Source organism: Nicotiana tabacum, chromosome 5 (assembly GCF_000715075.1).
Source record: "Nicotiana tabacum cultivar K326 chromosome 5, ASM71507v2, whole genome shotgun sequence".
Lineage (NCBI taxonomy): Eukaryota > Viridiplantae > Streptophyta > Magnoliopsida > Solanales > Solanaceae > Nicotiana > Nicotiana tabacum.
The window spans coordinates 153132638-153204726 of record NC_134084.1 but is presented as its reverse complement, the minus strand read 5'-3'; the positions used below and the strand labels follow the sequence as shown (position 1 = coordinate 153204726).

The window sequence follows — 72089 nt, the reverse complement described above, 5'->3', positions numbered from 1 at the left end:
ATATTTTCCATAGGGGGTACCGTCCGGATATGAATTTTACAAGTTATGACCCCATGCCCAGTTGGAATATACGTAGTTATGGCGTGTTGGATCACGGTGGTCCATCCGAGAGTCATCACCAACAGAAAAATTTCCATCATGGAATGTCAACGCAGTACGACTTGTAAGTAAAGTGATATAGCTATATGTAAAATATTTATCAATTTGAGTAGCTTATCATTTTGTTCTTTTTGTGCAGTGAAAACGAGCAACTTGATGGTCCTGACCTCACTCAGTTGCCCGTAGACGACGTATTTACTCGTGATTTGGCAGATGCACAGAGTTAGGAAGATAATAGTGATTATGACAACAATGTCGATGAGTCTGGAGATGACACACCCTTCCTTGATGAGGGTGATGATGATGAGGAAGTGAATGTCGAACCTGAGATGACGAGAGAGCATGCTCCTCCACCTCCCGTTAGACCAAGAGTATACGAGTCCCACGTGCTGTTTCATGAGCGGAATATTCCCTACCTTGATAATTTGCCAAGTATGCCGGATATGGATGCCCTCACAAGTCACAAGAGAAGATGACGAATTTGGTCAGCAATGTGGGATGAGTCTAGACCAACGGTGCTGGCAAAGGGCATGTATTTTTTCGATAAAGCTCGCCTATTCAGGACTTGTAAAATGTACAACATAAGAGAGTGCCGTGAGATGACAGTAAGAGAGTCAACTCCGGAGGTATACACGGTCATATGGCGTAGATACTTTATGGGTTTTAACTGGATGTTGCATGCGATCAAGAAGAAAATAAGGTTGTGGAAAGTGGATAAATATATTAGCACCCACAGATGTGAAATGGACACATTCAATCAGAATCACTTTAACTTGGATGTAGATTTGATTTCTCTTGTCTTGATTCCACACTTGGAAGCGTCCATTAGGTACAAGATCAAAGAGTGTATTACATCCGTCCACCAGGAATGTGGGTGTACTATAACCAAAAGAAAGACATATCTCAGGCACAAATGTGCATTTGAAATTATTTATGGTGACTAATTTTCATCTCTACCTAGGTACATGGCCGCACTGAAACACTTTAACTCCGGGACTATTGTTGAATGGAGGCATGAGCGGATTCCGTGAATACCGAAATATATTATCAACTATGTGTTCTAGTCATTTAAACCAGCAATTGATGGTTTGGTGCATTGCCGTCCGACAATTTTCACAGATGGTACTCATGTCTATGAAAAGTTTGATATTAAGCTTTTGATCACAGTTGCAGTAGATGCCAACGTACAAATATTTCCACTAGCTTTTGCCATTTGTGCCAATGAAAGTGAAGAGACGTGGACGCTTTTTTTGAACTAGTTGAAGCAGCACGTTGTCAAACATCGTTCAAGTATTTGTCTAATATCTGATCAGCATGGTGGTATTTTAAGTTCTGTACGACATTTGCCTGAATGGCAGGAACCCTATGCATACCACCGTTACTGTGTGAGGCACCTAAAGGCCAATTTCCAGAAGAAATATCGCGACAAGGCCTTGCATGATTTAATGTGGATGGTTGCAACTGAGCACCATCAATGCAAATTCATGAGGTGCATGGAAGCGATCTGGCAGTTAGACGAAGGAGCCTATAATTGGCGGATGAGACATGAGATTCACAAGTGGATATTTCATGTTGATGATGGCAGACGATGGGGAGCCCTGACTACAAATGTGTTGGAGTCATTCAACAGTTTATTGAAGTCTGCACGTGGATTACCTGTCATTGCCATTGTCCGGATGACATTCAAACAGATTACGGAGAGGTTTGTTGAAAGGCATAGAGCTACATCAGAATTGAAGGACATGGGTGTTCAATTTATGCCAATACCGATGAGAAGATTTGAGAAATACAGGATCCGAACACATTGGCATTCATTTTTACAATATGATCACGATCGGGGTATTTTTGAAGTTTGCACCGCTATCCGCGGACACCGGGGGAATAATCTACAAATTGTGAATGAAGTCAGCAGGTTGTGTTCATGTGGGAAATGGACCATCTACCACATGCCGTGCGCACATTCCATGAAGTGTTTTCAACAAGTTGGTTTAGGGGCAACCAACTATGTTGATAGGCAATACAGTGTTGCTGCACACTTAAACACATATAGTGGACAGTTGCAGCCATTGGGTGCTGAGCATTATTGGCTGTTGGAACCATTTAAAATGTTGTGTAACAAGGACTATTTGCACAAGCTGCAAGTGCAAAAGAGAACGCGTATATGGAACCAAATAGATATTGGTGATACAGTTTATGCGCGTAAATATAACATATGCTCGCAAACAGGACACGACCGTCGTAAATGTCCTTCAGCTGGTCTGCGTGGCGGTGATAATCCAGCTCCTAGTGCAAGTTTATCTAATTTACCCAACTATCCAGGATACACCTAGTGTTTTATTTTCGTAATATTTTTTTTAATAAGTGTCTGTACTTGTTTATGTTGCAATATCTATCAAATAAAATTATGTTTCACAGTCTTGTTACATCTTATTATCTACATGACTTTTTGAATTGGGATGAGGATATGATAGTTCCAACATTCAACTTATTGGTATTAGTAAAGAAGACCAATATGAAGATTGAAATTTCATAACATAATACTTGAAGAGCAAAAAGTACAACAACCATAACTAAAGCAACATACATGAAAATAAAAGATAATAAAAAGATAAATCAAGACAAAGCTGTTTCGTTTTAGAAAAATCAATATGTATAGCGCGGTTAAATACTACGTTTTGTGTGTTGTCTTGTCGGTCCGAAAAACGGGCCGACTGCGAAAAAGCTATTTTACTTCAGAAAAATCAATAAGTATAACGCGGTTAAATACTACATTTTGTGTGTTGTCTTGTCGGTCTGAAAATCTTACCGACTGCAAAAAAACTGTTTCGTTTCAGAAAAATCAATATGCATAGCGCGGTTAAATACTATGTTTTGTGTGTTGTCTTGTCGGTCTGAAAAGCTTACCGACTGCGAAAAAGCTGTTTTATTTTAGAAAAATTAATATGTATAGCGCGGTTAAATACTACATTTTGTGTGTTGTCTTGTCGGTCTGAAAAGCTGACCGACTGCAAAAAAGCTGTTTCATTTCAGAAAAAGTCAATATGTATAGCGCGGTTAAATACTACATTTTGTGTCGGTCTGAAAAGCTGACCGACTGTGAAAAAGCTGTTTCGTTTTAGAAAAAGTCAATATGTATAGCGCAGTTACTACATTTTGTGTGTTGTTTTGTCGGTCTGAAAAGCTGACTGACAAGACTGCGAAAAAGCTATTTCGTTTCAGAAAAAGTCAATATGTATAGTGCGGTTAAATACTACATTTTGTGTGTTATCTTGTCGGTCAGAAAAGCTGACCAACTACAACAAAGCTGTTTTGTTTCAGAAAAAGTCAATATGTATAGCGCGGTTAAATATTACATTTTGTGTATTGTCTTGTCGGTGTGAAAAGCTGACCGACTGCAAAAAAGTTGTTTCATTTCAGAAAAATTCAATATGTATAACACGGTTAAATACTACGTTTTGTGTGTTGTCTTTCCTATAAATACCGGGCGCATTCTAGTTATTTTCTGCGCTTAACAATAACCAATAGCAAATATTTCCATAAAAGCAAGGTTTTTTATGCTTTAACAAATGTTTGAACCCCTTTATGTGTCAATGTGCAAGTGCGGCAAAAGAATGCATGATGCAAGACTGTTGGATGATGGTGAAGTTGGACGTCGCTACTGGGCGTGCATGAACAAGTTTTATAGGGTTCCCGACGAACCTGTTTGCAATTTTGAGGTATGGATTGATGAACCCTGTCAGCAGGAATACTACAAAGAAAATTTGCAGCATCTTCATTATTTGTGTTTGAAACAGTGGGAAAGAGAGCGACAATCCAAACGAGAAGTTGCGGAGTTGAAGTAGAAACTCAAAGAGGTGGAAGAAGAAAAAAATAAGTTGGAAGAAAAATTTAAGTAGTTGGAGAAGGGAATACTAGGCGGTGGTGACTAAACAATGACATATACGTGTTGAGCATAGTAGTGTATCTTTATGTTTCACGTGTCATGTGTTTTCATTAGTTGTACCGAATTTAAGTTATGTTAAGTTTCTATGTTTGTGTTTGTGTTGTACTGATAAAATAAAAAAGAAACAGGGTAATAAAAACATAATGCGCATATTATGTAAGCATAAAAAATAGTTGTTAATATTTACAATATTTATTATTTACCTAAAAGACAAAAAAAAGAAAATCAATGAGTCCCACAACCCTTGTGCTTCAATGTAGTCGCTGGCCTGAGTCGCATCCCCTCCTACCCGGATACACTATCAGGATCATCCTCATTACGTCGCCTCTTTATATGAGGATGTGCTGCATCATGATTGTCAGTTGGGCTTGCAGGGTCGGTAGAAGGGGCCGTCGGTCCATCAGCAACCTACAAAACAATAAGTAAGCTCAGTATATGAAAATGTATATTAGTAATGTACATATTAAGTCAAAAACATTTTCTTACCATGGTCTCATCGGGATCCTAAATATAAGCATCCGTGGTGTCCTCAGCATCGCACAAAGTGGCATCCGTGACGGGCTAGAATGAAGCCTTAATAAGAAAATTAAAAATTAATTTATGGCAAAACAATGAGAAAAAAATAAATTAAAATTTAATAGTAATACAAAAATACCTGCGCCTGTGATAGATCCACCGCACCTGACGACGATGAGCCAAAACTCAACATGTGCCCACCATCCATGTCTCGGATCGGCCGATCCTCATCTGCGGTCGATGGGCCTGAAAAAAACTGCTCCCAACCTCTGGTGAAGCTCGTGCCCGTAATCAACAATAAATCTGACGGGGTCATGGTGGCAGCGCCAGCTGAAGGCTGTACGACGACATGCTGCTGGGATGGTCGTCTGGCTGAGGAATGTCACCCGACAGATCAGCTCCAACCTCCTCATCAGGTACCTCAATAGGTGCCTCAACGCCCCCTTGCTGGGAACCACCTCCTCACCGGCCCCTACGACCCTGTGGGGCACCCCTGCCTCGTGGGGCACCCCCGCCTCGTGGGACAACCCTGCCTCGTCCCCATCCCCTCGGGCATGTAACAAGCCTACCCCACTGGTGGTGCTCTAGCGCCATATAATTAGGGTCGTGATCTAAGCGCTCGCCCTCTCTGGCTCGCTGTAGTGTCCGGAGAGTCAGCTCTGTCACCTGCTGGCCATACTCAGCGACTGCAGTATCACCGACATGCTGCTGCATCTCCAGTCCCAATTGGTAGAATAAATGATGACCAATAGCTTGCACAACATTTAAAATATTAATTGCAGAACGCTATATCACAGTTCTAAGTAACAATACCAAATAACATACCAGTGCCTCGTGCCTCCCGGCGTATGGTCTGTACCGACCGCCAGCTTGATGAATGGGGTTCCCGATAAAATGTTGGGTAACGCGAAGGTACCCGAATATATACATCTGAATAGTCACCGGTGAAGATGGGGGCGGAATCAGGTCATCTCGCCGGTCCCAAGTATGGACCTGCATCTCTAGCCATGCTACAAATGCGTCGTCCGCCCTCGAACGATCATCCCGCTAATAATGTGTAGCCTCCCATGTAGGCCCCTCGGTATAGTTTGCGGACGGGGAAACTGGAGAAGTACCCACTCTATGGCATGATGCTCCACAATATCGAGGCACATCAGCGGGACGGAAGTGCTCCAAATCAGTCGGCCGGCCGAGCAATAATCGGGCAGACCACCTATCAAGTCGTCGATATATGGCGTCCAGATGAACTATGAAATAATAACATAAAAGTGAGTATGCACAACACAAGTGAATTTATAAAAAGTAAGTTTAGGTACACATTTACCTGTCCACCCTCTAGCATATCCAACACATCCCTGACAAGGGGAGATTATGATGAGCATCAATGGCTCAGTAATTTCCATGCCAGAGAACCCACCTTGTAGCTAGAGGGAGAAACAAAGGTTCTGCATCCGGAGGTAATGGTGGTAGAGGTGGCTGCAACTACAGGAACCGCTCCTAGTCCTAAACCTAACATACAAGGTTGACGTAAAGTTTAAGAAATGTTTTGACTAGATAGAATTGGAAGTAATGAACAGAGTATTCGAATATGTTGTCACCTGTAGAAGCGGCAGAAAACCACATACGTCGCTCTGGGTGCCCATGCTCGCCCGACACATATGCATGTACATGTAAGCGAGAACAACAGCACACCAGCTGTACTGGAGTAAATCATCTAGCTGCTGAAAATGATGTAGAAATCACAAATTCATTAGATTTTCCGAAGTGTTCGGGAACAAGACACCCCCAAAAATAAGGAGCAACACCAACCTCGTGTACCGGTGAATAAGTAGATCATCTATCTCACCGGTGATGTCGGGGTGTAATATCTCTAAATGCTGTCTAATAGCTGTCAAAGCCATGCGACTGGCCCCTGAAGCTGCAGTCTCATCCTATGGCCTGAAACCAGTGAACTGCTGCAGCAAGTCCAAATATTGGGGACGCGACATAGATCTCATGTACTGAGGTAGTGCAACGGGCTGTCCATCAGCATGCAGCCCATATAAAACCTCAACATCCTGCAGCGTGATGGTGACCTCGCTAATGGGCAGGTGGAGAGTGTCACGATCCAAACTGGAGGGCCATGACTAGCACCCGACCACACTTGCCGAGCACCAACGTACATTTCATCTAACCTTGATTATTATCTTTTAGGGCTGACGAAATCAATATAAATGGTAGACCTGAATCATGGACAACCAGTAATAAAATATGACGGCATGAACATACAAAGCAGGGGATGACTAGACAATCAAGAAACTACATATAAGGTATGAGCTACCACGCTACTATGAAAGACTATACAACAAAAACTAGCCGACAAGGCATACCAAACTATACATGAGTCGACACCTGTCTATGAGCCTCTAAAGGAACGTAAGTGCTGCAACATAGCCGGAACAGGGCTGCGACATACCCATAATTTCTATAACAAAAATGCATACCAAGACCAAGGCAAGTCCAGAGAAGGGATCTCGCCAATCACCGCTGAACTGGATAGCCTACTGTGGTGGGGGAGCTGCACCTGCCTGTCTATCAGGACCTGCAGCACGACATGCAGCGTCCACAAATAAAAGGACGTCAGTACGAATAAAGTACTGAGTATGTAAGGCAGGGAACCATAAATACGATCAGTAATGTAAGTAAGGATAGAGAATATACAACCTGTAACATCTTAGTACCTCTGAGAGCTACTTACATGAAATGCATGATACATATGTATAAATACATAAACCCTTAAAACATTCGCCTCTGTGGGCATCATCATCATCATATCGTACCCGGCCATAATAGGCTCGGTAAAAAAACGTACCCGGCCATCATAAGGCTCGGTAGAATCGTACCCGGCCACGTGGAGCTCGGTAAAACCCAACTGATCAGTGGTTGCACAATAGGTTCCGTACCCGGCCAACTATAGCGTGGCTCGGTAGAGTAAAATAGATACATATATATAATGCATGCTCGACTCATGGAATCATATTCTAAACCTTTCGGAGTGACGTAAGGTCGGTATCCTCTGTACACGTTATTAGGACTAACTCTTCACTATGAACCTTATAAGAATCAGGAAGTACCAACAACATTGATAACATAAGAATAAGAGAAGCAACATTAACATCAATCGTTCCATAAGAGGGAAAACAATTTAAGTACTGCTAGCTTCTAAGAGTAGAGTATCTTGGAAGCTCGTTCATTACATTATGTACAATCAGAGTCGTGCAAAAGAAGGAAAGGGATAGCCTCACATACCTTGTATATACTGCCCCAATCTCAAGCTATGCAATTGTCAAAACTCCTTAGTCTACAATAAGAGAAACGATACTATCGTTATCATTTAAGCGTCATAACTATTATGTATCGACCACAACCTATTTTACGATGAAACGGACAGCACCTCCCCTATATATATGACCTCACACCATTCAAAACAGTCACCAAACAGCCCAAAAGACATCAATAATAAACATATTGAGCATCCCAAAATAGTCCACACCCAGCCTAATCACTCCATACATACGACGACCACCGTAGTCGTGTCAAACAACCTGGAAATGTTACGAATAACTATCAACCCATAACCCTACATATATATGGTGTTTCTCCACACACTTACTCCTCCAAAACTCCACAAGATAGTAGTAAAATACGTAGCCCAACAACAACGCAAAACAGTCCACAAAACAATAACATTACTACTAAGCCTTTCGATATATATCTCACAAGTTCTAGCTTCAATGGCTTAGCCGCAACTTGGATAATCTTAAATACATATAGAGTAAGAGGTTCCTTACCTTTATACAGAAAGAACAACTCCACTTTGACCTTAAATTTCCATGAAATATCCCTCCAATGCTGCCACAACAACAAAAAAGCGAAACTAGCGATCAATTAGTGTTTTTCGGCACTAGAATCACTTTAGAAGGCTTGAAATCACCTAGGATTGATATTAAGAACATGAGGGAGTATTTACAGAACATAAACCCTTTAAAACAACCTCCCACACGAGCTGGAACGACACAAAAATGAGCAACAACAAGAAGAACAAGAGACTTACTAGCGCTACGGAATTCCCGACACTTGATTTGTGTTGTTTGCCCCTTTTTGGGTCTTGAATCTTGAGAGAACCTTGAGAGGATGTTCCTAGGGTTCTAAGGTATGAAAATAGTGAGAAGAAATGACTTAAAACGGGTTGGAGGCATCCTATATAGGTCCAAACATCTTAAACCACCTTAGTGGGCTCCATAGAGAGGTGCTTGGCGCAGTCTCACGAAAACGCGAATATCTATCTACTCCGAGATCGTATCGATGAACGGTTTAATGCGTTGGAAACTAGACTCATAGATATTTAATTTGGTTGGTAGATCACCCCATAATTTCTTGTAAATTAGGAGGAAAGATTAGAAACATATGACCTAATGTTTAAGTAAAATTATGAACCTAAGTTGCGACAACTTTTGTCGACTTTTGTTTCATAACTCGTTTGACTTCAAGACTTATGATACGGATATTATATGATTAAAATACCTTAATAAATAAACTCTTAAGTGTATTAAGCACCGCTAGATTACTTGAAAATACGAGTTACAACATCCTTGATTCATTTAACTTCTAATACTTGTTAATCACCCTTATACACTCTTGTATCACTTAAGACCAATAGGATTGACTTCTTATCATCTCAAAGATAATTTCTTCTTGGATTTATGTTAACTAATATATGGCATGAACTAACACATGTGGATATGGGTTGTAACACCCTCCCCCCCCCTTAGGAACATTCATCCACGAATGTAAGGGTTTATGGGGAGTTTAAATCATCGTGGATTCCAATGGAAATTTCCGATCAATTTTCCCCTATAAAATGGTCACTAGCAAAAATTGCAAGTAATTAAGCCCAACATATGGCTTCACAAGGCTACATAAAGCATTATGCGTATTTACATTATCTACATATCACCATTTTGTATTAAGGAGGAGTATTCTCAAATTATTGCTTACCTCATAGAGCCGTTTCACCTTCCAATGTATCCTGTCTTCCACCAGCATCCTTGTTATCTTCATTCTGGAATAAGTAAGGGTATTTAGACTTCATCTCCTCTTCTTCTTCCCATGTCATTTCTTCCATATTTTTGTTCCTCCACAATACTTTGACGGAAGCTACATCTTTTGTTCTCAGCTTGCGGACTTGCCGATCTAATATCGCCACTGGCACTTCTTCATATGATAGGTCCTCTGTAACTTGTACATCTTTGATAGGGACGACTCGAGAAGGGTCTCCAATACATTTTCTCAACATAGATACATGGAATACCGGGTGGACAAATTCCAATTCGGATGGCAATTCTAACTCATAAGCAACCTGTCCAATTCGTCGAAGAATTTTATACGGCCCGATATACCTTGGACTCAGCTTACCTTTCTTCCCAAAACGCATAATACCCTTCATTGGTGAGATCCTCAGGAAAACCCAATCACCAACCTCAAACTCTAGATCACGACGTCGGACATCAGAATAAGATTTTTGCCTGCTTTGTGCCGTCCTCAATCGCTCCTGTATCACTTTCACCTTCTCAATAGCTTGGTGAATCAAATCTGGCCCATATAATTCTGTTTCACCGACTTCGAACCATCCAACTGGTGATCTACATCTCCTCCCGTATAGTGCCTCATATGGGGCCATTTTAATACTGGAATGGTAGCTATTATTGTAGGCGAATTCTATGAGTGGAAGATGATCATCCCAATTCCCCTTAAAATCTAGAACACATGCTCGTAGCATATCTTCCAGTGTCTGAATGGTACGTTCAGCCTGTCCGTCAGTCTGCGGATGAAATGCAGTGCTGAGATTTACTTGTGTGCCTAAACCCTTCTGGAAATACCTCCAAAAGTTAGCTGTAAATTGAGCTCCTTGGTCTGATATAATAGATACGGGCACACCATGAAGCCTAACAATCTCCTTGATATACAACTTCGCATAATCTTCAGCCGTGTAAGTTGTCTTCACTGGCAGAAAATGGGCACATTTTGTAAGTCGATCAATTATCACCAGATGGAGTCAAACTTATGATAAGAGCGAGGTAATCCAATAATCAAGTCCATATTAATCACCTCCCACTTCCAGGTCGGAATCTCTATATTTTGAAGCAATCCACCGGGTCTCTAACGTTCTATCTTTACTTGTTGACAATTGGGACACTGGGCTACAAATTCTGCAATAGACTTCTTCATATTATCCCACCAATACTGCTCCTTGACATCATGATACATCTTTGTCGAGCCGGGATGGATGGAATATCGGGATTGATGAATATCATTCATAATCTTCTCTCGCAACCCTGCCACATTAGGCACACATAATCGGCTTTGGTATCTCAGTGCCCCATCTTTTCCGATCCCAAAAGCCATACTTTTACACTGTTGAATGCTTTCTCTTAAGATAGGATCTTCATATTGTCGTGCTTTTACCTCGGCTACCAAAGATGATTCTGATGTATTCTGTACAGTAACACCTCCGTCATCAGAGTCTAACAATCTTATTCTCATATTGGCTAGCTGATGAAGCTCTTTAATCAACCCCCATCTACCTGCCTCAATATGTACTAAGCTTCCCATTGATTTACGGCTGAAGAGCGTCTGCCACAACATTGGCTTTACTGGGATGATACAATATCTCGACGTCGTAGTCTTTCAATAATTCAAGCCACCTACGCTGCCTCAAATTCAACTCTTTCTGCTTGAAGATGTATTGTAAACTCTTGTGATCTGTGTAGATGTCAACATGGACGCCGTATAAGTAGTGCCGCCATATCTTCAAAACATATATTACTGCAGCTAATTCCAAATCATAGGTTGGATAATTCTTTTCATGCTTCTTCAATTGTCTTGATGCATAAGCAATCACATTCCCACGCTGCATCAATACGCACCCCAAAACTATACCTGAGGCATCACAATATACCACATAACCTTCTGTTCCTTCAGGAAGAGTGAGCACTGGTGCAGTTGTCAATCGATTCTTCAGCTCCTGAAAACTACGTTCACAAGTGTCAGACTACTGGAATTTGGTAGCTTTTTGTGTTAACTTAGTCAATGGTGATGATATAGAGGAAAATCCTTCTACAAACCGCCTATAATATCCTGCTAGCCCTAGGAAGCTGCGGACTTCTGATGGTGTTGTAGGTCTCGGCCAATTCTTTACTGCATCGATCTTCTGAGTGTCGACACTAATACCCTCATCAGATATCACATGGCCAAGGAATGCTACTGCATTCAGCCAGAATTCACATTTGGAGAGCTTAGCATATAACTTACGATCCTGAAGCATCTGTAATACTATCCGCAAGTGGCCCGCATGTTCCGCCTCCGAACGAGAATACACTAGAATGTCATCAATGAATACAATCATGAACACATCAAGATAGGGCCTGAATATAGTATTCATGAGATCCATAAAAGCTGCTGGGGCATTTGTTAGCCCGAACGACATCACCAAGAACTCAAAGTGCCCATATCTTGTCCGGAAGGCCGTCTTTGGAATATCCTTCTCCCTAACCCTCACCTGATGATACCCTGAACGTAAATCAATCTTGGAGAAATACTTGGCACCCTGGAGTTGGTCAAACAGGTCATCAATTCTTGGAAGTGGATACTTGTTCTTTATAGTAGACTTATTCAACTGTCGATAGTCGATACACATCCGTAACGACCCATCTTTCTTCCGCACGAATAGGACTGGTGCACCCCAAGGTGAAGTGCTAGGCCTAATAAAGCCCTTATCCAGCAAGTCCTTCAACTGCACCTTCAACTCTCGCAACTCTGCCGGGGCCATTCTGTATGGAGGAATAGAGATCGGTTGAGTGTCAGGCAACACATCAATGCTAAACTCAATCTCCCTTTTAGGAGGAAGGCCTAGGAGTTCATCTGGGAAAACATCTGGGAATTCGTTGACCACAGGGATTGATTGTAAAGTAGGCGGTTTCGCCTCCGCATCCCTAACGCGAACGAGATGATAAATGTAACCTTTTGAGATCATTTTCCTTGCCTTAAGATAGGAAATAAACCTAACTTTCGGTGTAGCAATGTTCCATTTCCATTCAATGATGGGTTCACCCGGAAATTGGAACCTAACCATCTTCGTACGATAGTCAACATTTGCATAGCATGAGGCCAACCAGTCCATTCCCATTATCACATCAAAATCAACCATTTCTAACTCAAATAAATTTGCCGAGGTTTGACGACTACAAATCATTACAGTGCAACCTCTATATACCCTTCTAGCAATCACAGAATCTCCTATCGGAGTAGATACCGCAAGGGGTTTACTTATCAATTCAGGTTCAATGCCAAACTTATTAGCCACAAAGGGTGTAACATATGATAATGTAGATCCCGGATCAATCAGCGCATATACATCATAAGAAAACACAGATATAATACCTGTAACAACATCTGGAGACGACTCGAGATCCTGTCGACCTACTAGAGCATAGGTTCGATTTTGAGCACCACTCGAACTCGGCACTGCACCTCTACCCCTACCACGACCTGTCGACTGCTGAAAACCCCGTGCTGGAGGTCGAACTGATGAGGAAGAACCAGACACAGATCCAATCGGCTGAGCCATACCATCACCTCCTCTATTAGGATAATCCCGCATCATATGGCCAGGCTGTCCGCACGAATAGCACGCATCAGAACCTCGACGACACAGTCCAAAGTGGGCCTTGCCGCACTGATCACAATGTGGTGTTGGGGGTATCATCTTACTAGTATCCCTGTGATGTTGCTAGCCAGATGCCCACGAACTCTAACCTGGACCAGAATAGGATCGATCATATCGAGGCCTATGAAACTGTGGAGGAGCACTAGCTACAGGCGGCGCCGAACTACTCGAAAACTGTGGCCTGATGCTGCCTCTGAAGTCATCAGAATACCCTGCAAATCTCGCCCTCTTATGCTGGCCCCTATCCTGCTCCCTAACTGCCCTCTGTTGGCGCTTACGATCCTCTAGGGTCTGGGCATAAGCTTGAATACGGGAAATATCCATGCCCTCCACCAAGGAGGCTATCGTACACTCATTTATCAGATGTGGTCCCAACCCATTCACGAACATATGCACCCTATCACTCATCTCGGCTACCATATGGGGAGCATACCTTGCCAAAGAATCAAACTGCATACTGTACTCTCGCACACTCATATTACCTTGTCTAAGGTTCAAGAACTTATCAGCTCTAGCTTGTCGTATCTCAACTGGCAAGTAGTGACGAAGAAAGGCCTCAGAAAATTCCTTCCACACAGCTGGAGGAGGGTTCGGACCCCTGGATCTCTCCCAACTATCATACCAGAGAACCGCTAAATCCCGTAGCCGATAAGAAGCCAACTCTACTGCCTCTGTATCACTAACATGCATAACCCGAAGTGTACGATGAACCTGGTCAATAAAAGTCTGTGGGTCCTCCTTGGGGTCTGATCCAGTAAACACTGGAGGGTCTAAATTAATAAAATCACGAACTCTTGTACTAACTGGTTTCTCAGCAGCACCTGTATTCTGCCTCTGAGCCTGAGCAGCTACCAAGCTAGTCAATAACTGCAAAGCACTCTGCATATCCTGGTCTGGAGTGCCAGACGGAGGAACTGGAGGCGCTGGGTGCCTTCTAATATCCTCTGGAGGAGATGGAGTAGATGAGGTATGAGAGGGCATCTCACTCTGAGCCTCACTTTGTCCTGCTCTGACTTGGGGCACCTGACTGGTACCCTCTCCTGCTACTGTATCAAGCCGTCTACTAATCGTTTGCTTCCTAGTTGAAGGAATCACTGGAAAAAAACAAGGTGAATATTAGAGACGAACACTTACGACTCAACTCTACGCACGATCTAGATTCAGGAAGAAGGTAACAACCCTAGATGTCATGTAGCCTCCTGATTATAAATGTGGCGCGCTACACATCCATAATCAAGAATCTACTAGACACGGCTCATAGACAACCCCTAGGACAGACTTGCTCTGATACCAAGTTTGTCACGACCCAAACTGGAGGGCCATGACTAGCACCCGACCACACTTGCCGAGCACCAACGTACATTTCATCTAACCTTCATTATTATCTTTTAGGGCTGACGAGATCAATATAAATGGTAGACCTGGATCATGGACAACCAGCAATAAAATATGACGGCATGAACATACAAAGCAGGGGATGACTAGACAATCAAGAAACTACATATAAGGTATGAGCTACCACGCTACTATGAAAGACTATACAACAAAAACTAGCCGACAAGGCATACCAAACTATACATGAGTCGACACCTGTCTATGAGCCTCTAAAGGAACGTAAGTGCTGCAACATAGCCGGAACAGGGCCCCGACATACCCATAATGTCTATAACAAAAATGCATACCAAGACCAAGGCAAGTCCGGAGAAGGGATCTCGCCAATCACCGCTGAACTGGACAGCCTACTGTGGTGGGGGAGCTGCACCTGCCTGTCTATCAGGACCTGCAGCACGACATGCAGCGTCCACAAATAAAAGGACGTCAGTACAAATAAAGTACTGAGTATGTAAGGCAGGGAACCATAAATACGATCAGTAATGTAAGCAAGGATATAAAATATACAACCTGTAATATCTTAGTACCTCTGAGGGCTACTTACATGAAATGCATGATACATATGTATAAATACATAAACCCTTAAAACATTCGCCTCTGTGGGCATCATCATCATCATATAGTACCCGGCCATAATAGGCTCGGTAAAAAAATGTACCCGGCCATCATAAGGCTCGGTAGAATCGTACCCGGCCACGTGGAGCTCGGTAAAATCCAACTGATCAGTGGTTGCACAATAGGTGCCGTACCCGGCCAACTATAGTGTGGCTCGGTAGAGTAAAATAGATACATATATATAATGCATGCTCGACTCATGGAATCACATTCTAAACCTTTCGGAGTGACGTAAGGTCGGTATCCTTTGTACACATTATTAGGACTAACTCTTCACTATGAACCTTATAAGAATCAGGAAGTACCAACAACATTGATAACATAAGAATAAGAGAAGCAACATTAACATCAATCGTTCCATAAGAGGGAAAACAATGTAAGTACTGCTAGCTTCTAAGAGTAGAGTATCTTGGAAGCTCGTTCATTACATTATGTACAATCAGAGTCGTGCAAAAGAAGGAAAGGGATAGCCTCACATACCTTGTATATACTGCCCCAATCTCAAGCTATGCAATTGTCAAAACTCCTTAGTCTACAATAAGAGAAACGATACTATCGTTATCATTTAAGCGTCATAACTATTATGTATCGACCACAACCTATTTTACGATGAAACGGACAGCACCTCCCCTATATATATGACCTCACACCATTCAAAACAGTCACCAAACAGCCCAAAAGACATCAATAATAAACATATTGAGCATCCCAAAATAGTCCACACCCAGCCTAATCACTCCATACATACGACGACCACCGTAGTCGTGTCAAACAACCTGGAAATGTTACGAATAACTATTCAGCCCATAACCCTACATATATATGGTGTTTATCCACACCCTTCCTCCTCCAAAACTCCACAAGATAGTAGTAAAATACGCAGCCCAACAACAATGCAAAACAGTCCACAAAACAATAACATTACTACCAAGCCTTTCGATATATATCTCACAAGTTCTAGCTTCAATGGCTTAGCCGCAACTTGGATAATCTTAAATACATATAGAGTAAGAGGTTCCTTACCTTTATACAGAAAGAACAACTCCACTTTGACCTTAAATTTCCATGAAATATCCCTCCAATGCTGCCACAACAACAAAAAAGCGAAACTAGCGATCAATTAGTGTTTTTCGGCACTAGAATCACTTTAGAAGGCTTGAAATCACCTAGGATTGATATTAAGAACATGAGGGAGTATTTACAGAACATAAACCCTTTAAAACAACCTCCCACACGAGCTGGAACGACACAAAAATGAGCAACAACAAGAAGAACAAGAGACTTACTAGCGCCACGGAATTCCCGACACTTGATTTGTGTTGTTTGCCCCTTTTTTGGGTCTTGAATCTTGAGAGAACCTTGAGAGGATGTTACTAGGGTTCTAAGGTCTGAAAATAGTGAGAAGAAATGACTTAAAACGGGTTGGAGGCATCCTATATAGGTCCAAACATCTTAAACCGCCTTAGTGGGCCCCATAGAGAGGTGCTTGGCGCAGTCTCGCGAAAATGCGAATATCTATCTACTCCGAGATCATATCGATGAACGGTTTAATGCATTGGAAACTAGACTCATAGATCTTTAATTTGGTTGGTAGATCACCCCGTAATTCCTTGTAAATTAGGAGTAAATATTAGAAACATTTGACCTAATGTTTAAGTAAAATTATGAACCTAAGTTGCGACAACTTTTGTCGACTTTTGTTTCATAACTCGTTTGACTTCAAGACTTATGATACGGATATTATATGATTAAAATACCTTAATAAATGAACTCTTGAGTGTATTAAGCACCGCTAGATTACTTGAAAATACGAATTACAACATCCTTGATTCATTTAACTTCTAATACTTGTTAATCACCCTTATACACTCTTGTATCACTTAAGACCAATAGGATTGACTTCTTATCATCTCAAAGATAATTTCTTCTTGGATTTATGTTAACTAATATATGGCATGAACTAACACATGTGGATATGAGTTGTAACAGAAAGTGTGCATCTCCGGTCGCCACCGCTCTATCAAGGCTGTGATCAGAGACCAGTCGAGCTGCAGCCGCCCAATCTGAAAAATCCTATAGAAGCCCGTATCCTGCAGGCGTTGGACTACATGGGGTGGAAATCTCTGCCCCTCGTAAAGTCCCACAAGTCGTCCACTCTCCTGGCGCGGAGAGTCTGGTCCAGTAGCTCTCTCTCCCATACGTAGGCGGACCTATGATTGCCCTGTAACACTAATAGCTCATCGGAGAAAGGTCCAGGATGCACAGGCGACACGTCTATGTCGTCTACTATAAATTAAACAATATTAATTGTGTGTTTGTTTTATAAATAATTAATATTTAATTATTTAATTTGACAGAGAATATATCTATGGGTTCCAGACTTGATATGTGAGGCCCAGTGGCACCAAGCTATCCTGAATTCTTATGTGTGTCAATTTTAATTTTTTTCATAATTTTGTGTGTTTGTTTTATAAATTAAATACTTAATTTTTAATTGGACAACGTATATATCTATGAGTTCCAGACTCGATATTTGAGGCCCAGTAGCACCAAGCTTTCCTGAATTCTTATGTGTATCAATTTCAATATTTTTATAGTTTTGTGTGTTTGTTTTGAAAATTAAATAATTAATCTTTAATTGGATAGCGTATATATCTATGGGTTCCAGGCTCAATATTTGAGGCCCAATAGCACCAAGCTTTCTTGAATTCTTACGTGTGTCAATTTCAATATTTTATAATTTTGTGCGTTTGTTTTATAATTAATTATTTAATTTGACAGAGTATATACCTATGGGTTCCAGACTCGATATTTGAGGTCCAGTAGCACCAAGCTATCCTAAATTCTTATATGTGTCAATTTTAATATTTTTCATAATTTTGTGTGTTTGTTTTATAAATTAAATAATTAATTTTGTAAATTATAATTGGACAAAGTTTGTGTTTGATCTATCAATATAGTAGATACTTAAACTACAGGGATTCTACGCTAAAAGGCTCTACATTTTACTATGCTAAAAAACTCTATATTTTACTACGCTAAAAGGGCACTAGTCTTTAAGCAAATAAATAATCTAAACTAAATAAAAATAACAAATATATTTTAATAACATAACATTCACGAAATTTATATAAAACAGTAAAAGAAATTTATGAACATTTTTATTAACAAAAAAAATTATTTCTCAACTTTTAACTATTTTTTAAAACACTAATATCTTAATCCGGATAAAAATAACATACTAGTTTAATCGCAAACAAAACACAAAACAACATGGAAACACATTCAAGACAACTAATATGCATTATTATATAAGTTTCGACATAAACTAAATCGGAATACCTCGATTTATGCTTTTAGGAAAGTCAAAAAATTAAAATTTTGAGCCCGAAACGAAGAAACCACAACAATAGAAGGATTGGGTTGGATGCGGGACCTACAATCTTATCATTTTGTGTGACGGGTGGGGTCCACTCGAATTTTTTTTGAGAAGGGGTGGGGGGGGGGACCGCTGGTTCTGTTTTTCAAAAAATGGGGGAAGGGGCCTGTTTCTGTCGTTGGGCAAAAAGAAGGGGTTTTTAGTTAGAATGTATAGCGCAATATTACACCGCGCTATATATAACGTGGTATTACTCCGCGCTATATATAACGCAGTATTACACCGCGCTATATATAACGCGGTATTACACCGCGCTATACCTTAACGGCAGAAATTCCGTTACAGTACAATGTGCTATAATACCGAGTTATATGTAGAAAAGTATCTTTTTTTTGGGCAATAAAAACGTATTTTGAGTCCAAAATGTTGGCATTTAGGTTTCGGACTCTACATTTCTACATATTTTTAATTTTTAATTATGAAAATTACTCCTATACTAAATTGTGTAGTTTTTATCGAATATGTAAATTTATTTGAATTTTTTTCAAAATCACAGTCCAAATTTAATCATCACATTCTAATTAAATTCAGCTATCTTTTTAGTGCATAGGAAACATTATCAGTGGAAATATTATATTATATCCATGTTAGATTGATACTTTCAGAAGACGCACTTAACTAACCCAAGAAACACCTGGCGTAACTCGACTGTGCTTTTTTGCCAAAACCAAAAAACTAGGCATTAAGCTCTCATTTGTACATAGATTTTCGCTATTTTTAAAATAAAATTAAAAACATTTATTTTTTCATGAAATTTGTTTTGAAGTTCTAAAAACTAGCTTGGGCCAGTTTTTGGGTGAAGTTTTTTCTTCCACTCACAAAACTTCAATTTTTTTCCAAGTAAAATGCATGTTCAAACATAAATTCAAATTCCAAAAACTATTTTTCAACATAATTTAAAAACTTTTTTTCAAGTTCTAACTAAATTTATATCCAAACACTAACTAAGTGGGCGCTTGGATATAAAAATTGTAAAATTCCAAAAAAATAGTGAAAACTATTTTCAAGTGAAAATGATATTTGAAAATTAGAGTTGTGTTTGGATATGAATATGATTTTGGGTTGTTTTTGAAGTTTTGTGAGTAATCTGAATGAAAATTTTGAAAAATAGCTTTTTGGAGTTTTTCAAAATTTCAAAAAATTCCAAAATACATCTTCAAATGAAAATTGAAAATTTTATGAACAAACGTTGATTTCGAAAAAAATGAAATTTTTTTTGAAAAAAGGGAAAAAATTTCTTATGTCCAAACGAGCCCCAAGTCTCCGGTCCAAGTATTGTAAAATACATGTCGAGAAAAGTCGTAAAAATAGCACGGTATAGCCAGTTTTCGGATTGGTCATTCAAAAATAGCCGGCGTTTACGAAGTCAATGAAAAATAACCACTATTTTGCTGCAACAGAGACCGGTCCAACATAATATACTGGAGTTCGGTGCACCTGTGTATGAGCTCCAGCATATTATGCTGGACCGGTATACTTTGCTGACTCCAGTATAATATACTGGAGACTGGAGCACCGGTGCTCCAAACTCCAGTATATTATACTGGACAATTATACTTGCTGGAACTCCAGTATATTATGCTGGAGTTCTAGTGTACTTATGCTGGAACTCCATCATATTATGCTGGAGTTCCAGCATACTTATCTTGGAACTCCAGTATAATATGCTGGAGTTCAAACATACTTATGCTGGAACTCCAGTATAATATACTGACGTATTTTTCAAGTTTTGAACAGTGTTTTTGCTCAAATTTATCTTTACATAAAAAGTGACTAAATTTCGATTATTTTTAAAATTGGGCTAATTTTAAACTATCAATTATAAATCTTGCTATTTTTGAATTTCTCCCGAAAAAATTCTGGGATGAAGCTAAAAGCCGCCAGTCCACTAAGAAAAATATAAAAAGTTAAATAAAAATCTAAGAGCCGCCATTTAATATATGTAACCTGTCAGCGTAATGTACTGAATTAATTTTCTTGATAAGTAAGACAGGACTCTGAGATTGCGTGCTTTGGTTATTCAACATTTGATTTGGTCAGAAAGTCAGTCCCTCAACAACTAAAATACTCTCTTGGTTTACTGTACTAAAAATATTTTTTTATTTTTATTTTTACTTGTTCGTTACTCCCTCCGTTTCATATTAAATAAGATACCGACATATTTTTTAATTTGAAAATAATTCAACTTTAAACTCTTTTATTTTATATTTACCCTTAATGAAAAGCTTTTATAGCCACACAAATGTCATGGCCCCACAAACTTTTTACCCCTTAATCTTTTAAGACCACAAATTTCAAAAGTCTTTTTTTTTCTTAAACTCCGTGTCGAGTCAAACTAACTCGTATTAATCTAATATGAAACTGAGGGAATATATTGAATCATTCGCCAAATCATTTCCTAAATTTTTTGAAAATACTACATTATGGATAAAATTATAAAATTACTACTTCATTTTTGTTAAAGGAATATAAAGTGACAATAAAAAAATGAGCGAAGGAGTAGACATTAAGCCATGTCTCCATCATCTTCCTTACCAATAAATACCTTGCACTTCGCCACTTTACTACTACATCAAAAATGAGGCTTAGAGAATTCACAGCTCTTTCTTCTCTACTCTTTTCTCTCCTACTCCTCTCTGCCTCGGCAGAACAATGTGGTTCGCAGGCGGGAGGTGCGCGTTGTGCCTCGGGTCTCTGCTGCAGCAAATTTGGTTGGTGTGGTAACACCAATGACTATTGTGGCCCTGGCAATTGCCAGAGCCAGTGCCCTGGTGGTCCCACACCACCCGGTGGTGGGGATCTCGGCAGTATCATCTCAAGTTCCATGTTTGATCAGATGCTTAAGCATCGCAACGATAATGCATGCCAAGGAAAGGGATTCTACAGTTACAATGCCTTTATCAATGCTGCTAGGTCTTTTCCTGGCTTTGGTACTAGTGGTGATACCACTGCCCGTAAAAGAGAAATCGCGGCTTTCTTCGCCCAAACCTCCCATGAAACTACAGGTATGCCTAGTTATGTTGAACTGTATGACCGTCTAGTTCAAAAGTTTAATCTATTAGAGAGCATATTTTTATTTAATTATACTGGTCAATTCTAATTTCATGAGACAAACACATAGTAATTTCTTTTATGATTCCTGGCGCGGAGACTTGAATTCAGGACCTCTATCGCTCATCACCATAGTATCTAATTTTGAGATATCACAATGCTTCTTAAATTTCGAAGTTTTTCATAAGTTGATGCATTCAATAATTGAACATGTAACTGTTGACAGGAGGATGGGCAACAGCACCAGATGGTCCATACGCGTGGGGTTACTGCTGGCTTAGAGAACAAGGTAGCCCCGGCGACTACTGTACACCAAGTGGTCAGTGGCCTTGTGCTCCTGGTCGGAAATATTTCGGACGAGGCCCCATCCAAATTTCACAGTAAGCAACTCCCTCTTACCATAATTTTAGCATATAGTCATTGCCCTACGCTAAAATAGCTAAAATGGTTCAGAACTTGCCATCGAAATCATAACTCATCTTAGTTATTAGCTTCACAATTCAATCTCTAGCTCTGCACCTGCTAATTACGTGTACTTTTTACATAAATACAGCAACTACAACTACGGACCTTGTGGAAGAGCCATAGGAGTGGACCTCCTAAACAATCCTGATTTAGTGGCCACAGATCCAGTAATCTCATTCAAGTCAGCTCTCTGGTTTTGGATGACTCCTCAATCACCAAAACCTTCTTGCCACGATGTCATCATTGGAAGATGGCAACCATCGTCTGCTGACCGCGCAGCCAATCGTCTCCCTGGATTTGGTGTCATCACGAACATCATCAATGGTGGCTTGGAATGTGGTCGTGGCACTGACTCAAGGGTCCAGGATCGCATTGGGTTTTACAGGAGGTATTGCAGTATTCTTGGTGTTAGTCCTGGTGACAATCTTGATTGCGGAAACCAGAGGTCTTTTGGAAACGGACTTTTAGTCGATACTATGTAATTTTATGGTCTGTTTTGTTGAATCCCTTTGCGACGCAGGGACCAGGGGCTATGAATAAAGTTAATGTGTGAATTGTGTGATTGTGATCTATGGGATCGCGACTATAATCGTTTATAATAAACAAAGACTTTGTCCACAATAGATGTGTTAATGAGCATTACAGTAGATGGTGTAATTCCGAACCAGATAAATAAATAACCACCAGACACCAGTGATATTTCATTATTTAGAAAACTGAGATCTTTATTTGAGTGAATGAAAATCCTCCTAATAGATACATAGACATATAATCCCACATAGTGGGGTTTGGAGAGGGTAGTTTGTACGCAGATCTTACCCGAACCTTGTGGAGATAGAGAAGTTATTTCCAAGAGACCCTCGACTCGGGAAAGCATAAGCACCACATGAAAAGAAAAACAAGAAGGAACAACACCGATAAGACCTGTAAAAGCGGCATAAATAACAAGATAGTAAGATGACCAAATTGCAAGAAACGACAGGTAGTCATAGAAACCTAATATCATCAGACTGTCGATATAAACAATCTATGACTACCTAACCTACTACATAGACATACTAATCAGTCAAAACAAATTCGAACCTCAAAATTTAAGCATCCGAGCTGCAGCCACCGTCTCTGTTTTTGAGTCTTGAATTATGGGGACCAAACTGTATCATCATACTAGGGATAAAAGCTATCAACTGCACAAGATATAAATGGAAAATAATTATTAAGGTTGCGCAATTACTTCTAGGAAAACGAAAAGGAACAGAAAAAAGAAAAAGAAGAAGGTAGATATATCATGTATGTTATTCCAAAGATAGTAACTTTTTAATTTCGTCTGTATATCATATTCTTTAGTATAGTGCTTACCCAAGCAAGGCCGACGCAGAACAAGTTGAATCCCGGATAATTGAAGGGAGCCCTCTCTGATAAAAATAAATCTACAGGGAAAGAAAATACAGTTAATTAATTTGACATCAGCCAAACTGCAAATACAACAGATTCAGTGTGATTAGCAGAACAAGTTGAATCCCGGATAATTGAAGGGAGCCCTCTCTGATAAAAATAAATCTACAGGGAAAGAAAATACAGTTAATTAATTTGACATCAGCCAAACTGCAAATACAACAGATTCAGTGTGATTAGTAATACAGCTGATTGCGGCACACAAAATTTAAAGGGGTCACAACTCACAAGTAAATAGATTAATTTCTGTTTATGTCACATAACCTGCTCCTTGTATGACTTGTTCTAGCTTGTTAAAAGAGATGCAGGTTTATTTGATAATAATTAAGATACAAAACTTTGATATTTAAAGTTTCAACTTACTTGTTAGAGGAGTATATATTAATGGAGAAAGAATATTTCCGAATGAGCTTATGCCTGCAATGCACCCTTGAGCAATTCCCTGTTATGTCAACAGTGATAGATGGCACTCTTTAGAAAATACTGATCCAACACACAAGTGAAAATTAAGGTAAACGAAAACGACAATCCGATGCACAAAATATCCTGCGTTCATGGGAAAGGGCCGTACCCCAAGAGTGTGTGATGTAAACAATCTAACCTGATGCAAGCATAAATGGCTAATTCCACGGCTTGAAGTATCAAAAGTTCAACTATACCGTTGTGCCAAGACTCCCCTTCTAAGGTAAACGATCATAATAAATGCATTGTTATTAGAAATATCAAAAGTTCACCTGTTCATTTGGCCCAACTTGTTTTGAAACAATGCTTTGTAACTACAATTTATAAACACTTTGTCAGATCTAATAATCAATACAACTTATAATAAGCGTTTCACTTTCTGGAAGTAACAACGAAAACTCACAGCCGGTCTGGTTAGGAAGGCAATGATAGGCAACAAATTAGCAACATAAGGAACCTGAGACCATGAAATGTGGGAAAATAAAAACATAAATGTCTTGACATTTGAAATGTACTAAACAGAAATCAAACAATGTGTTTGTCCGTTCAGAAGCTCGAGCTTACCCAGACTGCCCATGCAATGCTATCAATTAGCATCTGTAGAACAATAAAAACTAACTCAATACATTATTATTAGTGCGCACGCGTTACACAGATGTAATTGAAATTAGATAAATTCCAAGAAGCACATACGTTTATGAATCCAGCAATGAGGGCTAAGGAGAGAATTGCCTCCTCTCCGATAATCGGAGCCAACCGAGGCATCAAGAATAACTGCATCAAAATTTAACAAGAGGTAACACACAATATTTGGAAAATAAGGGTTAATTTGCACTGAACTTTATCCACTATAATAGCAAATTACAAAACTTTATTTGTCACATTAAAGAAATAACTAATTTTTTTCCATTATAACGGTAAATCCACTAAGCTTTTCTCACAACAACTATTTTTGTCATTTTAAAGTAACTAAACTCTACCCATATTTAGAATAGTAAGTCACTAAATTATCCACTATAACAACAAGACCTATTACTTGTGGTGACTTAAAATTATATTGGATAAAGTTATGTTACTTTTATAGTAGGTAAAGCTCCTTTCATTTAATATTACACAAAAATATTTAGTGATCACTTTACAGTTATATTCAGTAAAGTTCTGTTACTTTAAGATGTCAAAAAGTAGTTTTATGACTTTATTGTTATAGTGAATAATAAAATTTAGTGAAAATATGTGAAAGTAAGTCCAAAAATATCTTAGAGATTTCACACAACCCATAATGTTAGTAGAGACATGTGGGGCAAAATGTACTGGCGGAGCCAAATTTTCATTAAGGAGTGTTAAAATATAAAGAAGTAAACACATGAAGAAGTCAAGAAAAGTCATAATAAAAAATATTATCGAGCTACTATACACAGTGTAAGTTTCTGGAAGGGTATGAGCTGACACCCCTTGGGATAAGGTGGCTCCGCCACTCAATGTACCACTTCTCCCAGCTATAATAATTGTGTTATGTACTATGTAAAGACAACTTATATACTTGAAAACGAACCTGGCCAATTGCTGCTCCACTGTAGCCAATAAGGATTAAAACAGCAAAGTTATCTTTGTTGTATTGAAGTCGAGCCTTTAAGAAATACTACAAGATATACAGTGGAAAAATAAAACTTCAAAAGTTATGAGATCATCATTTTATGTGCAATGACACTTCAGGGAGCTATAGAATGTGTACCAAAAATGGAGTTTGTTGTCCACCCTCCCCAAGACCGTTCAAGAAAGCAATGACTGTTGCTAGCGAAAGAGTTACGCTGCCACAAAAATTAAAAGGATGATGATTAGAACTTGTAATTAATATTTGCTTTCACGGGGTTATACTCTAATTTGCTCGAACTCTACAAAAATGTTGCCACATGTTTGATGTCAAATAACAGTAGTCTAATTAATTAGCCATGTATTTGACGTCAAATTATTCAACCAAATGATAATATACAATATCTTACCTGCTCCTGAGCAAGCAAAAAATATCCTTGAGTGGTAGGACTTTCTTAAAGCTCTGTGGCACTATTTTTGATGAGTCATTACTTCCAGATTGAGAGCATTCTGCACTGCTCTCCCCTAATATGGGTTGATTTAGAGCATCATCACTCCGAAAATGGTTGCTTGTCTCCTCTAGAAATATTCTCATGTATATTGCTGCAACCATTGAAGAAATAGCTGCCACCTTCATTATAGAAAAAAAATACAAACTAAGAAAAAAAATTACGTGTTTATAGAGGCGGAGCCGGGATTTGAAATTGAGTTCTGAATTTGTCACAAAACTCATAGCTTGTCTTAGTTATTGGTTCGCAATATTCATTTCTTCTATTCCTATGATTGTTCAGTGATGGGTTTTCTCCTTTTAGGATTAGGTTTCTATCCCGTGTTGTGCTAAGCTCATTTCTCTTAAAAGGTCTTACCTTTTGTACTTAAGATATTGCATACCCTGCAAGTCATTCATTATCCACACATGTCATACATCTTTCATATAGGATGATCTTAGAAAGCACCTAAGTGTTGGACATTTGCATGATACAGGTAAACCAATCGCTCTAGGTTAAAAACCAAACGACTTTCTCAAACTAATACTGCAGATCGACATGTGTGGATAATGAATGACTTGCAGGGTGATACCATGATGAAGTAAAGAGTTAGATGAGAAAATTTAGTTTGAAGAATAGGCCAACTTGTGTCTAGCTTCTCATTACACATATTTATACAAATACAAATACCAAGTTCCCTATACAGTACAAACTCTTGTACTTATCTCTATTCCTACACAATACAAACTCTTGAAACTTATCTCTATCACCCTCCCTCAATCTGAAGGGAAGGGACGTACATGAAGATTGAAATCTAATTGAGCAAATCTAGATGATGAAAGAACCTTTGTAAATAAATCAGCTAATTGACAAGAAGTGTGCACATGAGATACTAAAAGATCTCCTTGAGCCATCTTTTCTCGAATAAAGTGATAGTCTAGTGCAACATGCTTAGTTTTAAGAATGAAATACTGGATTATGAGCAAGGTGGATTGCACCAATGTTGTCACATTTGGCCATAATTGGAGATGCAAGGAAGACACCAAGATCACGCAAAAGATATTGCCACCATGTCGCTTCTGCAGCGGCAACGGCAAGAGCCCGATATTCTGCTTCTATGCTTGATCGAGCTACAGTTGGCTGCTTCTTGGCAGCCCAAAAAATCAAATTGTCTCCAAGGAAAATACAAAACCCTGTTGTCGACCGTCTAGTAGCAGTACATCCAGCCCAATCTGAGTCGGAGTAAATGGTTAGCACAGGAGATGATTTGCGATGAAGTTGTAATCCTAAGTGACTCGTCCCTTTCAAGTATCGATAAATGCGTTTAACAGCTTGTAAATGGCTTTGACGAGGCTGATGAAGAAATTGTGAGGCCAAATTCACTGCAAAATGAATATCGGGTCTGGTGAATGCAAGATATTAAAGACAACCTACCATTTGTCGATAGATAGATGAATCAGAGAGTAGAGAAGAAGAAGTTGAATTCCAATCTTGTTTGCTATGTAATGGAGTTGAAACATGCTTAGAGTTAGGCAAATCAAACCGAAGGAGGATATCATTAATATATTTCCGCTGCAGCAAGAGAATACCATCAGAATTGGAGACTAATTCCATTCCAAGAAAATAATGTAAAGGACCTAAGTCCTTCATTGAGATTTCAGATCTCATAGAAAAAATGAATTAATCGATGAGTTAGAAGAACCAAATACAGCTATGTCATCCACGTAGATAAGCAGAATCATTATTGCATCATTGGACTTGAAGACAAACATGCTATGGTCAGCAAAAGATTGTTTAAACCCAATGTCAAGTAAGTAAGTCGCAAGGCGCTTAAACCAAGCCCTCGGCGACTGTTTGAGGCCATACAAAGCGTGATTAAGCTTGCACACGTGATGAGAAAAATCCGGGTGCTCAAAGCCCTTAGGTTGGTGCATGTACACATCTTCATCCAACTCACCATGTAGAAAGGCATTAGACACATCAAGTTGATGCATACACCAATTATTTTGTAATGCCAAGGAAATAACCAAGCGCATTGTACTAAGCTTGATCACATGAGCAAAGGTTTGAGTATAATCCAACCCTGGTTGTTGTGAAAAACCTTGAGCAATGAGGTGCGCCTTAAACCTATCCACAGAGCCATCGAGTTTATATTTAATACGAAATATCCATTTACTACCAACAATATTTGCCTGGGGAGGAGGAGGGACCAAAGTCCATGTGTGATTTTGAAGAAGGGCTGTGTACTCTATCACTCATTGCACGCTGCCAGTATGTGCGTTTAATTGCTTGAGCAAATGTGTGAGGTTCTGTCAAAGAAGATGTTGTAGAGGCAGCTAAAGAGGGGAGAATATGAGGCTTAAGAGAGCTAGTCAAAGATCGTGTAATCATGTGATAAGGACGGTTAGAATTAGCAAGAATTGAAGTTGTTGGTTCTGAAGAAGAGGTAGGAGACAGGCTGGACTCATGACTAGAATTTTGAACTTGTGATGGGGTAGAATTAATGTTGGAATCTTGTGGCAGATTAGATGGAGATAAGGAAAAAGAGGACGGTGATATTTTCATATCACTTGAAGATTGAGATGAAGCTGGGGAATTGGAGATATTTACGGGATCTTGGGACAAACTTTGAGATGAAACTGGAGAGTTGTTGGGGATAATAGTTGTTGTAGTTTGAGATAGAGTTGTGGGATTACTATGACTTGTGTGGGCAGCACGGGAAAGAGTTGGAGGAGCATAGAGGATATGGGAATTAGTTGTAAAATCTGTTGAAGATGATAATGTAGAAGGAGATCGAAAGTCAAACACATTTGAGAGAAGTTGAGAAGAAGTAGAAAACATAGAAGGATATGGAAAAACTGATTCTACAAATGTTACGTGCCGAGAGATTTAATCCGATTTGTACATGGATTCAAGCATTTGAATCCTTTATGAATTGGGGATAAACCAAGAAATAAACAAGGCACAGCACATGGGTGAAACTTAGTAACATGATTATGTGCTACAAATGGGTAACACAAACAACCAAACACACGGAGTGAATGTAGGAGGACGACCAAATAATTTTTCGTAAGGCGAAAAAAAAATTTAGAAATGGCAGAGGGGTAAGATTAAGAAGATGGACAACATGTAAGGATGCATCTGCCCAAAAATTGAATGGTATTTTGGCTTGAAATAAGAGGCAACGAATAGCATTATTTATGTGCCTATGCTTTCTTTCGGCTCTACCATTTTGAGCTGATGTATAGGGACAGGAAACACGATGAAGAATCCCTTTTTCTTTAAGAAAAGAATTGAAGAGGACATTGTCATATTCTTTTCCACCATCAGATTGGAAATAAGAAATTGACGAGTGAAAGACATTAGAAATCATTGTGTAGAATTCCTTAAACTTATCTAATGCTTCAGATTTTTGTCGCATCAAATAAATCCAAGAAAATTTGGTAAAATCATCAAGGAACAAAAATATAATAATGAAAACCAGAATTAGATGACACTGCTGCTTGCCATACATCAGAATGAATTAATTGAAAATGAGCACTTGTTTTATTAATTGATAGAGGAAAAGATAAACGACTTTGTTTGCCCAAATGACAAACATTACAAGAATTATTAGCAAATGATGATGAACAACTAATAAGTTTCCTATGAGCTGAGGCACCAAGGGAACGCTGTCCAGGATGTCCTAGGTGTTGATACCAAACTGAAGGAGATGAGGTGCTTCCAAACAAACTGAGGATGGAAGTACGCAGTGATTGAACCAAAAGAGGATAGAGGGAGCCAACGTTATCACATTGGAGTAAGACTTGCTTGGTCGTCATATCCTTGACAAAGAAAGTAGAGTTAGTGAATTATATGTAATAATTATTATCCGCACAAAGACGCTGAATAGATAGAAGATTCTTTTTGAGAGCAGGAACATATAGAACATTATTAAGAACTAAAGATTTTGATGTTGTAGGAATAGAAGAAAAACCAATGGAGACTATAGGAAGGAGATTACCGTTGCCCACCATGACTTTTGTTGAGCCAATGTAAGGGGAAGAAGAAGAAAGAAGTGAAGCATCACTGGTCATATGTGCGGAAGCCCCAGAGTCAGGATACCAAACTGTAGGTTGAACTTCTTCATGGCTCATGGCAGCGACAGACTTCGGAATAGAATTGGAGACATAGGAGTGATTGAACCTATTTTTGCACTCCAATGCAGTGTGATTATAATGAAAGCAAATTTGACATTGCTTTGCAGGATTATGAGTAAATGGAGAATGACCCAAAATTCCATCAGAAGGTTGAAAAATATGACTTGGAGGTTGAAATGCATGCCATTGAGAAGAAAACGATCGAGAAGGATTTCCACGTCCTCTTCCATTAGAATGCCTACCATTTTTACCACGACCACGTCCATGTTGTTGCCCCCTGTTGAATTGATTACCACTGTTAGGTTGTCCTTGAGTAGTAGTAACTAAAGCAGTGGTTTGTGCACACAAATCTTCTATAGGGGTGTTCTTGATATGTGCCTCTTCCGTAAGCAACAATGATCTTAAGGAAATAAAGGAAGGTAGATTGCCACTAGCGTTGAGGCCAGACATAAATGTACGATAAAACGAAGGAAGGCCTTGCAAGACTTGAGTCACAAGATCATCCTCAGTAATGATCTTGCCTATAGCCCTAAGGGAGCAAGCCATAGAGTGGAGTTGTTGTAAGTAATCTTCCATTGAGAGAGACCCTTTCTTGAAATTTTGAAACATAGATTTTAGGTGAATAGCCGAGGAGGACACTTGGTCAAGATACAAGGATGCCAAAGTATCCCAAGCATCCTTGGATGTTTCACAAGAAAAATTGAGAAGAGTATCAAGGACGTGTGGAGAAAGGGTTGCATTAATCCAACTCATTGTAATTGTATCACACTGAGTCCATAGCTTGAATTCAGGATGATCAACTGAAGGACATGGAATAGAGCTATCAATAATGGAAAGAAGATTGTGACTCTTTAACACAGTAAGAAAAACTTTCTTCCATGTTAAGTAGTTCAAATAGGTTAACTCAATGGGAACAAATCCTTTGATGTTTGAAACGGTTGGGGGAGGAAGTGGAAGACCAAGGGACGATTGCGAGGGGAACGACTGAGTTGAGGAGAAAGTAATAGTTTCAGAGATACCATGATGAAGTAAAGAGTTAGATGAGAAAATTTAGTTTGAAGAATAGGCCAACTTGTGTCTAGCTTCTCATTACACATATTTATACAAATACAAATACCAAGTTCCCTATACAGTACAAACTCTTGTACTTATCTCTATTCCTACACAATACAAACTCTTGAAACTTATCTCTATCAATTAAATAAATTTCTCAATACAAATACGATGTTTAAGCAAAAGTGACTGGATTCGGCTAAACTCGCACCTAATAGGCTAGCTCCACCTTTGATTATTTCAAGAAGAATTATGCGACTTTTAGTTTTTACTTTAAATTTCTCATTTTATCTTTTAACATCATGCTAGAGGATAGGAAACATAAAATTGGCACCTAAAAAATCTTTCTTTCTTTAATTTTGTGTCTTATTAAACACCTTATACAAAATGAAAGAAAGAGGATAAATAAAGTTAAAAGAAAAGGCTACTCTATAAATTGCAAAGGTGAGGGGAAAAAAACCGCGGGGGGCTACTTACCAGAAAGATGTGAGCAGTGGAGAGGAAGCGAGCAGCCATAGTACCAAAAAGATATGCAGCTGAGCCTATGCCGGCAACAGCTCCAATTGCAGAAACACGTTTTTCTTCTGATATGCTAGCTGCCTAGAAAATCCCGTATTAGAAAATTAAAAGGAAAAGGAAGTTGTTGTACTACATTACATTATGATTTTGAAAAGTTAAATAATAGTAACAAATTACCGCATAAGCAATGGAAAGGCACTCAATTCCATTGTCACTGACCATGCCAGTGAAGGTCTTTATCGCATAGTAAGCATAGAAATAGTTTGTTGACCTTCCAATTGCCAATATTACTGCAAAAAGTTTTCTTTAATTATCACTTTAGAGCCATCGGACAGGACTGGACAACTCGATGTACAAAGCATTCCGTGTTTATGCAGGGTCACGAAAGAGCCGCATCCCAAGTGAAAATGATAAAAGCAGCCTACAATGATGCAAGCATTAGTGGGGCTGATTCTACGATTAGAACCCGTGACCTTTAGGTAACATGGAGATAGCTTGACTGTTGCTTGAAGGCTTCCCCTTTTGAGTGACCCGAAGACAATCATTAATTACCTGACGGAACAATGGCGGCAGCCACCGGGACTGTGAGCAACGCTTTCCTTCCATATATATCTGATAAATGTCCCAGCAATGGCAACATCAGCATTGATCCCAGTCCTAAGATCTGAAATCAGTAGAATCACTCTAATCAGACAATGCATGCCTAGTGTTTGTCGAAATGACTAAATAAGCGAATAGGTTCTAGAATTGATTTTTGCGGCAGTATAATTGTGTAAAACGAATGGAGGAGAAAAGATAGAGGTAGTGGTACAGACAGCCTGCTGGAAACCGGAAAGATAAATGGCAAGAGAGCATTCGTCTTGAGCAGGGCAGAGTGCGCCAACGGTGATATCAGTTATAGCAGGAGGGATCACATTCAGCGCAAAATTTGCTAGAAACACTGTCACAAACAGGTGCTTCAAGTCGGCCAATTTATCCATTTGATTGTTCCTGTTGGATTGAGAAGACTAATTGGAGGTGTGAAGAAAGAAAGAAACGAAAGCAGACAACAAGTTCTGCTTTCCTTTGAAAACGAAGAAATTCGAAACCAGTTGCATTATAAATTGGTAGGCCATGCTTTCAAAAGTAGTATATAGAACATGCACGTGATAAAAGATGGGGAATGCTACTAGTGTTAGACCCCTGACAAAGCTGATCGGCAAGCGGCACGGCAGTGGCGAGGATTTTGGCATGATGGCCTTGCCATTGGCCTATGTGCCGGGGAAAATCAACATGCAAGACAATGCGGAGGTGTTGTCAATGGCAACAAGCTGTTGCTAAGGCAAGTGAGACGGACTACACTTGCATTTGAGGGCTAAAGTGTGACGGACTACACTAAAGCAAGAGTGGGCTGCGTACAAGCAAGGCCAAGACCTTGACGGAACTAGGCGGGCTGGATGGGAGCTTGACAAGCCAAAACGGGAAAGACCTCGGCGCTAAAGTGAAGCAGCTTAGTGCCAAGGCAGTGGCATTGGCAATGTGATGTTGCCATGACTTAGGTGAGCGGACTGGCACCTAAGTTAATTGTGGGCAAATGACTTGGCAGAGGGAAGGGCATCAAGGCTTGGTGACTTGATGCTAAAATCAGCATTGACAATGGGCAGACTTGATCAAGTAGGGGCGACTTGACAAGAACAATCAACTGTGACTGTAGGCGGCGTGCGGCAAACAAGTTCGTGGCAATGTCAAGGAAATTTATAGCACAACGCAGCTGGATATAATGGCGTTGAGCTTGGCGCAATGCAGCTGGATATAATGGCATTGATCCGTTCCAAGGCTAGACACGAAATTGGGCAGCAGCTGGTCAAAGAAATGCGCACATGGGGTGCACATGATGCAGTTGGGCAGTTACAACCCAAGTCCAGGAGTTGCTGATTAAATGGCTGAGTCTTTGCACGTTTTTGGGGCATGTTAGAGACATGTTCCCTACGTTTTGATCATGGGGATCATTTCCTATCAGTTGGGGGATGTCAACTGAACATAGGAGACTCTTTGGGGCTGACTACACTATATATATGTGTGTTAGTAGCCTTAAAAACGGGCTAAGTACCTAGGGAGGGAAATGTCTGAAAAATAGGCATAGGGTTGTCTATTTTAGGGCTTGAGCATGGCAAATTATGTGCCATTGCCTTGCCAAACGAGTGGCAGCACGAGTAGCCTTAGGCAGGGGCTTTTATAGGGCGGATTCGTGCAAGTGTAGGCCATTTTTGTGAGTTGGTGCCTGCCAAGGGTGGCAGCACCTTGCCTAACTCGAGATTTTCCTTTGTAATTGAGTTATTATAAAAGGTTGGGAAGGGGTTCCCGTAAATCTGTGTTGCCTTTGTTTATTCTTGTTGCCTTTAAATTATTCTAAGTGTTGAACCTCGGAACCGAACGAAAATTGGGTAAGGCTGAGGTCAAGTGGGGACTTGACTGCCGCACATCGGACAGCATTTTCGGCGGACAGAAAACGCCCGTGTGACAATTGGTATCAGAGCAGGCCAGGTTTGGTTTGGTTTGGTTCGTGATGAGGTCGAGATGGCCATGGACAAGACTGCAAGACAATGGGTCAGTGTGCTTGTTCGTGGAAGGAACTATCTTGGCTTAGAAATTCAGAAAAGGCAAAGAAGGCAGTGATGCAGAAATTTCGAGTTTGAGGGTGCCAAAAATCAGTGTGGGTTCTTACAAATCAGTCAGTTGGCGTGCTGAATTTGCGGTGGGAACGACGGACAAGAAATGCAATGAGAAATCAAAAACGTTGCACTTGAGGGCAAGGACAACGTAATTCTCAAAAGGGTGCTGAGCTTGTGATGTCTTTGCAAATGGCAGCATGTGTTGGGATCTATTCGACGAGGGCGTCGAATTCAACTGGTTGGGGTGGTTTGTTAGACCCCTGACAAAGCTGATCGGCAAGCGGCACGGCAGTGGCGAGGATTTTGGCATGATGGCCTTGCCATTGGCCTATGTGCCGGGGAAAATCAACATGCAAGACAATGCGGGGGTGTTGTCAATGGCAACAAGCTGTTGCTAAGGCAAGTGAGACGGACTACACTTGCATTTGAGGGCTAAAGTGTGACGGTCTACACTAAAGCAAGGGTGGGCTGCGTACAAGCAAGGCCAAGACCTTGACGGAACTAGGCGGGCTGGATGGGAGCTTGACAAGCCAAAACGGGAAAGACCTCGGCGCTAAAGTGAAGCAGCTTAGTGCCAAGGCAGTGGCATTGGCAATGTGATGTTGCCATGACTTAGGTGAGCGGACTGGAACCTAAGTTAATTGTGGGCAAATGACTTGGCAGAGGGAAGGGCATCAAGGCTTGGTGACTTGATGCTAAAATCAGCATTGACAATGGGCAGACTTGATCAAGTAGGGGCGACTTGACAAGAACAATCAACTGTGACTGTAGGCGGCGTGCGGCAAACAAGTTCGTGGCAATGTCAAGGAAATTTATAGCACAACGCAGCTGGATATAATGGCGTTGAGCTTGGCGCAATGCAGCTGGATATAATGGCATTGATCCGTTCCAAGGCTAGACACGAAATTGGGCAGCAGCTGGTCAAAAAAATGCGCACATGGGGTGCACATGATGCAGTTGGGCAGTTACAACCCAAGTCCAGGAGTTGCTGATTAAATGGCTGAGTCTTTGCACGTTTTTGGGGCATGTTAGAGACATGTTCCCCACGTTTTGATCATGGGGATCATTTCCTATCAGTTGGGGGATGTCAACTGAACATAGGAGACTCTTTGGGGCTGACTACACTATATATATGTGTGTTAGTAGCCTTAAAAACGGGCTAAGTACCTAGGGAGGGAAATGTCTGAAAAATAGGCATAGGGTTGTCTATCTTAGGGCTTGAGCATGGCAAATTATGTGCCATTGCCTTGCCAAACGAGTGGCAGCACGAGTAGCCTTAGGCAGGGGCTTTTATAGGGCGGATTCGTGCAAGTGTAGGCCATTTTTGTGAGTTGGTGCCTGCCAAGGGTGGCAGCACCTTGCCTAACTCGAGATTTTCCTTTGTAATTGAGTTATTATAAAAGGTTGGGAAGGGGTTCCCGTAAATCTGTGTTGTCTTTGTTTATTCTTGTTGCCTTTAAATTATTCTAAGTGTTGAACCTCGGAACCGAACGAAAATTGGGTAAGGCTGAGGTCAAGTGGGGACTTGACTGCCGCACATCGGACAGCATTTTCGGCGGACAGAAAACGCCCGTGTGACAACTAGTATCGTAGCACAAGCAGCCAAACGTCTTAAACAAATAAGTCGGCAGCCCCTTAAACTTGTATCTGCTTTTCACTTTACCACTTATTTTTTAGTTCATTCAATATAGCCACTTCTTTTTTTTCTTTTTCTTCTTTTTTTGCTTAAAGAGAGATGTTATATATGTGTATGCGGTAAAATCGGAGGGTCTAATTTTTCGTTATTGCGATGCCTCGTAAGCACGTTTCACAGGTTCGAGACTATGGTCGAGGTTCACCCCCGAGGGCTATCGACGCTCGACCTCGGGGTAGTGCGGACCAACGGCTATGATGAAAAAGTGGGGAGTTCCCAAGGTGCATAACTAGAGTTGACAAAGTCTAGTGAGCTAAGTTCAGACCCGAATCATGGCATCAACTAGTTGTCCCATCTCCATAGCTTTATAATAAATGTATTTGTACTATGTTGAGGTTCCCCCTCATATATAAAGGGGATCCTTGTCATTTTGCAGAGGACCTATTGCTCAATACTAAATACACAAGAACATTCTCTTTGCTCTCTAACATATTCTCTTGATCTCATTGCTTCCATTTATTGCTTATATTTATTGTGTTCTACTTATTGTTCATCATTTATTGCTTATCATTGATCATAAAGAGCCGTCACTTTAGCTCTCATAATTGTTAGTCTTTCCTCAATCGCCCTAAGCTGACCTTCAAACTCGACCTCGAGGCCTCGTATACGGCAGCCCGAGGCTCCGACCTCCATCCGCTCAGTTTGATTATCACATCGTTTTCTAGCTATAATCTTTCTTTGTAGTATCTTACTTTAGCATCCACTGCCTAACAACCAGTATAAAAATAGATCATGTATTTTTAGAACCACAAAATCAAATTTAATTGTAATTACCATTTTCACGGTAAACAGTTTGGCGCCCACCGTGGGGCTAAAAATAATAGTGATTATTTTCTTGCTGGTTTAACTACGTAACGCAGGTTACCTTTCACACTTTTTTTGTCCAAGATCTTTGATTTCAGATCAAGATGCCTAAACCAGTAAATGTACCTGAAAATAACAACCTCAAAAACTATGGAAAGGGCGGTATGGTTATTCCCGGTATGGGTGTGCCACCGCAAAAACCCTGAGAGTATACCGGAACCGATTCCCAAGGGTACGACCTCGTGCGACGCCCAATACGTTAACGCCGGTCCTCACACTAACAAGGGAGCACGCCGAGAGATTCAGCGGGAAACTCGAAAAAATCCAACTTAGGTAAAAAGAGAGATTCCTTGGCATGTCGTTCATATGATTATCGGGGGGACCGACATTCCCTAAGGACCCGTGAACAAACAGATAAAAATATCTGCTGCAATAGAAGGGCCGATCCGAGACCGCATGACCGAAGACACCCTTGCATTCAGTGAGGAGGATCTCGAGACCTTGACAGAACCACACAATGACACACTGGTAATTTCATTTCTTTTAAGTAACATTCGAATTAAATGTGTGCTCGTGGATCCAGGTAGCTCGGCCAATGTAATCAGGTCAAAGGTAGTAGAACATCTTGGGTTGCTCGATCAGATCGTACCCGCCTCCCGGGTCCTCCATGGATTTAACATGGCCGGCGAAGTAGCGAAAGGGGAGATCGCCCTCCCGTTTGACATGTCAGGTACAGTTTAGAACACCAAGTTCCACATCATCGGCGGTGGCATGAGGTACAACGCATTGCTTGGCAGGCCGTGGATATACAGCATGAGGGTAGTACCGTCAACTCTACACCAGATGATGGAGTTTCCAACAAAGGATGGTATAACAATCGTATATGGAGAATAACATGCAACAAAAGAAATGTTCGCGATTTACCAGGAGGCGCCGAATCCTATACACTCTACCTCGGATGAGTCCGGGAGCGTATAGACCCCCGAGGATGATGAAGAAGGTTTCCTCGCTCCTCGAACTTTCGTTGCCCCCGAAGAGTCGGATGCAACAAAATCGATAATTGAAGAACTGGAGCAAGCTGTTTTGATCGAGCATCTCCAAGATCGGAAGGTATACCTGGGAACGGGATTAACCGCCGAACTCAGGAAAAACCTCATTTAATTCCTTATTAATAACATCAACTGTTTCGCTTGGTCCCACTTAGATATGACAAGAATCCCACCGGAAAGAACCACCCACCAATTAAGTGTCGACCCTAGGTTTAAACCGGTGAAGCAAAAAAGAAGACCCCGGTCCGAAGTAAAACACGCATTCATCAATGGCGAGGTAATGAAACTCCTTTAAATAAGGTCTATTAGAGAGGTAAAGTACCCCGAATGGCTGGCCAACGTAGTGGTAGTGCCCAAAAAAGGAAATAAGTTAAGAATTTGTGTAGATTACAAAGACTTAAATAAGGTGTGCCCCAAGGATTCGTTCCCATTGCCTAACATCGATCGTCTGATCTATGCCACAGCCGGCCACGAGACCCGCACCTTTCTCAACGCCTACTCGGGGTATAATATTCAGACAAACCCCGAAGATAGGGAAAAAACTTCATTCGTCATGAAGTATGGTACCTACTATTACAATGTGATGCCCTTCGGGATGAAAAATGCAGGGGCTACTTACCAACGTCTAGTTAATAAAATGTTTGAGCATCAAATAGGCAAATCCATGAAAGTTTATATTGATGACATGCTAGTTAAGTCCCTGCGTGCAGAGGACCATTTGACTCATTTGCAGGAAACATTCGACATCCTCAGGAGTTACAACATGAAGCTTAATCCCGAGAAATGTGCCTTCGGAGTAGGTTCAAACAAATTCTTAGGCTTCATGGTGTCGAATAGGGGAATCGAGATCAACCCCGACAAAATCAAGGCCATCAAAGAAATTACGGTGATAAATAATGTAAAGGTCGTGCAACGGCTGACAAGGCGAATAGCGGCTCTAGGCAGATTTATATCAAGATCATCAGACATGAGTCATAATTTTTCTCTTTGCTCAAAAAGAAAAACAACATCGAATGGACTCCAGAATGCCAGCACGCCTTAGAGGAATTGAAGCGATATCTGACTAGCCCGCCTTTGCTCCACACGCCAAAAGAGGATGAAATGTTGTATTTATACCTGGCCGTATCCGAGATAGCGGTAAGCGGTATGCTAGTTCGAGAAGAGCAAGGTATGCAATTCCCTGTTTATTATGTAAGTCAGACCCTAGGGGATGCCGAAACCAGGTATCCGCACCTAGAAAAATTAGCTCTTGCGTTAATAAGCGCATCGCAAAAATTGAAACCATATTTTCAATGACACCGTATTTGCGTTTTAACAACGTACCCTCTCCGAAGCATATTGCATAAGCCCGAACTATCGGGCCGATTGGCCGAATGGGCCATCAAACTCGGGGGGTATGATATCGAGTATCAACCCCGAACGACCATCAAGTCCCAGATTCTGGTGGACTTCATGGCCGACTTCTCGCCATCCCTCGTGCCCGAGGTAGAAAAGGAACTTTTACTAAAATCGGGCACATCTTCCGGGGTATGGACCATGTTCACTGAAGGCGCCATGAATGTGAGAGGATCCGGACTCGGTATAGTCCTGAAGCCGCCTACGGGTGGCATAATCAGGCAATCTATAAAAACTACAAGATTGACTAACAATGAAGTCGAGTATGAGGCTATGATTGCAGGTCTGGAATTGGCCAAAAGCCTGGGAGCTGAGATCGTCGAAGCAAAATGCGATTCACTCCTGGTAGCAAATCAAGTAAATGAGAGCTACGAGGTCCGAGAAGACATGATGCAAAGGTACTTGGACAAAATCCAAGTCACATTACCCTGTTTCAAAGAATGGACCCTGGTCCACATACCTCGAGAGCAGAATAGAGAGGCCGATGCCTTCGCAAACTTGGGATCATCTATTTAAGAAGATGACCTACTCTTTGGGGCTGTTATTCATATGTCCAAATTAGCGGTCGAGGAAGGTCATGCCGAGATTAATTGTACTAGCCTAACATGGGATTGGAGAAATATATATATATTGACTATCTGAAAGACGGAAAATTACCCACTGACCCAAAGGAATCGAGGGCCCTACGAACCAAAGCAGCCTGGTTCTCGCTCGACAAAAACGAGACTCTGTACAGAAGAACTTTCGATGGCCTCCTAGCAGTATGTCTGGGACCAGGAGACACGGATTATGTACTCCGAAAAATTCACGAGGGTACTTGCGGGAACCACTCCGGCGCCGATTCCTTAGTCTGAAAGGTGATCAGGGCAGGCTACTACTGGGACAACATGGAAAAAGACACTAAGAAATTCGTCCGAAAGTGCGACAAATGCCAGAGATTTGCCCCTATGATTCACCAACCCGGTGAACAACTACATTCGGTCTTATCGCCATGGCCGTTCATGAAATGGGGAATGGACATCGTCGGACCTCTACCAACGACACCAGATAAAGCTAAATTTATTTTATTTATGACTGACTATTTCTCAAAATGGGTGGAAGCGCGGGCCTTCAAAAAGATAAGAGAAAAAGAAGTCATTGACTTCATCTGGGGCCACATTATGTGCCGATTCGGGATTCCTTCCGAGATAACATGCGATAATGGGAGGCAGTTCATCGGAAGCAAGGTAACACAGTTCCTTGAGGATCACAAAATTAAGAGAATCTTATCGACGCCTACCACCCATGTGCAAATGGCCAGGCCGAGTCCACAAACAAAACCATCATCCAAAACTTAAAAAAGAAGTTAGAAAGCTAAGGGAAATGGAAAGAAATATTGCCCGAAGTGCTATGGGCATACCGAACAACTCCAAAATCAAGCATAGGGGAAACACCTTTCTCTCTAGTATATAGCTGAGGCTTTGATACCAGTGGAGGTCGGGGAGCCAAGCGCCAGATTCCGACACACCATTGAGAGCTCGAACAACGAGGCCATGACTACGGCCCTCGAACTATTGGATGAAAAGCAAAAAGCCTCGCTGGTCCGAATGGTCGCCCAAAAGCAAATGATCGAAAGGTATTATAACAGGAGAATAAACCTCCGACATCTCGGAGTCGGGGACTTGGTCCTAAGGAAAGTCACCCTCAACACCCGAAACCCTAATGAAGGAAAGCTAGGCCGAAATTGGGAAGGACCGTACTGCGTCCTCGGAGTAATTGGCAAAGGGTCCTACAAGCTCGGTACCATGGAAGGAGAACAACTTCCAAGAAATTGGAACATATCAATGCTGAAACGATACTACTGCTAAGGTGTTCGATGGAAGATTCTGAAACACCCTCGAGCTCGAGGACTTCAGGATCTTAAAAGCATGCATTGCACTCTTTTCCTTCGACCAGATTTTATCCTTAGAAGGGTTTTACCGGCAAGGTTTTTAATGAGGCAACACCTATCTGCTACTTAAGGAAGATTCAATAAGTATACAAGGCTTCCTTTTCAATCAACCTCGAATACTGGGGGGCATCCCCCCAGAAGGTCACTTACTAGGAGAAGCCAAGATGCGCTAAATGGAATCCTGATAGGAAAATGATGTACCTGGACAAACGGTCGAACGAACCATTTCCGTATAGAATAACCAGGCCTCTAACAGCGAAAACATGTATACTTGTACCAAGTAACCGAAGAGTACTTTCCATCAGAGCATTTCACGCTTCAAAAGAATCCGGTGTCTTTGCAAAAATGGCTACAAATCCAAAAACGTCCCGAACACTCGGGGACTGGCGTCAACAACTCAAAATAATGCGATCCCCGAGTCAGAGCTCCTAACTCGTAAGCCCCCAATGAGGCAACATCAAGATTACAAAACAGCTCCAAAGCCAAAAACGTCCCAAACACTCGGGGACTGGCATCGAAAACTCAAGGCCACATGACCTCCGGGTCGGAAACTCCAAAATCGCAAGCCCTCAATAAGGCAATACCAAGTTTACAATTAATGGCTCCCGAGCCGAGAAACCCTTGATGACTTGGGACTGCCGCCAATCGCCACCCCCATCGTCTTATCAAAATTCGAGGCCATAAGACCACATGCAGGTAGCCTCGGTCTCGTAAGACCTATATAAGGCAACAACAATATCTGTAAGACCTCAAGCAAGGCATGAACCACACTTGTACCAAGTGACAATATCTGTAAGACCTCAAGCAAGGCATGAACCACACTTGTACCAAGTAACAATATTTGTAAGACCTCAAGCAAGGCATGAACCATACTTGTACCAAGTATCCAAAACTGTAAGACCTCAAAGGCATGTAAAACTTGTAAGACCTTACTAAAGGCATAAACCTGATCTCAAAGTTAAGGCTATATATTGAACTTGTAAGACCCCTAAAAAGTCATATCCTCGATATAGACGCTGAAACTACTTCGCTCAGGACTGAAAGGCTCCGGCTAACCCGACTCGGGGATGCCCGACTGTCGCTATAAAATCACAGGCCTTCAATTACTTCGAATATACTTCGAAAAGAACCGGTTAAACAGGCTACCCTAGACATAGGAAAAAGAGCTTTGACCATGTTAGCTCCTAAATATAGGCTTTGAGATACTCAGCCACCGAGCCAAACCTCTCGAGGTGCTCGATCATCGCCATATAACGACTCACAATCGAGGTTTCCATCGAACCATCAAAGAATTAGGAAAACACAATTTCGAAAAGTCCTTAACGAGGGAAAAATAAAGCCTATAAGAGGTCGTACCGACCCAACGCGTAAGAGCCACTATCGCCAACCCACACAAGAGGTTATATCGACCCCACGCGCAAGAGCCTAAGGGCCAGCCTTAAAATTCGAAAACTTGAGGGTCAAATGAGCTCGAGTCGAAACCCGACTCGGAGATTGAACCCAAAATAGTTAACTAAATATGCCTAAGAGCAAAAGCGTAAGATCCACCGTCACCAGCACTAAAATCGAAGGTTGCACCAACCAAAAGCGTAAGAGTCACTGTCGCCAATGCTAAAATCGAAGGTTGCACCGACCAAACACATAAGAGCCAGTGTCGCTAGTGCTAAAACTGAAGGTCACACCGACCCAATACGTAAGAGCCACTGTCGCTAGCGCTAAAATCGAAGGTCGCACTAACCCAATACGTAAGAGCCACTATCGCCAGCGCTAAAATCGAAGGTCACAGCGACCCAACATATAAAAGCCAGGTCTAACCCCAGAACACTCCAGATTTGATTTTCGATCGTTACGAGTCGCTCAGCAATAGCAAAACCCGAGGGTCTAACCCAAGGTCTAAGATCTCAGATCGATTATAAAAAACATCACACATTATTCCCAAAAGGCAAAGGAGAAAAGAAGTGATAGAAAATGAAAATCCTTTTATACATATTGCTCGTAGAGGTACGTTTACAAGGCTTTTTTTAAAAAAAAACCCTTACAAGGAAGGAGCCAAACAGAACCCTAATCTATCATCGAGCCTATATCTTTGACGGCTCCATCGGAGGTTGTGCCCCAACGGTTTCGGCTATAGTCCCAGGACCTTCAATGGCCTCTTTCCCTCTAGGGATTCTGTCTTCATTCTCATTGTCTTCTAAGCCCCTACTCGGCACACCTCCAGAAGCAAACATGGCAACAACTTTCTTCTCTAAGGTCTTCACCCTCTAGAGCTCGGCAGACAAATTGATACCCCCATGTGTATGTCCTCGAGAGTCCGCCTCCAAGATTCTAACCGAGCATGCTCCACAACTCGAGTCAATTTCAGTTCGGCCTCCTTATGCACTCTCCCAATTTGAGCTTTTATTACAACAACATCCTCTTTGTGCAAAGATATAAGTGCCTCAGCTTCAATTTTGACCCCGGATAGTGCAGCAACTAATTGAATGAAGACCTCTATATTTGTCACTATCCGCCCTCGCATCATGAAGTTGATTCCTGACTAAGGCCATCTTTTCCTAGAGGTATCCCTCTTAGAGGTTATCTCTCTCATGTGCTATTTGAGTTCGAGCACTTCGGAGTCTCTGGCTCGGAGCTCCTCCCTCAGCAGGGCACCTTCCTTCTCAAACTGCATGAATCAGATCCAAGATGTTAAAACACTGGGACCTGTCAAACATTCAGACAATAGCAAACGGAAATTAGGTAAACTGTTCAACAAAATGAGCCTTCTCACGCTCATGATGGGTCACCTCAACCTGAAACCGGGCGAAGGTCTGATTATAAAGCGCCTTGGCCTTAAGCCATGAAAAAGAAAAGTTAGAAAGACAAAGATCAGGATGACATGTAGGATTTACAAAAACTACCTGCTCACAAAGCTTGCTCATCTCGCCGAAGATGAGTGAAGCATCGAGCTTGGGAATTCCCTCGGGAGCGGCTAAAGGCCTTTCAAATGCATCTTTGTCTCCGACAGGCACCCCCACATTGGAAGGTTCTTCATTCGGGGCATCTTGAATTCCCTTAGGAGGTAAGTTCGTTTCCTAAGGGGGAATCAGTCATGACAACAACACCAGCAGGGTCAATCAGGGCCATCTCTTGTCCCTGCAGGGTTCCATAACTGGGTTCCTCTGAATCACCTACCAAATGCGTCCCAGCTCGAGGGATATTTTGGACATCGGCCGACTCAAGGACATCACCCGATACTACCTCAGTGGCCTCTCCAGCTCGAAGTTGGACCGCGACGGCATCAAGCTCTAGCTCGGGAGCCACCATCTCTATGACATGAGGGTCGATCAGGTTTTCCCCTCCCTCAGATGCTATCAAGAACTTATTTCCCCTTTGCCTTCAACTCAGGGACTTCCGGCTACTTCTGTAGTTAGGGCTGCCGGGTCGGCCTTAGTTTCTTCCACCTTGGTCTTCTTGGATTTCGAAGGTTCATTCATGGTTCCTTTTTGTCTTTTCTTCCCTTCATCGGGTCCCGAGGGACCCTCTTCACCAAGAGATGTTCCATTCATCAAGGGGACCTCCCCTAGACCTACACGAATGCAAGAGGTAAGCATAGGGAGTAAGGACACTATCAGTAGCAATTCAGAATAAAAGGTACGATTGCAGTAGGAGTAAAGGCTCACCATGGTCCTTGGCTTCCCATCGAGCTTGGGACAGATCATGCCACACTCGCTCAGTGTATAGGCAAATCGAGTCCAGCCGGCCGACCCAGACCAAGAGGTCCGTGACCGCGCCAGGGTAAATTGCCACTGCTGCATTAGCAGAAGAAATTAAGCGAGTGGAAAGATGTACCTAAAAGGAAGCAAGGAAATTCTAGATAACGTGTCTACTTACGCTCCATGTTCCACCTTTCGGGGAACGACATCCTTTCCGCCAGGATCAGGTCTGAAGTCCTAACTTGGACAAAATGGCTCATCCACCCTCCATTCCTAACTTCTTCGATGCAAGCAAAAAGGGCCCTCGAAGCTCGGCAGTGGAGCTTAATTAGACCCCCACGGAAGAGACGGGGGCTGTACATCCTAATCAAGTGATCGAGAGTGAAGGGCATCTCCTCAATCATGCTCACGTAGTATCTGATCATATAGACAATGCACCAGAACGAAGGGTGAATTTGGCCGAGGGTCACTTGATACCATTGGCAGAATTCGAGAATCATGGGGTCTATTGGAGGCAAGGAGGGCCCTACTAACCCAAGGGTAAATGGGTAAGTATACACACTGAGAAAATTGGCTTTGTATGTCGTTATATCCTCATCCTGAGAAGGGATCTCCACAAGCACCGCATCCACTCAGCGACAATCAGTCCTCACAATTTCAACATCTGTTATTGAGCTAATATACTGAGACACAAGCTCAAGGCGCCCTGGCTTCGAAGAAGGTTTCTTGACCTTGAAACCGAAAGCCGTTGCAAAAGATCCTGGAACGCATTCCTCAACACGAGGAGGCACTACTGCTTTGCCTTTAGATAGAAGCAAAGAGGAAGAGGTCATGTTCTCCTAAGAAGCAGAGGCGGAAGTTTTTGCCATTCCTAAAAGATTTTAGAGGAGAAAGGGAATTGCGTTTCGAAGAAAAAACAAAAGTGAAGGTAGAAGGAATCTTTTTGGGGGCTTGGTGTATAGTGATTTATAAAGAATGAGAGAATAGGTACTTATAGAGGCCCCACACGCGCGTTGAAGGAGGCCAAAGGATAGCCAACCGTTGTAATCAATACAAAGGCTTTCAAGGGCTGTGTATATGCGATATTTTGGCACCTTATGACTGCCATCGTTACGGAAGTACCATAGGGGAAGGAATTCAAGGTCGTTTCTTATCATTTCCACTCTAAGAAATGCGGGGACTATCTGTATGCGGTAAAATCGGAGGGTCCAATTTTCCGTCATTGTGATGCCTCGTAAGCACGTTTCACAGGTTCGAGACTATGGTCGAGGTTCACCCCCGAGGGCAATCGACGCTCGACCTTGGGGCAGTACAGACCAATGACTATGATGAAAAAGTGGGGAGTTCCCAAGGTGCATGACTAGAGCTAACAAAGTCTAGTGAGCTAAGTTCAGACCCGAATCATGGCATCAACTAGTTGTCCTATCTACATATCTTTATAATAAATGTATTTGTACTATGTTGGGGTTCCCCCTCATATATAAAGGGGATCAATACTAAATACACAAGAACATTCTCTTTGCTCTCTAACATATTCTCTTGATCTCACTGCTTCCATTTATTGCTTACATTTATTGTGTTCTACTTATTGTTCATCATTTATTGCTTATCATTGATCATGAAGATCCGTCACTTTAGCTCTCATAACTGTTAGTCCTCCATCAATTTCCCTAAGCTGACCTCCAGACTCGACCTCGAGGCCTCGTATACTGCAGCCCGAGGCTCCGACCTCCAGTCGCTCGGTTCGATTATCACATCATTTTCTAGATATAATCTTGCTTTCTAGTCTCTTACTTTAGCATCCACTGCCTAACAACCAGCGTAAAAATGGATCACGTATTTTTAGAACCACAAAATCAAATTTAATAATAATTACCATTTTCACGGTAAATAATATGACTAGATAACAAAAGATAATACATCAGAGTCATTGCTAGGGTATTGTAGTAACCCCATAGTAGTAATGTTATGCAATATTGTATCTCTATTACAACCCACAAAAGTTCTAACCAATTCAGTTCTTAGGATGTCTGCCCAAAATATATCATTGACAAACATCGGAGGAACTAATAATATTCTAGACTTGTTCAAAAAGACTTCTTTTGTTGCCTCCTTGGCCAATGCATCAGCTACTCTGTTCTATTTCCGATAGGTGTGCTTCACTTCCACCCTGTCCATCATGTGCATTAGTGACCTGCATTCACAAATTAAGGGGTCATAAATAAGGCTTCCTTTTGTTAGCATATTGATAATTTCAGAAGAGTCAGTATTGATCTCAAGAGGAACCATGTTATTTTGTTCTGCGAGTTGTAGTCCCCTTAGGAGTGCCTGTAATTCTGCCATAGTGTTTGTTGTGTGGTGGATGTTATCCATGCACCCCATTATCCAGTCTCTATTGTAATTTCTAAATACCCCCCATGATCCTCCTACCCCTGGATTCTCTTTTGCTGCTCCATCCGTGTTTAGCTTATAGAAGCCTCTTCTTGGGGGCTCCCATTTTCTTACAATTTGATGTGTTATTTTGTTGGAGCCATTTGTTGTTAGCACAAAGTATTCAATAGCTTTGGAGATTGTGTTTGAGGAGTTGATGTGCTCTTTTTTATTATTGAATAAATTGTTGTTCTTGTTAGCCAAATGTACTAGAAGCAGAATGGAATGAGGTTGTCCCATATGATGTTGCTATTGAAAGGAAAATTCCTGACTGAGTTCCATATTGATGCCCATTGAATGCTGGAGTTTGCTTTGTACTGTCACTTGTAGATTTGGACATTATTTCATTCCAGAAGTGGACAGTATTAGGGCACTCAAAGAATATATGGTCAATAGTTTCATGGCTATTGTTATAGTAAGGACATTGGGGATCACAGTTGATCCCAATTCTATGGAGGTAGCTCTTAGTGGGAAGTCTCTTATAGGTGAGGAGCCAAATAAAATTCTTAATTTTGTTGGGAGCTTGTATCTCCCAGACCCATTTGAAGGAACTTTCCTCATTTGAATGAAGGTAAGTGTCACTCTTACTTAGGAAGGAGTAAGCAAAACTATTTGTGAATTGGCCATTTGGTGTCAAGTTCCATATGAGGTTGTCTTACTTTGTTGGAGCTTGGTAAATGAACACTAAGTTTAACAGATTCAGGATACTTGGGGGGAGAGCAATAAACAGTGAGGATGTGTCCCAAGTTCCTAGGTTGTGGATTGAGCTAACACCTTAGCATTGAGTTTGTTTTGGTTTAAGGACCCTCAATCAACTGTCTAATTGCTAGCTAATTGGGAATACATACATCATTTAAGAAACTGACCTTGTTTCCCTTGTGAACTACCCATCTGCTTGCTTTGCAGCAAGTATCCTAACCCCTTAGGATGCACTGCCAGGTTGCTATTTTTGGGTGTCTAGAATATCTGGAGGCTCTAACTATCCTAGCATTGTTGGTCATGTTGCAGTGCTTATGGATTAGAGCTCTTGCCCATAGACTGTTGGTATTTTTGTAAGTCTTCCAAAAAAGATTTGTGAGAGAAGCTTTGTTCTTAAGATTAGCCTTTTGAAGTCCTAAACCTCCATCAGCCTTTCTTTTTGTGACCACCTCCCACTTGATTAGGTAGAGCTTCTTCTTTTCAGGAGTGGTGCCCCAAAGAAAGTTCCTTTGTATTTTGTCAATCTGTTTGGTAACTTTAGTTTGCAGGTTGATGTACCACATGACATGGCTAGGAATGTTGTTTAAAGAAGTTTTGGCCAGCACAGTTCTGCCAGCCATGTTTAGGCAGCTTGTTTTCCAACCAGCCATCTTGGATTACATATTATCAACGATGAATTGAAAGTCTGCACTGGTTTGCTTTTTATGGAAAATGGGGAAACCAAGGTATTTTCTAAAGGAGGTGTGTTGGATGGACAGAGAGTTGGTAGGATTCTGTATGGAATCCTGTGGAGTGTTTGAGGAAAAGAGGACCCTTGACTTAGCAAGATTTATTTTCTGACCTGACTATTTATTGAAATTCTACATAATGGAAAGTATAGTGTTACAGTTCCTATCATTAGCTTTAGCAAAGAGCGTTAGGTCATTTGCGAAGAAAAGATAGGATATTTTAGGACCAGATCTGCTTATACTTATGGGTTGCCACTAATTATCCAGAACAGCCTTGTCAATTGATCTTGATAATCTTTCCACACACATTATGAAGAGGTAGGGAGACATTGGGTCTCCCTGCCTGATACCTCTTGAAGGTTTGAATGGTTCAGTTTTCCCACCATTGACAAGAATGGAGATGGGGGAGTAACTAAGGCAGGACATAATGAGTTTGGATAAACCTTGGGGAAGTTGAAAGCAGAAAGGGTATCTCTAATAAAGGACCATTCCATCCTATCAAAGGCCGTTTCTAGATCAATTTTGAGGATCATATTGCCATACTTCCCTTTCATTCTTCTAAAGTGAGTGATGTACTCTTGGACAATGATGGCATTATCACAGACTTTCCTATTGGAAAGAAAACTGGCTTGACTTGGCCCAATGATGTGAGGCAAGAAAGGTTTTATTCTATTCACTATGATTTTAGTGATGGACTTGTATACTGTGTTACACAGTCCAATTGGCCTAAAACTTTTTAACATTGAAGCTTGAGGGCATTTTAGGATTAGGCACAATAGTGTCTGGTTCATGGTTTCATCCATAAAACATGAAGAGAAACAATTCTTACAGAAGTCTGTGATAGAGTCACCAACTATATCCCAGTATTTTTGGTAAAAGAAGGGGTGGAGACCATCAGGGCCAGGAGATTTGAAAGGTTTGTGGGAGAAGATTGCCCTTTTTATCTCACTCAATTCAAGAGGTCTGTCTAAGAAAGCTCTTTGGGTTTCAGACAGAATGGGAGACATAGTGGAGTGGTTGGTGAAGGCCCTAGGGGATTGGGAGTGTGATGTGGTATATAGATCAATGAAGAAGCCCATTATGGCTGTTTGGATATCCTTCTAGTCATTGAGCCAATTTCCATTCTCTTCTTTAAGAGAGGCTTATGTTCCTTCTTCTGTTGAGGGTGGAGGTGTGAAAGAATCTAGTGCTAGCATCACCCTCGTTAAGCCAATTAATCCTAGATTTGAGCTTCGAATAATCCTCTTCGTTTTTTATGGTTAAGTTAAGCTCTCTAATCATATTAGCCTCAAGATTTAACAGGTAACTACTGAACTGGTAGTTAAGAGATCTATGGATTCCAGAAATTCTTGCTAGGATTCTTCTCTTTTGGTGGAAGATGTTTCCAAATATTTCCCGGTTCGAATTGGTGACCATTTTTTTGAAGGAATTAGTGGATTTGAGGAGGTTGGAATAATCTGAGAAAGCGCTATTGATGATGTTAGGAAAGGATGGGTGGCTAGCCCACATTGACTCAAACCTGAAAGGCCTTGGTAGGTTATTGTTTGGAGACCCTACCAGATTAATTTGAAGGGGGAAGTGGTTTGAGTAGGTCCTAGGGAGGTGTGGTACAGTTGCCTCAGGGTACTATTGAATCTAGCTTTCATTAGCGAAATATCTATCTATTCTTTCTAGAATAAGCGAGGTTCTATTATTGTACCTTTTATTAGACCAAGTATATTTACTCCCTTTGTAGCCTAGGTCTAGAAGTTTGCACTCATTTTATATAGTGCCAAAATAGATTGTTGCGGCTAAGGGTTATTGATAACTAGGGATTTTGACGCATTTTATATTCCTTCTTGCTTACCCTTTGATTATAAATTCATACAAAATAATCCCAAAAGGCGTATAAGTTGCGCTTGATTGCATGTTTGATCAACAAAGTGACAAGATGTCAAAGATCAGCTCAAAAGGAGTGAAACTTGCACAAGTACCAAAGACAAGACAAACTCAGAAAAAAACAGGCCTAGTGCGGCCGTACTGCACTTTGTGCAGTCCGCACTAGGGAGATTCAGAGAGTTGGTATTTCAGGCATTAAGGCAGTGTGGCTGCATAAGGTTTTGTGCGATCGCACTGAAGCCAATGTGGCTGCACTACCATTCTGTGCGGTCCGTAGAGCCAAGGTTCAGATAGGGTGAAGTTGGAGCTTTCAAGCCAGTGCGGTCCGCCATCCAGTGTGTGCGGACCGCACTAGAAGCCTCCGCGGCCATAGTCCATTCTGTGCGGTCCGTGGAGCCTGAGTTCAGAGAGTCAAGTTTTCAAGTTCAAGAGCCTAGTGCGGCCGCACACCATTTTGTGCGGTCCATACTAACCCCGCAGGGGCAATGTTGTCCACATTTTCCAGCTTAATATAAATAGATCCTTTTTTCCATTTTTAGGGCATCAGACATTGTAATACAGTAGCTGCGCTCATGAGACGACTCTTCTTAGCCATTTTTGGGCATTTTTAATTAGTTTTCATCATTGAATCTTTGTATTTAACTTAGCTCTTAATTAATATGTGTTTATCTTCATCTATATCTCTGTTTTTCTCTTCAAGCATGAGTAGCTAGACCTATTAGCTAGGGTTGTGGCTCAACCCTCGTGTGGGTGATTGATAGATGTTGTGATTTAGGGCTAGATTGACTATGAGTGTTTGTTATTTGGGTCAATTTCATGATTTAATTTATGAATTAGTGGTTGCAAACACTAGTTTGTGCTAAGTTGACTTGGGCTCTTCTTGAGAAAGAGAGCCTAAGTCTCTGAAATTGACTCAACAAGGAATTGGGATAGACTCAAAAGAGTTGATAGTCCCAATTAAAGGGTTAAACCTCGAGAGAGTAATACCCGACTTGAACCCTAGTTGCTTGGGCAAATATGCATACCCAATTGGTCTTGAGAAAGTCAATTGGGCAAAATCACTCTTTCTACCGAGAGGTGTAGAGTAGGTAGTATCGAGCAACGATTATAATATATTCCCCAATTATGTCAATCGTGCCTTAGATGCAATTACCCGTCAATTGACCACATAGACGGAAGTCACTACCCTAGTACCTTTTAAACCATTAGATACAATTTGTAGCATTTAACTCTTAGCTTAACCTAGTTGCAACTGTAATTTGTAGTTTGATAATAGTAGAGTATAAAGAAACCCCAAAATTGAATAGAAGTGCAATTTGGAACAATCACGCAATCCTAAGCTAAATAGACACCCAATTCCATTCCTAGCCCTCTGTGGAAGTCGATCCCGACCCATAAATCGGGTAAAAGCTATTGTGACCCTCTCTCACTACTTATTAGTGGTGCGGAGTTGGCTGCGATCACTTTTTGGCGCCGTTGCCGGGGAGCTAACAGTTTTGGCTATCTATTTAGTTAGTTTTATGTATTGTTCTTCTTTCCTTCTTTGTTACTTACTTGTTTGTGTCACTACTCAGGTACTAAAATGGCGTTGAACAACGCAAATGACCCTATTGGAAATGTGATTGCGGGGGAGGAGGTAGATGATGTTGAACAAGATGAGGTGCCTCTTGTACCTCAAGGATAACATAGAGGCCGCAATGCCAATGCTAATCCAAATGACAATATTCCAGACCCTCCTCCGCCACATCCAAGAGTGGCTCCCAGAGTACTTCCGAACCAGGGTTATGCAAGTGCTATTGTCCCACCCAGAATCCGGGCGGGCAACTTTTAGATAACCAATGTGATGTTGACCTTACTTGAGCAGCATGTGTACTTCACGAGCGTTGCAGATCAAAATGCCTACAAACATCTCAAGGGGTTCGTGGATACATGCTGGGGGAGCAAACATACGAATGTGTCCGAAGATGTTCTTGTCACACTTTCTTTTCACCTACACCCGTAAGGGCATAAAGGAGTTTTTCCATTTAAAGGACAATCGGAACGGGATTTAATTATTAACTATTCAGAGTCGCCACTTGGGATATTAATGGTGTCCCAAGTCACCGGTTGAATCCCGAACCGAGGAAAAATATGACTCTGTTAACAGTCCGCGAACCAGAAATCCGGGTAAGGAATTCTGTTAACTCGGGAGAAGGTGTTAGGCATTCCCGGGTTCCGTGGTTCTAGCATGGTCGCTTAACTGTTGTATTTGATTTTATCTGATTTTAATACCTGCTAGCTTATATGCCTTTTATTCGTAAACCGCTTTTTATCATTATTTATTTTAAAGAATTACAATGTCGTGAAAACGCGTTTCGAACCCCGTCGCAATCAATGCGCCCGTGATTGTCACCACATTTTGACTTCATCGAGATTTGAATTTGGGTCGCATCAATGCGCACCCGAGTTTAGGAAGGTAATTTTATTAAGAGCGCGTTTAAAGCAACTACGCGTTTGCACATTACGAGGGCCATGGAATTTCAACTAAATGGCACACCTCAATGTCTAAAGGAATAAAATTAATTAAGTGAGGGCCATGCAATTGTCCTTCTGTTCGACATGGCACACCTCAAATTGTCCCAAAGGGTTGTACTCAATTAAAGCAGCCTATGAATGTTCATGAATTGTTCTTATCTTTTGCTTTGAAATTTATCGTAAAGCATGATTTATAGAAGCTGAGATGGTGGGAAACCATATTAAAAAGAAAATTACTTCCAATCATACGGAATTGCCCAAGCATTTTACGAACAGATTGTCTCTAGCCTATTACCTCTAACCATTGGCAAGCACGAAACGAGGTATTAATTAATACTAATAAGACGAATGGAAATAGTAGGGTAACAAATCATGATTCCCTTTTATATATTTTGAATTCGTAAAAAAAAGTTGAGCCACAGGTAAAAACATTATAGCTACAGATAATGAGATCCAAAAACAAACCAGCTGCTCTAAAATCAAGCATACCATTTTAATCCTAACGGAGAAGGCACAATAAATATCCGAAAGAAAAAAAGCAATTCATGTACCTTAAGATGCAGTGGGCCAATGAATCAAATTAATCAATATGCAAACAACAATACCAAACGGATCCATCAGGGAATAAACATGAATCGATATTAACGTAGACCATATCCAATTTTGCGTTGAAACTAAAACTAAAATCTACAAAACCATACCATGAACAACAAAAAACATCAGAGAACAAACTCCACCATGTATACACGAACAAATTTCAGCAAATTCATAGCACATGGATGCCTGAACAACATTTACATTTCGAGATTGAGATAAATGCCTCTAAACATCATTCGAGACAAACTTGAATAGCCAAAGAAAGGCGAGAGGAAAGCTGTACTTAGCAAAACAGAACCACCGAAGAACAACTCACACAACTGAACCTCAAACTTAAATTTTAAGTCCAAACAATTGAAACAAACAGACCTGGACCATTGAAAAAATCACTTAACGCGAAACTAACACGAGTTCAAGCTGGTCTTTAGCTAAATCAGTAGCATATATCAACAAAACCTAAAACTGAAAAGAAGAACCCAGAGAATATAGTCCTATTCTGGAAGAATGACAGGATGAAAGGAAATAGACATATCAAACAGTGCTTATGGAACTCGTCTCGAGCTTATACGAGCAAACTGAACCCAAACACTTACAACAAGCTCTAAAGAACCCATTACTGAACTATGGATCATTTGAACAATAATAAGTTTCTTTATCAAATAGCTAATCAAACTGATTCTAACAGCAAATGACGTGTTTCACTAACTCAAACGACCAAGAATCAAATCTGACTTTGATCAAACGCATTCGTCAAACGATCAGATTCGTACCAGTATTGCCGGGCAGACAATTTCAGAGTTCAATTCATATGTAAACTAAACTAAACAGAACCAGAATAAACATGAACACATTGTTCATTTGAAGTCGACGACACTTGATTCAGAATATTCTTCAAGCTTGAATAACCATCAAGACATGTAGGGAATGAAAGACGACTATTCAAATCGACTTCTACTAACTGAAAATACTCAAATACATCATACTACTGAGAATGAATTCATTCGACACGAGATTCGATCCCAGCACAAACAGAGCACTCGAGACAGAAACACATAGTTCAAAGCACTAAAACAAAACAGAATCGCAAGAACAGAGAGATGAAGATTGAACCTGAAATTTCGAACTTCTTTTGATAACAGAATCGAAGGACATTACACGATTTCGACTCCAAACTTTCAGCAGTAAAATAACAGAAGGTTCGAAACACAGCCAAATCAATAGCAAAGGCGAGCAGCAATTAGAAATTTAGACAGCGACGAACTCAGCAATTCTCAAACGATCTCCATTTGTAAACCAACTCCATCACACGCACGATTAAACCAGAGACGATATGCGAAGAAATCGAAACTCTTTTTTTTTTTGTTTCATTTTGTTTTTACTCTAACGAAGAGAAATAGAAATCTGGGATCGTTTCTGTATTTTCTGGGATTGAAACTAAAAGCAAGTCCAAAACAACGAGGGTTCGGTATCAATCAAACAAAACGCCGAGAATCAGAAAAACAAAATAGAAATTAGAAATCAAACCTCCGAACTTTTTTTCCCCCTCAAAGAATCGGATTGAGCCCTTTTATGAAACGAATCCCTGATGAATGTGGGGCTCGGATTGAACGAAATCAATCCAATGCCTCACATTCATCCAACGAATCGTCTCTAGGACCTTCCAATCGCGTGCCTCCTCTCAAAATCGAGCGAGTGAACAGAAACGAATTTTAGCCTCAGAAAATCCGTTAGCAACAACAAGAGGATAGGTAGAGGGACGCGTGGGTTAGGCCTTGATGCTCACTCGCGTGAATTTTGACGATTTATTGGGACGGATTTGAGGCCTGACTCGCATGTTCTTCAAAGAAGAAGAACAGTCACGGAGGGGTGGGTTTTGGGATTAGGGGTCTGTGGATTTGACTGATGGACGGGTCGGGTCATGGGCAAGGAGGGGTGATTTGGGCTGGGGTTGGAATGGGTATTGATTTTGGGCTGGGGGGTTTTAAGAACGGAATTGGCCCAGATTTTGGGTCTTTTTAAGACCACCTATTCTACTCTTATTTTCTTTTCTCTTTTATTTCCTTTTTCTCATTTTTAATTTTTTTTATAATTTTTTCTAATTTTTATAAAGATGTAAAACTAACATGAAATCCTAATTATTTCAAAACAAAGACTAATTAATTCCTAAAATTGTTTAAAAAAAACTATTTCATGACAAATTCACAATAAAAATCATTAAAATGCAAAAGTGAACTAATTTTGTGATTTTTCATGTTTTGTCTAAACAAATTAACCCTTAATTGATACTAAAATATAAAACTAAAACCTAAATGCAAAATGCATATTTTTGTATTTTATATAAACTAAAATGCAACAATTATCAAGGAAATGACAACGAAATGCACAAAAATTGTGAAAATAAAAAAAATTATTTTGTTGGAATTTTTTGGGAATTATTCATATATAGGGCAAAAATCACGTGCTCACAGCTGCCCCTCTTTGCTCGGAAACACGAAAGGTTTTCGGGCAAAGATAAGTGAGCAAATACGAGCGATTTTTGCCCGTTCAAATATTCCGTTGTGAAGCAATTTTGAAAAGTTTGACCGCATCCTGCTTCAGAGGTTGCCTACATATCCTGGGCTAAACAGGAATCGGGTCAGTGTAGTTCGGGAATGACCGGTAGCTGGGACTACCGGGAGCTGTGATTTCACTGCGATTGCCGTTGCTGCTGCTTGCTGACTTCCCTTATTACACCGTGTAAAGATAAAAGAAGTTAGACTAAGCTATTACCTATGAATTACAACAGTCCTATCTAGATTCTTCAAACTTGCTCTTGTACTTCCTTGTTGCCTTGTTGTCTTGTGTTGCCTTGTTGCCTCATTGTCTTGTGTTTTCTCGCTAAAATTCCCTGTTGCTATTTCAACTGGTTAATTGAGATGTTATTCCCTCTCCCCAAACTGCTGAACTTGAGTAATCTTGAACTCTAATGTATTCCTCTGTTATCCAGGCGGGCTCCTGACTTTGACTACTTAAAAATTTAACACCTCCATTCTTCAGGCGGGCACCTGACTTTGACTACTTAAAAATTTAACACCTCCATTCTTCAGGCGGGCACCTGACTTTGAACTTAAAAATTTAACACCTCCATTCTTCAGGCGGGCACCTGACTTTGAACTTTGAAATTGAATGTATCACCTCTATTATTCAGGCGGGCTCCTGACTACTGAACTTGAACTGAATGTATTCCTCTGTTATCCAGGCGGGCTCCTGACTTCATAAAAATAAACAAAACAAAGAAAACTTTCTGCCCCAGTTTGGAAAACTGGTTGTTTGTTACCACATACTAATAAGAACTAAAACTTGAATTGTGATAAAACTGAAATGCAACTTTTAAAAATTTAAAGACTGAAATGTATCTTAAAATTTAAAATTTATCTTAGGTGAAAAATTCATCAGGCTAAGATTTTTATCTTAGGAAAAAGATTCAACAGACTAAGATTTTTGTCTTTATCTTAGGTGAAAAATTCATCAAACTAAGATTTTCATCTTAGGAGAAAGATTCAACAGACTAAGATTTTTATCTTTATCTTAGGTGAAAAATTCATCAGATTAAGATTTTCATCTTAGGAGAAAGATTCAACAGACTAAGATTTTTATCTTTATCTTAGGTGAAAAATTCATCAGACTAAGTCCATTTTTGTGTGATCTCAGGAGGAAGATTCATCAGACTGAGATTTTGACTCTAGGAGATAATTCATCAGACTAGGTCCATTTTTGTGTGATCCCGACTTTCTTAATTTTCCAAATTCCAACTTCCTTTCTTTTCAAATTCTGCCTTCCTTTCTTGTTCCCAAATTATGTCTTCCTTTCTTTTTTTTTCGACTTCTATCTTCCCCTTCTTTAAATTATGCCTTCATTTCTTTTTCCTCAAATTCTGCCTTCCCTTCTTTTTTCCAACTTCCGTCTTTATCTAAATTATGCCCTCCTTTCTTTTCCAACTTCTGCCTTTATCTTTTTCCAAATTAAGCCTTCCTTTAGTTTTTCCAATTTTTGCATTTATCTTAGGTGAAAGATTCATCAGACTAAGATTTTTATCTTAGGTAAAAAATTCAACAGACTAAGATTTCTTTATCTTAGGTGAAAGATTCAACAGACTAAGATTTCTTTATCTTAAGTGAAAAATTCATCAGACTAAGATTTCTTTTAACCATTTTCCTTCAAAATTTGTTTTATCTACCCACTAACTTGAATTATCTTCCTTCGGAACTGCTTCCCTAAAAACTGGTGTTGTCCTCATTCAAAAAAAAAACCACTTCCCTAAAAACTAGTGTTTCATTCCTCCAAAAATTACTTTTCTTAGAACTGGTGTTTCTTTCCTGAAAACTACTTCCCTCTCTTTTTCTCTCTTTTTTAAAAACACTTGTATTGACCTTCATGTTCTTCAGATGGGTACCCGAAAAACTTTCAATACGACAGAAAATTTTCTACCCCAGTTTGATAATCCTCCTGTAGCATATCTTTCTGCCATCAAGATCATTTCCATGCCCCTGTTTCAAATCAAAGAAAATTCTGTCAGTTTAAAAGTGCGGTGTTTGGTTGTGGTACTTCCGCTGGGATGGCTTTCCTTTTCTCCTTTCCATGCTTTGCATTTTCCGACCATCTTTGAAACTTGGCTGATAACTTCCGCCCTTCTTGACGACTATCTCTCAATTATTACTTCTAGTCTTCTTATTTGACCCCATATGTTTTCTGTGACAACTGATTCTTCTTGAAGGTCTTGCATGTTTACTGATTAACCACTTTCCCCGTCATCTGTGTCACTGAAATACCCTTTTTCCCCGTTCAATCCCAATACCCTCTATCTGTTGCATTATTCTTGCATCGATGTCTACCAAACCTTTGTGTTTCATAAGGATTCCAAAGTATGTTGATTATTACCAGCTCGGTGCTTTTATTGTTTTACCTGACTTGTGACCCCATTTTATGCAATTGGAAAGCTGGTGGAAAATTTTGAAGTCATTCCTCACTTGTTACGACCAAAAGACTCAGAAAGGGGAAATAATCAAAACAAAAGGAACAGAGTAAAGGACAATAGAAAGAGATGATTCCTAACAAGAAAACTACACAGTAGAAACCTATCGGATGTGGATACCGACTCTAATGACCTTGACATGCACCTGCGACCTATTCTGTTAAGCAAATCTGATGTTTATCTCTTGTTGTTCCTTTTCGCCGTGAAACTGGGCTTCATTGCTCCGCTTATCCAATTTGATTCGCATTCCATATTCGGCTTGTAGTGCCCCAAAGGGTTTTCACCATCAAACCTCTCTCATTTCGTTCTTTCTCTCAACTTACTGTCGCCTCAAGGTGCCCGTGAAGGTTTTCACCAATAAGACTCTCTCATTTTTATTTCTCTCAGCTTTCATCACCTTGCGCTACCCATGAGGATTTTCATCAATAAGATTCTCTCGTCTTCATTTTCCTTGTTTGGACCGGAGCGTTGCCCCTGACAGGAATCACCTTACCTGCTTGACTTAGCATTTCTTAAAGACTGATCAGAAGGTCTTTCTTTGGACCGTAATGTAGGCTTTTGGATGAGTTATAAAGAAAGGGTATAAAAGGCTCGAAACAATTTAAACGGGCTTAAATTACAACTTTCGGAATCCAATTTTTCACAACAATCACAAACTCTGCCCTAGTTTCTTGCTTGGGGATTTTTGGATTTTTATTTTGGTATGACTGAACCTCGGAGTAAGGCTGCCTACGTACCCTTTCGGGATCAAGTCAAACGTAGTTCACTACATAGAAATTACTTTTTGCTTTTGTGATTTTTCTTTCTCTTCTTTTCTTTTCTGTTCTTCTTTTCTTCTTTTCTTTTATTTTCCTTTCTTTTCTTTCTTTTCTTTTCTTTTCTTTCTTTTCTTTTCTTTTCTTTATTTTCTTTTCTTTTTCTCTTTCCTTCCTTTCCTTTTTTCATTTGCTTATTTGTGGCACTTGCGTTTCTTAATTGTGTCGTCGATTCCGAAAGAGGGGTACGAAAAAAAATAAACACGACTCAAAAGGGGTGACAATGGAAAAAAGTGTTTGGATAGCAGAACAAAACGCCTTCATCATTTCAATCCTCAGACATGCCAAAGGCAAACCAATACGATTAATGCACAGAAATTACACATAGTATATCCTGACCGCCTCGGAGTTGATGGCCATTTTCACACATTTTCCTGCTACATCTGTCAAATATAATGCACCATTGGGCAACACTCTTACTCTTATTACCACGACCGACCCCCTGTCGATTTGGCCAACTTGCTTTTAGGGTTTCTTTATATTCTATCTGCCCCAGTTTCACATGGTTCGGGCGTCAAACAATCTCAAAATGTCCCAATCTGTTCTCATTTCCTCAAGTGTCCTTATCATTTTCAAAATGGTCTCATTGCTTCGCAACTTTTGAAGATCAGACTGAGAATTATGCGTGCATGTCATGTCACTAGAACCGGAAAAAGGCAAAACAAAAAGTTAGAAAAGAACTAAACAAAGAAAATGATTAGGAGTAACAACAGATCGGAATTTGCATTAGACAAACGATGAAACAGTTCGAATAACAAAACAAAAACAAAACAAACTGGATTGCAACCCTAGAATGAACTGAAACAAACCTAGACAACCCTAGACAAACCACTACGACTAAACAAGATAGACAAAAATGAAAGGATATGAGGGTTTGAACACAAGACAATATCCGGATTACAACCCTGCAAATAACCCGGACAACAAAAATGACAGCCAAATGGACCACCAAAGCTCCTCCCCAGCTGACTTAGGAATGGAGCGTCTTTCCAATTACAAGCACGGCATCTTGGCCACTAAGCTTCACATCCATATTGCCATGACCACTATCTGCTTCAGTATCTTCAACTTCAGTCAACAAATTCCCAAGAATATTCTCATACCCCATGTCACCGGGCATCATCCCCACCAAGTGTGCCTCCTCATGTAAGGGATGCAGCGCGATATTCTGGGTGCCACTGTCTTGAATCAAATTTTCCTGGATCATCCTTTCTATTTCTCTTTTCAAATCCCGACAATTTTCCACATTGTGCCCCAGAGCATTGGAGTGGTATTCACACCTTTTAGATGAGTCAAAGCTTCTCGCACGTCGGTCCACCTGATTTGGAGGAATGGGTGCAATCATGTCATGTTGTTTTAACTTCTCAAATAAGCTTGCATGTGACTCTCCTATTGGTGTAAAACTATCTTTCAATTTTTGTTCCCTTCTATACCCCTGGCTTGGATGTGGGTTACAAGGTAATTGAAAATTTTACGGAGGCTGGTGGATATTTTGTGATACTCGTGCTCGCTTTCTTGGGTGATTTGGTGGTTGGGCAACATACTGGGATGGATCAACGGAGTATGGGGAGTTCGGAGGTGGATAGTAATGCTTAGGGGGGTCATGAAAAACCTGATAAGGCTGCACATACCTTCGAGATGTTCTCCTAGGACCTCTTCTCAACCCTGATATCACCATGATTTCTTCATCCCTCTCAGTCGTGTTACCAGATTCAATTTGGACAGCTTGAACTGTAGCTTTGAGAGCTGTTTGACTTATAATTCTGCCTGTCTTAAGACCGTTCTCCACCATTTCTCCCATTTTGATTGCTTCCGGGAAGGATTTACCCACTGCGGATGTCATGTATTGAAAATAATCTGGCTCTTGAGCCTGTAGAAAGACAGTGATTAACTCGTGGTCATCCATGGGTGGCTTAGCTCTAGCTGCCTGCTCTCTCCATTTGATGGCATATTCCCTGAAACTTTCAGTTGGTTTCTTTTTTAGGTTAGACAGGGAAATGCGGTCTGGGGCGATGTCGATGTTGTATTGAAATTATTTGACAAAGGCCCGTGCCACGTCATCCCAGACGTACCAGCAAGATGTGTCTTGATCCAAAAACCATTCAGATGCTACACCCGTGAGGCTTTCCCCAAAATAAACTATAAACAATTCTTCATTTCTTCCCACACCTCTCAATTGGTTGCAATACCTTTTCAGGTGGGCTATGGGGTCTCCATGTCCATTGTACTTTTCAAATTTGGGGATCCTGAAGCCAGGCAACAAGTGGACATCGGGGAACATGCATAGATCTCTGAAGGCAACACTCTTTTGACCTGCCATTGCTTGCGTGTTTTTCAACCGTTGTTCTAATCTTTTCACTCTTTGAGTTATTTCTTCCTGTACTCTCTTTCGGGCAGGCTTCTCGATGTTTACAGGAAGCTCAAACGAGTACGAGTGGTACTCGGGAGAGTGGTACTATTCTTGCTGTGTAGCAAATCGTGACTCGTGACAAGGCTGTCCTTGGCCATTGGCCCAGACTTGACGCATTTTGGTCATTTGTTGTTTCAGTGTTCTATTTTCCTCAACCATAGTAGACCCTTGTTGAACCCTCTGACCCTGAGTCTCTTGAGCACTCGTAATAACTTCGATGTCAGTTATCATTTTTCCTCAGATCTTGTGTTTCCAGCTTACCACAAACCAACCACCTCAACTTTCTTCACAATTCAAAACAAAACATGTTAGTATGGATTGAGTCGGTCCTCATTATTAACAACATCTTTTCCATTTTTTATTCAATTCTTCTTTTCCATTTTTCATTCATTTTTTTTGTTGCGGTCGAATCTTATGGAGATTGCCTACGTATCATGACCCCGCATGAATTAGACCGTGCGTAGTTCTTGCAAATAAAAGGTAAACGACAATAAAATATTTTTGGAATTTTCCATTTTCATAATAACGACAAAACTGACCAACTTAACGATGCAATACAGACTCGAAAATCAAACGACCCATTTACTCTAATCAAAAGAAATACAAACCCAAAAACAAAATGACAGATTCCTTCCCCTATATGCCAACTTTGACCCAAAAATCCGAATGGTATTCACTTGACCACTGACTCTTTTCTTGTTTTTTTTTCAAAATTAAATAAATGACCCGGTATTGCAATCACGGCCTTCCTGCGCCTCGGGGGCGAAGATTTTAAGGCTGTGATGGTCAAAAATCAAAATACGACCAAAGGTGGTTGTTTATGCAAAGTCAACCTTCGGGCGCCCCGTTTGGTAACATTTGGCTATTTTTGACAAAAACAGCATCACCTGGTTTATTTATGACAAATTAAAATTTTGATATTTTTTGGTTATTTTTGCAAAGTGGAGGTTGGACCCGATGAGGGTTGCCTACGTATCTCACGCCATATGAGAATCAAACCATGCGTAATTCGGGCAAATTAACCGAACTATTTTAAAACATGACTCTTTTCCATTTTTATTTTTGGCATTTCATAAGCGAATAAAAACTATTTTTAGAAACAAGACTCTTTTTTTTTCAACAAATAAAACAGCCTATTTTTTCAAGCTAAAAATAACAGACTCCTTTTCTTTTTCATTTTCTACAGACAATAAAACAACATATTTTTCCAAACTAAAAATAAAAGACTATTTTTCCTTTCCTTTTTCAACAAATAATGAAACAACTTATGTTTTTCAAACTAAAACAAAGACTCTTTTTATCCTTTTCTTTTTCAACAACCAACTTTCCAAAATTAAAAGACTCTTTTTTTTCTATTTTTCTTTGCTTTTTTTTAGTAAAACAAAATAAAACATTTTTTTTTCAGAATTTCGGCAGAGTTTCGCCAGTAATTGGTCACTGATTTTTATTTCTAAAATAATCAATTAACTCCCTAACTGATATCTCTTCTCTCTTTTTTTCCTCTTTTTTTTTAAATTTCCCAATATTCCCGAGATTCAGAAACCGGTCAACATGCAGGTTCGAAAAAATATATGTACAGAGCAAGTAGGATGCATCAGGACGGTCTTTTCATTTCAGGTTGCTAGTCCTAGACGGACCCAACTCCTGTGTTGAGTCCCCTAAGTCAAATGCAACATGATGCAAATAACCGTTCCTACTAGGGATCCGGCATGAAGTCATGTTATTCTATGTTCAAATCCTGAGTCGGTGTTCTAGACTGTGTACCCGAGCGGACAACTCAAGTTGAGGAGGGGGCAACTTACCGGGAACCAAAAGGCCATCCGGCTTCGTAACTTGTCCGGCCTCTTTTTTATTTCAAGGTATGACACTAACAGAATAGGGAGTCTCAACCTGTGAGCACATCCCCGGATGTGAAGAGAGAAGGGTGTCAGCAAAGTTTATATACAGTTCAGATAATATCAAAGCGGTAACATTTAACACATTCAGCACGAAACATGTAGGAAAATCAGATACAATCAAATACACCAATTTATCTAAGCTCGAATTCTGAACCCTGAACCAGAGATTCTGGGCATTTTCCCAGCAGAGTCGCCAGAGCTGTCACACCTCCTTTTCACCTACACCCGTAAGGGCTTAAAGGAGTTTTTCCATTTAAAGGACAATCGGAACGGGATTTAATTATTAACTATTCAGAGTTGCCACTTGGGATATTAATGGTATCCCAAGTCACCGGTTGAATCCCGAACCGAGGAAAAATATGACTCTATTAACAGTCCGCGAACCAGAAATCCGGGTAAAGAATTCTATTAACTCGGGAGAAGGTGTTAGGCATTCCCGGGTTCCGTGGTTCTAGCACGGTCGCTTAACTGTTGTATTTGATTTTATCTGATTTTAATACCTTCTAGCTAATGTGCCTTTTATTCGTAAACCGCTTTTTATCATTATTTATTTTAAAGAATTACAATGTCGTGAAAACGCGTTTCGAACCCCGTCGCAATCAATGCGCCCGTGATTGTCACCACATTTCGACTTCATCGAGATTTAGGAAGGTAATTTTATTAAGAGCGCGTTTAAAGCAACTACGCGTTTGCACTTTGCGAGGGCCATGGAATTTCAACTAAATGGCACACCTCGATTTCTAAAGGAATAAAATTAATTAAGTGAGGGCCATGCAATTGTCCTTCTGTTCGACATGGCACACCTCAAATTGTCCCAAAGGGTTGTACCCAATTAAAGCAGCCTATGAATGTTCATGAATTGTTCTTCTCTTTTTCTTTGAAATTTATCGTAAAGCATGATTTATAGAAGCTGAGATGGTGGGAAACCATATTAAAAAGAAAATTACTTCCAATCATACGGAATTGCCCAAGCATTTTATGAACAGATTGTCTCTAGCCTATTACCTCTAACCATTGGCAAGCACGAAATGAGGTATTAATTAATACTAATAAGACGAACGGAAACAGTAGGGTAACAAATCATGATTTCCTTTTATATATTTTGAATTCATAAAAAAAAAGTTGAGCCACAGGTAAAAACATTCTAGCTATAGATAATGAGATCCAAAAACAAACCAGCTGCTCTAAAACCAAGCATACCATTTTAATCCTAACGGAGAAGACACAATAAATATCCGAAAGAAAAAAAAGCAATTCATGTACCTTAAGATGCAGTGGGCCAATGAATCAAATTAATCAATATGCAAACAACAATACCAAACGGATCCATCAGGGAATAAACATGAATCGATATTAACGTAGACCATATCCAATTTTGCATTGAAACTAAAACTAAAATCAACAAAACCATACCATGAACAACAGAAAACATCAGAGAACAAACTCCACCATGTATACACGAACAAATTTCAGCAAATTCATAGCACATGGATGCCTGAACAACATTTACATTTCGAGATTGAGATAAATGCCTCTAGACATCATTCGAGACAAACTTGAATAGCCAAAGAAAGGCGAGAGGAAAGCTGTAGCTTAGCAAAACAGAACCACCGAAGAACAACTCGCACAACTGAACCTCAAACTTAAATTTTAAGTCCAAACAATTGAAACAAATAGACCTGGACCATTGAAAAAATCACTTAACGCGAAACTAACACGAGTTCAAGCTGGTCTTTAGCTAAATCAGTAGCATATATCAACAAAACCTAAAACTGAAAAGAAGAACCCAGAGAATATAGTCCTATTCTGGAAGAATGACAGGATGAAAGGAAATAGACATATCAAACAGTGCTTATGGAACTCGTCTCGAGCTTATACGAGCAAACTGAACCCAAACACTTACAACAAGCTCTAAAGAACCCATTACTGAACTATGGATCATTTGAACAATAATAAGTTTCTTTATCAAATAGCTAATCAAACTGATTCTAACAGCAAATGACGTGTTTCACTAACTCAAATGACCAAGAATCAAATCTGACTTTGATCAAACGTATTTGTCAAACGATCAGATTCGTACCAGTATTGCAGGGCAGACAATTTCAGAGTTCAATTCATATGTAAACTAAACTAAACAGAACCAGAATAAACATGAACACATTGTTCATTTGAAGTCGACGACACTTGATTCAGAATATTCTTCAAGCTTGAATAATTGTCAAGACATGTAGGGAATGAAAGACGGCTATTCAAATCGACTTTTACTAACTGAAAATACTCAAATACATCATACTACTGAGAATGAATTCATTCGACACGAGATTCGATCCCAGCACAAACAGAGCACTCGAGACAGAAACACATAGTTCAAAGCACTAAAACAAAACAGAATCGCAAGAACAGAGAGATGAAGATTGAACCTGAAATTTCGAACTTCTTTTGATAACAGAATCGAAGGACATTACACGATTTCAACTCCAAACTTTCAGCAGTAAAATAACAGAAGGTTCGAAACACAGCCAAATCAGTAGCAAAGGCGAGCAACAATCAGAAGTTTAGACAGGGACGAACTCAGCAATTCTCAAACGAGCTCCATTTGTAAACCAACTCCATCACACACACGATTAAACCAGAGATGATATGCGAAGAAATCGAAACTCTTTTTTTATTATTTTTGTTTCATTTTGTTTTTACTCTAACGAAAAGAAATAGAAATCTGGGATCGTTTCTGTATTTTCTGGGATTGAAACTAAAAGAAATTCCAAAACAACGAGGGTTCGGTATCAATCAAACAAAACACCGAGAATCAGAAAAACAAAATAGAAATTAGAAATCAAACCTCCGAACTTTTTTTCCCCCTCAAAGAATCGGATTGAGCCCTTTTATGAAACGAATCCCTGATGAATGTGGGGCTCGGATTGAACGAAATCAATCCAATGCCTCACATTCATCCAACGAATCGTCTCTAGGACCTTCCAATCGCGTGCCTCCTCTCAAAATCGAGCGAGTGAACAGAAAAAAATCTTGGCCTCAGAAAATTCGTTAGCAACAGCAAGAGGATAGGTAGAGGGACGCGTGGGTTAGGCCTTGATGCTCACTCGCGTGAATTTTGAAGATTTATTGGGACGGATTTGAGGCCTGACTCGCGTATTCTTCAAAGAAGAAGAACACTCACAGAGGGGTGGGTTTTGGGATTAGGGGTCTGTGGATTTGACTGATGGACGGGTCGGGTCATGGGCAAGGAGGGGTGATTTGGGCTGAGGTTGGAATAGGTATTAATTTTGGGCTGGGATCCGTTTGGGCTGGGGGGTTTTAAGAACGGAATTGGCCCAGATTTTGGGTCTTTTTAAGACCACCTATTCTACTCTTATTTTCTTTTCTCTTTTATTTTCTTTTTCTCATTTTTAAATTTTTTTCTAATTTTTATAAAGATGTAAAACTAACATGAAATCCTAATTATTTCAAAACAAAGACTAATTAATTCCTAAAATTGTTTAAAAAAACTATTTCATGACAAATTCACAATAAAAATTATTAAAATGCAAAAGTGAACTAATTTTGTGATTTTTCATGTTTTGTCTAAACAAATTAACCCTTAATTGATACTAAAATATAAAACTAAAACCTAAATGCAAAATGCATATTTTTGTATTTTATATAAACTAAAATGCGACAATTATCAAGGAAATGACACCGAAATGCACAAAAATTGTAAAAATAAAGAAAAATTATTTTGTTGGAAAATTTTGGGAATTATTCATATATAGGGCAAAAATCACGCGCTCACAATTCTTAGGTTGAGACTTTTCCCATTCTCACTTCGGGGGAAGGCATTAGATTGGCTCGAGAGACTTCCCAACCATTCTATCACAACTTGGAATGAGTTGGCGGATAAATTCATTGCTAAATTCTTTTCACCCGAGCATATGGCAGTACTTCGAGATGAGATATTGTCTTTCAAGTAAGAGCCCATGGAACCTTTGCATGAGATTTGGGAGCGGTATAGAACGATGGTGAAAGAATTCCCCAACAATAATATGACCGACGCTATGATCCAACAAACTTTCTACTGGGGCATCAATACAACAAATCAATGCATAGTGAACCAACTTGCCGAGACTTTATGAAGTTGTCGTGTGATGAGGCATGTGATGTACTTGATGAGATGGCTGACACTTCTTCTGTATGGCAAAGTAGAGCCAATGTGCCTCAAGGTGACCCTACAATTATTCATTTGCACAAGGAATTACATGACCATGGGGAAGCTATAGCAAAGTTGACAACTACTATGAATCAATTGGCTAAGGCACAGTTGCAACAAGTCTAAAATCCTCGCCAAGTGAATGTCATGGAGGGTGTTAATATGCTTGTCAACAAGAGAAGGCAAAGAAGACAACAAAACCAAGGGAATTATGAGCAATTTGATGATGGATGTGATAGGTTTCAAAATTATGGTTATGATGACCAAAGTGAAGAGGTTCAATATGTAAACAACTATCAAGGCCAACGGGGCAACTCTTCCAACCAATAATAGTGGAGACCTCAAGGCAATTGGGGCAATCAACAACAAAATAGTGGCAATTGGGGCAATCAACAACAAAACAGTGGTAATTGGGGGAACAACAACCAAAACAACAACTGGGGCAATCAGAACAACAATCAAGGCAACCAAGAGAATTGAAATGGTAATAACAATAATTGGGGTGGCAATAATAATCAAGGAGGATGGAATAATGGAAACCAAGGAAATCGGGGCAAGGCTTTCAAAGGCCCCCAATGTACCAACAACCGAACAATCCACCATCATTTCCATCTCAAGGTCCTAGTTCTTCGGGTAATGATATGGGTAGAATTGAAATGATGTTCGAGCAGATGATGAAGAAGAATGCGGATTCTGATGCACAGTTAGTTTCTCACAACACCTCTATCCGAAACTTGGAGGTGCAATTAGGCCAAATCTCTCAGTCATTGAATACTCGCCCGAAGGGTGCTCTACTAAGTGATACGGTAGTGAACCCAAAGGGAGGGAACAATTATGTTATGGCGGTTACAACAAGAAGTGGGAGAGGTGGTGATGTGAATGCCTCTAAGCAAAAGCAAGTCGTGGATGATGTTGTTGAGTTGCAAGATGACAAAGTCCCTTTGGTAGTTGAAGATATGGTTGATGAAAATGTGAACAATGAAGTGAGGATTTATATTCAAGAAGTCAAAGTGGAAACTCAAAATGATGTGAACCCGTCTAAGGAACACATACTTGACATGCCGGAGCGGGTTGTGCCTAAAGACAAGGAACCTTTGCCAAGGCCACCTCCACCTTATCCTCAAAGGCTCGCGAAGCAAAAGAATGATAATCAGTTTAAAAAGTTCATTGACATGATGAAAATCTTATCTATTAATGTGTCTTTGGTGTCGGCACTTGAACAAATGCCGGACTATGCAAAATTCATGAAAGACTTGGTCACAAAGAAGCGTTCTATGGATTGTGAAACTATAAAGATGACTCACCAAGTTAGTGCTATAGTGCATTCAATGGCCCCGAAGCTTGAAGATGCCAGTGCTTTCACCATTCCTTGCACCATTGGGAGTGCGGATTTTGCCAAGGCTCTATGTGATTTGGGAGCTAGTATGCCTTACTCAATTTTCAAAACTTTAGGTATTGGGCAACCTAAACCGACTTCCATGAGGTTACAAATGGCAGATCGATCGATGAAGCGACCTTTGGGCATTATTGATGACGTGCTTGTTCGGGTGGACAAATTCATATTGTCGGTCGGCTTTGTGATTTTGGACTGTGAAGTGTACTATGAGGTCCCTATCATTCTAGGTAGGCCTTTCCTTGCAACGGGGAAGACGTTGGTTGATGTTGAAGCGGGTGAGCTCACTTTCCGAGTGGGAGATGAAAAGGTCGTTTTCCACATTTGCAAATCTATGAAGCAACCCAATAGCACCGAGGTGTGATCATTTGTAGACCTTGTCACAACTGTGATTGTGGGTGATACCAGTGCTATGATCAACGTGGAGGATCCTCTTGAAGCAGTGCTCTTAAATCTTGATGTCAATGATGATGAAAGTAGAGTGGAGTGCGTGAATGCCTTACATGGGATGAGCTCTTATTCCTACGAGCCTAGAAAATTGTCTTTGGATCTTGAAAACCGGAAAACTCCACCAACAAATTAATCAATTGAAGAGCCACCAGTGTTGGAGTTGAAACCACTTCCTCCACACCTCAGGTATGAGTTCTTAGGCTCAAACTCTATTTTACCAGTTATTCTTTCTTCTTGCCTTACTAACATGCAGGTTGTGTCCACTTTGGCGGTGCTTCAAAGGTGGAAAAGGGCAATTGGATGGACTTTGGCTAATATTTGGGGAATAAGCCCCGCATTCTGTATGCATGAAATTATCTTGGAGGATGATGCAAAGCCTTCCTTGGAGCATCAAAGAAGATTGAACGAGGCAATGCAAGAAGTGGTGACAAAGAAAGTGATCAAATGGTTGGATGTTGGGGTTGTGTACCCCATTTCTGATAGCTCGTGGACTTCTCCGGTGCAATGTGTACCGAAGAAGGGTGGTATGACTGTGGTGACAAATGACAATAATGAACTTATTCCCACTCGGACAGTTACCGGATAGAGGGTATGTATGGACTACCGGAAGCTAAACAAGATGACCCGAAAGGATCATTTCCCATTGCCATTCCTTGACCAAATGCTTGATCGTCTTGCGGGGCGTGCTTTTTATTGCTTTTTGGATGGATACTCGGGGTATAATCAAATCTTAATTGCCCCGGAGGACCAAGAGAAGACCACCTTTACCTGTCCGTATGGAACCTTCGCTTTCTCTCGGATGTTGTTCGGGTTGTGTAATACCCCGACGACATTCCAACGATGCATGATGGCTATTTTCACCGACATGGTGGAAGATATCTTGGAGGTCTTCATGGATGATTTCATTGTGGTTGATGATTCCTTTAAAGAATGTTTGGGAAATTTGGATAGAGTATTGGCCCGATATGAAGACACAAATACCGTACTTAATTGGGAAAAATGCCACTTCATGGTAGAGGAGGGCATAGTGTTGGGTCACAAAATTTCAAAGCGTGGGATTGAAGTTGACAAAGACAAGATAGAGGTGATTTAAAGGATTCCTCCCCCCACTTCTGTCAAAGGGGTGAGGAGTTTTCTTGGGCACGCGGGTTTTTACCGGAGGTTTATAAAAGATTTTTCGAAAGTGGTAAACCCTTTGTGCAAGTTACTAGAAAAGGATGCCAAGTTTGTGTTCGATGAGGGATGTATTCAAGCATTCGAGCTTCTCAAGCACAAGTTGACCACTACCCCTATCATTACCGCACCAAATTGGAGCTTGCCTTTCGAGCTCATGTGTGACGCAAGTGACATTGCGGTAGGGGCTATCTTAGGTCAAAAGGTTAATAAGATGTTTCATTCGGTGTACTACATAAGCAAGACCATGAATGAGGCTCAAAGGAACTATACAGTTTCCGAGAAAGAGTTGTTGGCCATAGTATTTGCAATGGAAAAGTTTCGGCCGTATCTTATGGGGGGCCAAGGTCATAGTGCACATCAACCATGCCTCCCTTAGGTACTTGATGACAAAGAAAGACTCCAAGGCAAGGTTGATGTGATGGGTGTTACTACTTCAAGAGTTTGATCTAGAAATTGTGGACCGGAAAGGTAGTGAGAACCAAGTGGCGGACCACTTGTCCCGTTTGGAGGAGGAGGGGAGGCCTTGGGATGGCCTTGAGATCAATAATTCATTTCCCGACGAACAACTCCTTGCGGTGTCAATGAATGATATGTCATGGTTTACCGATGTTGCCAATTACCTTGTGATCGGAATAATCCCATGTGAGATCTCTTCTAACCAAAGGAAGAAGCTCAAGCGGGATAGTTT

The 72089-nt window shown here is 40.5% G+C and overlaps 2 protein-coding genes across 5 annotated transcripts; one reads left to right on the top strand and one right to left on the bottom strand.

Annotated features, from left to right (window-relative positions):
• Window positions 1–21328: 21328 nt before the first annotated feature.
• LOC107826794 (endochitinase B) lies at window positions 21329–22985 on the top strand. Its single transcript, NM_001425952.1, has 3 exons — window positions 21329–21773; window positions 22046–22199; window positions 22373–22985. The coding sequence occupies exons 1-3, from the start codon at window positions 21347–21349 to the stop codon at window positions 22764–22766; spliced, it is 975 nt and encodes a 324-aa protein (NP_001412881.1). The 5' UTR covers window positions 21329–21346; the 3' UTR covers window positions 22767–22985.
• Window positions 22373–34164, bottom strand: LOC107826793 (uncharacterized). 4 transcript variants are annotated; one of them, XM_016653820.2, is made up of 15 exons: window positions 32803–34154; window positions 32540–32651; window positions 32165–32277; window positions 31946–32068; window positions 26199–26419; window positions 25931–26006; window positions 25751–25837; window positions 24892–24972; window positions 24763–24795; window positions 24602–24655; window positions 24471–24512; window positions 24100–24178; window positions 23641–23711; window positions 23368–23468; window positions 22373–23208 (listed from the first exon to the last, which is right to left on the bottom strand). In XM_016653820.2, the coding sequence occupies exons 1-14, from the start codon at window positions 32965–32967 to the stop codon at window positions 23376–23378; spliced, it is 1350 nt and encodes a 449-aa protein (XP_016509306.1). In that variant the 5' UTR covers window positions 32968–34154; the 3' UTR covers window positions 22373–23208; window positions 23368–23375. The 4 variants fall into 4 exon arrangements, 1 of the variants encoding a protein (XP_016509306.1); XR_012709932.1 differs by lacking the exon at window positions 22373–23208 and having other exon boundaries at window positions 23391–23468; window positions 23641–23841; window positions 32803–34164; XR_012709933.1 differs by lacking the exon at window positions 22373–23208 and having other exon boundaries at window positions 23391–23468; window positions 23641–24178; window positions 24338–24512; window positions 32803–34155.
• Window positions 34165–72089: the final 37925 nt, after the last annotated feature.

Bases quoted from the DNA above. Each gene is read 5' to 3' on its own strand.
- LOC107826794 (NM_001425952.1), top strand. From the start codon at position 21,347: ATGAGGCTTAGAGAATTCACAGCTCTTTCTTCTCTACTCTTTTCTCTC. The intron at 21,774-22,045 runs GTATGCCTAGTT...AACTGTTGACAG, and splicing joins AACCTCCCATGAAACTACAG to GAGGATGGGCAACAGCACCA. The intron at 22,200-22,372 runs GTAAGCAACTCC...ACATAAATACAG, and splicing joins GGCCCCATCCAAATTTCACA to CAACTACAACTACGGACCTT.
- LOC107826793 (XM_016653820.2), bottom strand. From the start codon at position 32,967: ATGGATAAATTGGCCGACTTGAAGCACCTGTTTGTGACAGTGTTTCTA. The intron at 32,652-32,802 runs GTCTGTACCACT...TACTGATTTCAG, and splicing joins TTTCCGGTTTCCAGCAGGCT to ATCTTAGGACTGGGATCAAT. The intron at 32,278-32,539 runs GTAATTAATGAT...AACTTTTTGCAG, and splicing joins TGCCGCCATTGTTCCGTCAG to TAATATTGGCAATTGGAAGG.